Genomic DNA, 71,719 nt, shown 5'->3' on the forward strand with positions numbered 1-71,719 from the left:
TCATATAAGATGCTCTGGAATATCAATTCCTTGTCAGAGAGACAATTAAATACATCTGAGAAATACAGCAGATATACAGTTATGAAACGAAGAACCATACAACAGTAAAATCTATACTACAAAATTAAATACATTCAATATAATCAAAGATATATAGAAAAACAATATTCAAAGATATATGTGGGTTAAATACATGTCCTGAAGGTATACCCAGTACTGCCGTGCTCTGCTATGCGTACTTTTAATTCACGGGTAGTCTTACTTATATACGCTTTGCCACACGGGCATGTCAGTAGATAAATAACTGTCCTATTGTGCAGGTAATAACGCCTCTGATGGGGATATTTTGACCAGAATGAGGATGCTTAAATTTGTGACATTTATGAGTGCTGTTGCATTGGGCGCACAAACCGCATTTAGGAATAGGAGCCAATACACGTTGAGTTAAATCAGACTTGACTAAATGATTTCTGAGATTCTGACCACGAGAGAAAACAATCAGAGGAGGTTTGAAAAAGGTGTTATTTAGTAGTGGATCCGATGGGTACTCCATCCTTCTCCAGCCTTGAAAATATCCACACGCTACAGCGTTGACTGCACTTCACGCCACGCCGTTCACAGGTTTCCCCAAAATAGAGCCATATTCTTGATTTTGTAACAATACTTGAAATGAATCATTCATTGGTTCACAAATGTACACTTTATATTAAGGTCGGCTCTATGATGCATTATAAGCTCATTTATAATGCTCATTATAAATGTTTATAATCATGTATAGAACTTATAACCACATGTATAACATATTATAGGTGCTGGTCATAATGCATTATAGTGTTCAGTGAAACAGCACATTATAACTACCATAACTTAGTCAGTTATAATGGCACATAGATAACTGCTGTTATGTGTCATAACGCATTATAACAAATATGTTTATTAAATGGAATAATGTCTTATAATCATCAATAATATGCTAAAGCACTACTTTGAGACCTTTATGTTGGTATTTCTTAGATCAAAGTTTGACATAGCTAAAATAGCTCATAATTTTAACGACAATCACTTAAATGTCCCTGAAAACACTTTGATTTATGTGCACTGTTTCTGTAAAGAGTATACTGTAGGTCATCATTGAATAATAACTCACCACCTGAAAATTCACATCATCAGCATCGCAGTCTCGGAAGACCATAGCTATCTTGTGCCTGCATGAGAGTTAGGTCGTGACGCAGCTTCTGCTGTGGCTGAGAAGACCAGCAAGTGTGAGACAGGCTCGGCCGCAGATGACACACGTGTGCATGGGCCGGTCCCGAAGTTGTTGATGGTGTGGCGGTGTCCAGTTGTTTTTGCTTTCGCTTTGTTCTCTTTGCTTCATGGTGTTGAGCCATAAAACAATAAATAATCTATGTTGTTCTTTCTTCAACTGCTTGTTAACCTGCATACAGGTGATGCATTTGTCTCTACCACAAGAATATATCATCCCAATAGCATTAGTAACTTAGATATACATTAAAAATTAGTACCTTGAAGACTGTGTTGTGTTACGTACGTTATAGTTTAAGTTTTGGTGCCTGAACATTTCTTTCATTTGTTAGAATTTGTTTTTAGTTTTCTTTAGGTACTTGAACTGCAGGGTTTCACGCTCTGATGTTGTTAATAAGATGTTGTTGTCACTGTCATGTGACTGACAGGCAGGAGGACTGTCACGTATTGAAAACACCTGCTGTTTTGTTGTCTGTTATAGGCTGGTCCCTGCATCTGCTGTAGTGAAGGGTCTGAACACTCTCTCCGCCTGGGTCTTGCTCAACGGACCACTGGCTGGGAAACAGGTGAGACCGGAGCCTATAACATAAGTTAACAAACCATAGTCAATAAACCTGGCTCTTAGGGTATAGCAACAAAAAGGAGTCAACCAGCTGCTATACTGGCTTAAAACTAAATGTGAAGACTATTCAGGGGGTCGACATACTGTATCTGATCTCTTGCAATTGTGCAATTTGGAAATGGCATGGCGCACACACACACACACACACACACACACACACACACACACACTCACACTCACACTCACACTCACACTCACACTCACACTCACACTCACACACACACACACACACACACACACACACACACACACACACACACAGAAATAAGTATTGGCCAAATAAAAAATGTAATCACATTTAAATTATGAAATCATTATAAATGTTAGAGTGTGCAATTTAACAGCAACTGTGAAACATGACATCAGTAACAGTTTGCTACTAGTGAAAAAGTACTAACGACTAAAATTAGACAGACCACTGTAGTTAACCCATCTACAATGAATGAAGAGCTCATAATGTCAGCTCTGGAGATGCACTGGAGAGAGAGAGAGAGAGAGAGAGAGAGAGAGAGAGAGAGAGAGAGAGACTGTAATTCTAATCTCATCAAATCATCTGTTATTTGCAGCACATAATGTAACTGATATTATCACACTGTAAGAGGTTGGGACATTTTAACTGACACTTGGCCCTCATTGAAGTATTGTTTTTAGAGAACCCCTTGAGATGTGCCATCTGCTTCAGATACAGTAGTTAAAATAAATACATTTGAAAATGAGCTGTAAGCAGTGCTGCTGTCGTCTTACTGTGTGGGGGGTGGCACGTTTAGATTTCATACAAGGTGCAGTGATAATTCATCTGGGCCAGTGGTTCTCAACGACCCAAAGTTTGAGAACCACTGATCTGGACAAACGAGAACAAATCTACGTAAGCGGTTATGAATGTGGTTGTATTGAGAGAGAGAAGGTTCCGGAAAGAACACCAGTAGCCTACTGACATTTTTAAGGTTTGATTTACGGTAGATATTTAGATCGAGTCTAGATTTTCCTCACAATGTGGCATTCGAGTGAAAGTTCTGAATCAACCCAAAGCCCAAGGTATGATGATGTGATATCATCTATGCAAGTGTACTGTGTACCATACCATCAAGACAAGTAATGGTAAGACAAGTAATCCTTGTTTTTTGTCCGATGATGCGTTTGAGCCAGTCAGTTGAGTACGAAAAGAGACATAGACAGCAGCATTTTACACGCACAGAACTATAAATCTGGTTGCTGTGCAAATGAGCAGGTGATTATAATTCTATGGGGGCCACCCATTCATTGAGGCAGTGCCGGCCCTTCTGAATGTGTGCCTCTCTCAGAGTTAAATGAACATTGAATTTACAATATAAATTGGGGGTCCCAGAGATAGAAATGCCATTAAATGGGGTAGCCTAATGCATGTCAGAAACTGGGGGTCCTTGAAATTAAACGGGTTGAGAATCACTGCTACAGCCATAGCAATCTTCTCTTATGGGGGTCCCTTGCATATGTTTTCAAATGGGGGTCCACGGGCTAATTGGTGTCAATTTGGGGGTCCTTGACGTGAAAAAGTTTGGGAACCACTGTTAGGGTCTCATCTGGTATTTGGCAAGGGACCGGTGGTTAACCTTTTAAACCCTCTAGACGTAGCAAACTGGACCGCTTTCTTTCTCCATCCTACGCCAAATCTCTTCACCAAAAATAGCCGATTATGTGTGCCTTTGCAACGCATAGTGAGCTTGTAGAGCTTGAGAGTTATTTTTGGCTAATGTTCCACCCAGAATATGGATGCTGGAGTTCAAGTGGTTAAAAACATTTAACTTTAGATCTTAGTGAAATGTAGTGAGCGACTTTTCTGGAGTGACAGCAGTGAAATGCAGACATGTAAAGCTCAACTTGAATTTATGTTTTTTACATTTTTTATTTATTTCAAGTGTGTGGAGAGGCATCCAGCTACTTTAAAACATTGGCATGTACAGTGTATTGTCTATACTGCAGTGGTTCTCAAAAATGTGAAAAATACATTTTTTTCTTTTAATCGTGATACCGATAAGAACCTCGGGAATATTTTATTTCCATTGATCCAAGCCAGAATCCAATCAATTGATTGATATTTCAAATTAACTGATGCTCGTGGCCCACCCATCTGACAGCTGGCTAAGCTAGTAGGTAGGCTAAGTGGATGGTTGGGCTGTGAACGCTTTGAAGATTTTCAAGCGGGCCCAGATCCAGAAAAGCTTGAGGACCACTGGTCTACAACTGGTATACACGTCAGACTTTACATTTCATCCCATTTGGGCAAAAGATATATATGTTCTTAACCTGGAGCCAAGATGATGATAGGGTGTATGCTTCCAAATTCTCCCTTATGCTGAATTACTGATAAGTGTGTCCAAGCCCAACATATCACTATTGGCTGCAGGAAATATACTGGGTAGTGGGTACTATATTTTTCCTTCAACCACCTCACCTAAGCTTGAACTGGCGGGGGTGTTGGGCTGTCCTACTGGTGTCGTGTGTGTGTGGTGCATCATTGTTTTCTGAAACACCGGTCCCATGATCAAACGTGTTAAGTGGGCCATGCCTTGAAGACACGGCCGACACCATGTCTGTTGGTTCCTTTCGCCATTAGAAGTCAAGGTGAGGTGAGCTCCTGTGCAGTAAGATTGATAGGAGGTTACTTAGGTGTACTGTTACAGGTGACTGACTTTACCCAGGTGACTGATTTTGTCCCTAACAATGGCCTGATGAAATGAGGACAGCGTTTGTACGAACAAATACACGCACGCACACACACGTGCACACACACGTGCACACACACACACACACACACACACACACACACACACACACACACACACACACACAGCTTTGTGATGTGAAGATGAGAGGAATGCTTTCATGGCAGTTTCTATTTCACAGAGAGAGATGCACCAACACATAGGAACCTCCAGAGACCAAACCTGAATCTGCCTGAAATCCCCTCTCTCTCTCTCTCTCTCTCTCTCTCTGTAATGTACCTAAACACATAGTTATACACCCGTGCACGCACGCACACACACACACACACACACACACACACACGCACACACGTGTGTGTGTGTGTGTGTGTGTGTGTGTGTGTGTGTGTGTGTGTGTGTGTGTGTGTGCATGCGTGTATATGCATGTGTGCTGCTGTTCCCTGGCTGGCAATTTGATTACCCAGAGAGGTCTGTGGTTGTGTCACATTTACATTCAGATGCAGGTTTATAGTCTGTCGGCCATCCTCCTCTGTCACTGCTGTTGTAATGTATGGAGACATGGCTGGCTGCCCGCTCCACTTATAGACACACCTGGGGGCCAAAAGCACTCATTCCTGCCAACTGTACCATCTGCCTGTCAAACCACTTCTCGCTTCTCTCATTTGTTTCTTTCTCCCTCTCTCGTTCATGGTCTCTCTTGCAACCTCTCTTGTATACTGTATACCACTTCTCTCTTTCTGTCTCTCTCTCTCTCTCTCACACGCACGTACGCACGCACGCAGACTGATTCTTTTTTCTAAACAATTGAAATCTTCTCATCATGGCGGTGGGAGTGGAGTAATATAAGCCCTACGTGCGGCAGTAAGAGACGTGAGAACAGGATTACATGTGGCGTGCACGTGTCTTTAGATAGACAGTACGCCTCCGTGAGTCAAACACCTCAAAAGACCCAAACACAGGACGAGGAAATATTCCAGGCCATTGTCCTGAACATTTCAACCATGATGAAATTCCTGTTAAACTTGCTAGAGATTATAAACAGCTGACAGCTTGTTTGACAGCAACATTCACACCTACTTGCAACAATAGGCCGCTGAATGCATCCATTTATCAGAATGAGTTGCTTGCCGGTGTCATGCTGTGACGCATTGTGAGCCTATCTGCTATTTCTGGTGCTCAACACAATGTACAACAAGGAGTCTCCTGACTCTCCTCGTATCTCAGCTCTTTAAGGAACAGAATTTTTTATTTTCAGGTACAGTAGGTTGCAAATGTTCGGCCAATCAGGAGCGAGTACCCATTTAATTTCTAATGCATTTTATTAGGTTCAAGCCACAGTACATCATCAGAATCAATTCTGGTCAGACATTCTAAACCGCCCAAAAAAAAGAAACAAAAACAAAACCACGTGCATTTTTATAGTGCTCAAGTTCCAATTTTGTGTGCTCTTTGTGTCATCACTTCCAATTTCACTTGTTTAAACTGTATCCTGTCTGAATTCTCTATCCTGATAAAACTGGTATCCCGACATTAAAATGCATCTTATGTTTACTAAAGAGCTGGAGGCAGGGAGACTCCTGATACTGAACAAACACTCTATAGCAATTCGTACTATCAGAACACTTATTTTAACCAATGAAAATCACATACACTATAGGCCTATGTAATAAGATTCTTCTGCATGATCACCACTAACATAATATACAGATTCTATGTGAGACGCCAAGCCAATTCACAAACTAACAAATGACACTGGCTCATTTCATGTGTGGACCCTCAGTGTGTCTAGCACAATACAACACTGGTTCTCTGCCTCTCTCTCACAGCACGTGTACCTATGTGGGGACAGTATAATAGGAGACGTCATGCCGCTGCTCCACGGCAGCATATTCAGTACACAGTCAAATCAGGAGAGTTAAAAACGGGGTCCATTTGTACACTCTCAAGAGTTAAATGAAAACTCTGATTCTCGCTGTGCACTGTATGTTTCTTTTAGATTTCAGAATGACCTGTGTTGCGACCATGGGCAGTAGATACATTCAGTTCGGTATACAGGGTCGCCCAAATCAACCACTATACAGTAACTATATATCGGTCACCACTGTTGTCATAATCCTCTTGAGGTTTAATGACTTTAAAAACAATATCTTTATAGTTATAGTTAATTAGTTATAGTGCTTGTGTGGACTGCCCGCAACTCTCCACATGTCTGTTGTACTGCACGTGCACCTATGTGGGGACACTGTATGTATGGTATGGATGGACAGTAGTGCTTTCACTCTCCACTTGTCTCTTCTGTACTGCAGGTGTACATTTGTGGGGACAGCGCTGAGGCCAAGCAGATGGTAGCAGACCTTTCCACCAGCATGGGTCTCAGCGTCGTAGACAGGGGTTCCCTGTCAGCGTCCAGGGAACTGGAGGATTTCCCCCTGCAGCTTTTCCCCCAGTGGAGACTGCCTCTGTGCCTGGCCACTGGCCTCACCGCCTTCTTCTACTTCTACCTGCTCATCAGAGACGTCATATATGCTGCCGTGGAGTGGAACAAGGACATCTCTTATAGGATCATTGTCGCCCTGGCTAACAAGGTACAGCATCAGAGACAGAGACACACAAACAAACATTGACCCATAGCTCTAAAATGTATTGTGAAACATATCTGAGATTTGGCTAATGGAAATATATATTCAAATTAGACTTGAAAATACATTCCCGCAAGTCCACATTTCCTTCCACACTTTCTACAGATTTACTTAAGCGTGGGCGACTGGGCGTGCTTTGTGTCTAACATTATTGCTGTGGCAGTGGCACTGGGGAAGAGGCTGAGACGCTATACCTCTGCCAGTGTGACATTATTGTCACAGAACCCCAGAAATCCAGGCAGCTCAGTCTTGTGGCTTAAAAGCGTTCCTTCCTTAGCCAGTGGAAAGCCTCTTGCTATCCTGCAGCTCAACTATTGACAAGTGCCTAATGCTTGCGCCTTATACCAAGAGAGAAACATCTGTTCATTGGCTAACTTAGTATCCGATTCTTGATATAGGTAGTAGTGTGCCCTGATGCCCGTTGGGAACAAAGCCCATTAGGAACGCATGCCCCTCTGGTTATGAAGTATACCAGTAGCTACAGTACCTGTTGTATCCGTTGATACGCAAGGCAAGTTTTACTGAGCAGTCGAACAGTTCTCAAGCTATGCTGGGGACACAGGTAGGACAGCAGATACACACACTTGCAGAGATGTCACACATTTATAGATTATAAATAAATAAATGGATGGATTTAGTTCCTGTTATTTTGTCTGCTCATGCTTCAGGTCTTCCCCATTGTGTCTCTGGTCATGTTATCTCTGTGCTACCTGCCTGGAGTCCTGGCCGCCATTCTGCAGCTCTACAGAGGAACCAAATACAGGTCAGGCAGCAACACGCAGGACCAACTTCTGTGTACTTCCATGGTTTCAGACCTTTTCCCCGGCACTTTCCTGTTATTCCATCCTCTATGGTCACAGCTCACAGGAGCATTTTGCGAGCGTTGTGGAACCGGCACCATTTCACAGGAGATGCTTTTTATGTGTGCAAAGTAACGCAAGATTGTCCTCCGAGTTGTCTGGTGACACAAGGTCAGTGTCACGCTATAGTGTCACACTTTTTTTCTTTTTTTTACACCGAACCTTTGATGGAGAAACATGGGCTGGCCTCCATAAAATTAAGGTGTTGTCATATTTCCAGGCGCTTCCCTGATTGGCTGGACCGCTGGATGCTATGCAGGAAGCAGATTGGTCTGATGGCATTGGCCTTTGCCTTCCTGCATGTAATCTACACCTTCGTTATCCCCATCCGCTACGCCGTCAGACACAAGCTCATCTCAACGGTGGTGGACGAGGTGAAGTGGCACAAAACACATTATCCCTTAACCCATTCTGACCTGAGATCAGATTAAAAAAATGTCTTCTACATCCTGACAGTTTTCATTCTGACCTGAGATCAGATTCTAAAAATGTCTTCTATGTCAGTCGCTCTTCGATTTTTCAAAAATAGCAGATCTACAAGCTCATAGCTTGTAGATCTGCTATTTTTCAATAGCTAAAGCACAACGTAATGCTAACAACAAAACGGGTTCCCGCCTAAAATGGGTTAAACACCATTATGGGTAACCGTACTACCTCAGGGCTCAATGCTAGTGTATTTTCGTTTTTCTCTTATAGTGGGGGAAAGCTTCCGCTGAAAATAGCCGATCGTGAATAAGCGCATGGCGTTGTGAGCTTGTCAATCTGCTATTTTCAGCGGAAGCTTTCCTCACAATTCCGATGCTGGGGTTCAAGTGGTTAACACACTGGTTCCCAAACACGGGGGCCGGGACCCATTTGTGGGTCGCGGATACATTTTTATGGGTCCCTTTATTTTTTGGTTTCCTACATTTTGTTTTTAATTCATATTATTAAAAAGATTGAATTAAATAAAAATCCCCCAAAAGCTAAACAAATCATGAATTATTATAAACAAATTCAACGATTTTTTCCAAAGTAATTTCATGAATAAAAAAAAAAGAAATTCGATAAATTAGAAAACTATAGTGAAAATAGCCGATCTGTCTTGAGCTTGTATTTTCACTAGTTTCCATCCCGGGCAAACATCTAATTTCTCTTTTGGGTCACGAGCTAAAACGTTTGGGAACCACTGCATTAAACATTTCACATTTATGTTTCATCCCAAGATTAGCCAACATATATAATTGAAAATGTAGTTCCTGTAAAGAAAGAACAGCCTAAATGCTTGCCTTGGGCCCCCGATGAGGTCAAGCTGGAAAAGATTGTGAATTCTGCCACACACTTTGACAGCTACATTTTTCAAACCTACGTACATTGTGAAATGTGGAACGTTTTTTTTTCATGCATTATGGATGGCGTGTTATGTGTTCCAGATGAAGGAGAACAAGACGACTCCCTTTGACTTTGACAATACGGAGTCGTGGGGGACAGACTCCATGTTTGCTTGTGGGCTTCTGGGCTTCTTCCTGTACGTTCTGCTGGGACTGACCTCCCTGCCGTCGGTGGGAGCCACTCTCAGCTGGAGAGAGTTCAATTTTGTCCAGGTCTGTATGGTTTGTGCGTGCGTGCGTGCGTGCGTGCGTGCGTGCGTGCGTGCGTGCGTGCGTGCGTGCGTGCGTGCGTGCGTGCGTGCGTGCGTGCGTGCGTGCGTGCGTGCTTGCTTGCCTGCCTGCGTGCTTGCCTGCGTGCCTGCGTGTTTGCAATAATTCCCATTTGGAGTTCAGTCATTAAAACATTCTTAGAAGCCAAACGTCACCTGCAATGCTAATCCCAGTCTGGTTAATGAGGTGTCTAACACCAGTGCACAGCATGGACGCACAGATAACTTTAGGCCTGGACTTTAAATGTTAAGTTATTCATTAAATAGAATTATGATACTTGGGCATATAAATCCCCACCGGCCAGATGACTGTTAATACAGGTCGCTAGTCCGTTTGTGTAAAGGTCAGAGAGAGAGAGAGAGAGAGAGTATAGTTGGCAAGTAAGCAGTCAAGGTCAGGCTAATCTTTATAGCTTAATCTTGTGCAGAGGAGTTGTCCAGATATGAAATGAAGTACTAGAGCATTATAATGGTTGAAAGAGTTCATTGTAATAATAACCAGTAAGACACCTAAGGGCGAGAAGCGAACAGCAGACTGCTCGGCCGCTGCATGGCGCTTTGGCATGGGGGTTCAGATTAACATATGGAATGAATTCTGTACTAGTACATGTCTTGAGTGTACAGGGTTTGATGAGGTCAGATCAACATATGGAATGTCAGAACAGGTCAGCTGCATATATGGAGATCTATGGGTGGCAGCGGGGCAGCTAGTGTCTTGAGTGTACAGGGTTTGATGAGGGCCCAGGTAGGGCTGGGCCTTAATTTTCGGGCCTGTTGAGAAGAACTCTAGTATAGTGCTTTATTACACATATTACACTTGGTTGAGGTAACATAGGGCTGAGGGAACTTAGGACCTATTTTGTGATGCAAAATAACTAGCGCAAAATGCACGTCTACCAAGTTGTATCCCTTTAATGCGTAGGCTACTCTTTTCAATGGGAGATGAGTACTAGCCAATAAACTCTCTCTCTCTCTCTCTCTCTCTCTCTCTCTCTCACTCTCTCTCTCTGAGAGAGCGAGGGTGAGACAGAGTGTGTCCAATAACCCGCAGCTTATTGTAGGTTTGTACAGTACTTTGTAGCATGCCACTCTGGGTAAAAAGGTGAAATGAAACTGCATTATCCCAAAACACAGCCTCAAAGGCCACTAGTGGCATGAATCCAATTATACTAGAGAGACAGTGAAATATATTTTATTATCTTTAACCAAGCAGCCCAGCCTACTTATAACAAGCAGGACAATATACTGGAAGGAAAAGTTCATTTTCGTTTCAACAGAGAATTCTTCAAAGAACTTCACATTTTGTTCTACGACATAATTTTCATTATTTTTCTTTAACTCATATTATTTGTGTACAGTATGTGGTTCAAAATGTTTTAATTAATAACATTCTGATCTGTAGTTGTTTAACAAAACATCTCGATAAAGTAAGGCGTTTGTATAGAGGTGTGAAAATGTCTTTGAAGATCTGTCAGGAACTTGTGATGGAGATAACATGTAATACGTCATCACTATTTAGTATTTACTATTTAGTGTCTGAAACATGTCTTAATGTTATTAATTCAGTGATGAATTGACAACTTATAGAGTTTCACAGCTCATATACACAGAGTGGAATTTGTACACTAACAGTATACAGTATACTGACCAAACTAACGAGAAAGACGAGGCTTCCTGTATAAAAGACCCACGGCAGAAAGGAGAGATAATTCAATAATAATGATGATGTTTAATTATTCAGTTGTTTGGTTTACAATCACTTTCTAAGAATAATGTAATAATGTTTTATTCAATTAGCCTTTAATACTAAAATTCAATACATTTTGAATAAATAATTAACAGTTTTAAATAATGAGACAATTTGTGTGTGTGTGTGTGTGTGTGTGTGTGTGTGTGTGTGTGTGTGTGTGTGTGTGTGTGTGTGTGTGTGTGTGTGTGTGTGTGTGTGTGTGTGTGTGTGTGTGTGTGTGTGTGTGTGTGTGTGTGTGTGTGTGTGTGTGTTTGTCTCTCTCTGTCTCTCAGTCCAAGCTGGGACACCTGACGCTGTTTGTGTGCACGGTGCATGGCTACCTGTACGGCTGGAACAAGTTCCTAAAGCTGTCCACCTACAAGTGGTACACTCCTCCAGGCTACATGCTGTGTCTGATCATTCCCTCTGTGGTGTTGTTCTGCAAACTGCTGCTGCTTCTCCCCTGCGTCGACCGCAGCCTCACACGCATACGACAAGGCTGGGAGAGGAGGAGCGACCCGGGAGCTGAGAGAGGAGAGGACAACAAGGCTACGCAACTCTGAAACAGAGCCGGACTATATGCAGGCTGGGCTGTGTGTGCCGCCATGGCTTATTCAAAAGCACAGTTTCTATAGAAACGCTTAAATACAGTATTTAAGCAAAATGCATTTATTGTAGACTAGAGATTATCCAAGATTTGTTTTCTTCCTATAATCAGTACATTAGAGCAAGGAAAACAGAGCAAACAGCCCTCATTGTCACACAATGACTTACCAATATAATTGACTTGCCATGTTGATATAGTCGTATGTGTTAGCCTATTGTTTATAACATTATTTATTATTATTTATTATTTCAGCCTATATATAATACTTAAATTGAGAATGGTGTTGGTTATAGTCTATTATTTGCTATTCAGTATTGTACAGATACAAAAAACAGACAATAGTTCACCTACAAAAGTCTTAGATCTTTTGCAATATATCTCATATTTCTGTCTGAGGAATATGGATGCTGGGGTTCAATGTGGTTCTCTATCGTGTTCGAGACTGGCTCTCCACTACATATTTTCAATATGTACGGGAACTGACCCTACAGGGCAGTGTTCATGGATATCTCTTTAAGACACATCTTCTATGGTGGCACCGCCCAGATGCCAATCAGCGGGCTATTTAAGCCCCATCTGTGCAGTGCCACTTCGATTTTTTGATTTCCACGAGAGCAGACGTTTCGTGTATCTCAGCAGTTTTGACACTATTAAACAACATATATATATATAAATATATATATTTAGAACATGAAGCTGCGTGGCACACAGTCCACTTACCTAGGTAAGAAGAGAGCTGGTCGTCTCGACGACTCCTCTCGGGGCGCCGCGTAGCTCCACAAAAAAACAACAACAGCAACAAGCTGCAGGCCTAATCCGCTAGACAGTGGAGGAAGCCTCAGCTTGTCCGTGCGTCCGTTCCCTGGTGAAACCCGACCACGTTGGGGGAAACCTTGAGACGGCGTTCGGTCCGTGCGTCCGTTCCCTAGTGAAACCCGACCACGTTGGGGGAAACTAGGAGACGGCGTTCGGTGTGGCCAAAGCCAAGTGCGAAGCCGACCACGTTGGCGGAGCCCTGGTTCCCTGGCTGCAGAAGCGGTGAGACCTCCGGGTCTATCATCGCAGCTGTACACCGCGGCGGCGATTGGCGGGGTAGAACCTAGAGGAGCTGACCCAGTCGGCGTACTCTGAGGCCATCTACGTTCGCTGATCGTTGCCGCCGCGGTCCGGGCCAGACCACACGGCAGAGAGTGTAAACAAACAATTCCAGCGTGTTCCAACTTCCTCATTGACAGGTTGACGTGAGCGTCATAGTGTAGGAGGTATGCTCGTCAGGGACGGCTGCCCAGACTGCACTGTGCCTCACGGTTCACAAGAGGGCGGTGTGGCTCAAAGATCAGGAGACAAAAACTCCAGATGACCCACCGTGTTAGGCGCTGCAATTAAATCGCTTACTCTGTCAGAATTGGTTCTGGTTAATATATACTTATATGCTTATATATTATATACCTGTGTGTATCAATACAAGCATACAGGTATGTGTATCACGCAAGCTGATACACTACCAATGTATTGTACAGTCTGTACAATACAGTACAGGCATATATATATGTACCATTGTAAAGCGCTTTGAGCACTTGGAAAAGCGCTATAAAAATGCAATTCATTATTATTGTTATTATTATAAGTATGATAATGGCTACAACAACACACTATGCATGTGGACTTGTAGGCCTACTGGTATGATATACAAAAGTTTGGAAGCCTCCAGTGTGCTTAATGTCAGATTGTTTTGTGCTAGAGCAGAGCGGCCGAGCAGTTTATGTACAACCTCTTCCAGAGGTCCATAACTCTGCTGGTGACACAAAACAAACTGTGGACATTGATTTGGGGACTCTGTCCTAACAAAGAGAGAGCACACTGAGAATCCGCGTCATGGGGATGTCTTAGGGTACCATGTTGCCTTGATTCGTTTATGCAGCATTGTGAGCTGCAAAGGGTAGATTATGACCCCTCACGTTCAAGCAATTACTATGGGCCCACTCCCTGTGGAGCACATTCCGAACAGTTAAAATATGGTGTACAATACAAGATGTATACATATATGTATATATAGGTACACATATAATAAATAATATATAGGTATACATATGAATATATCTATATAGAGACAAGAGCTCACACGCCCACAGAGGATGGCCATGACCAGTGTGTGCCCTGCGGGGGCCCTGGTATGAGGACCTCCTGTATGAATGGTCTCTTCCTTCCAGCTGAAGCTGGAGGGGCCATGCCTTTTGGCAAAAGACCAGTCGTTTCCACTGACAGACCCATAAAAATGTATTTTTTATGTGAACGGGTATATGCTATTTGTATACAGCTGTGACTCTGTCTCCAAGACAATGTTTTCTCAAGAGAGACAAATAAAGACTACCTTGAACCTTGTCCCAGGTTGGCAGAGCTGGGCGAGCTAAGCTCAGGCTATAGCTCCACCTCTTTCCTGCCCTGCCTGGTATGGACAGGTCTGTAAAGAAGGATTTAGTGAAAGTTTTCGGCGAGACTACTTACGAGTGTCAGCAGCCTATTAATGCACTACAGTGTGCAGTTTAGGGAGCGAGCGTTGACTCGCCCTCTCGGGTTAGCTGTTGTCTCGTTTGTAGGTGAGACTAACACAATTCCTTGGGGTCAGACGGCCATTAGAGCACACTGTACAGGGTATGGTTTACTGAATGGATCCCCATTAGCTGATGCCAAAGCGACAGCTAATCTCCCTGGGGTCCATATGAAATAGACATACAAAGAGTACATGAATACATGTATTGTGGGTGTTGCGCCAGCTTACACCCCGGTGATGTAGTTCGGTATTGTGGATCTGGGTTCAGTGACACAAACAGAACGTGCTGGGTCAGTCGAAGGTTTCCCTTTATGTTGGGCAGTCATCATAGCGCACTATACTGTCGTATTTCTGGCGGGGTGTCAGCTCACGCGACAGTGGTGTAGTTCTGTCACAGACAGGACATGCTGTGTCTGTCCGACGTTTGGTAACATAGACATGACATGCTGGGTCTGCCAGGAAGTATGCCTGAATCTCAGCCATTATCACACTATAGGGCGTATTGCTGACGAGGTCAGCTCATGCGTCCGTGGTGTAGTTTCACGGTGGAGCCGGGCTCAGTGACACAGCAGAGCGTGCTGTGGCTGTCGGGCAGAGCACACGATACAGTGTACAGTGTGTCACGGCGAGCCGTTTATGCACCTAGGTGTGACTCTGCGGGGTAGAATCCGGTTACCGGTCTGAAACCACAGAGAAAGCTCTTCTCATCCAGAGAAGTCACGAAGTCATGGCTATCTAGGCGCAGCTAGCCAACAACAACAGCAACAAGACTGAGTGCCGAATCTGCCTCGCGGAGGAAGCCTCAGTCTTGTCCGTGCGTCCGCTCCCTGGTGAAACCTGCTCGTCGGGGGAAACCTTGAGACGGCGTTCGGTCCGTGCGTCCGCTCCCTGGTGAAACCTGCTCGTCGGGGGAAACCTTGAGACGGCGCTCGGTGCGGCCAAAGGGTCCCAAGTGCGAAGCCGACCTCGTTGGTGGAGCCTGGGTTCCCTGGCTGCAGAAGCGCTGTGAGACCCCGAGCGAAACCGACCTCGTCGGTGAACCTCCTGGTTGATCATCGCGGCTGTCAACCGTTGCGGCGGGTAGCGGGGTAGAACCCAGAGGAGCTGACCTAGTCGGCGTACTCTGAGGCCATCTACGGTCGCTGATCGTTGCCGCCGCGGTCCGGCCAGACCACACGGCAGAGAGCGTAAACAAACAATTCCAGGGCCAACCGGCGGGGTATGGCTAGAGGTGCTCAGCACACCGAGCCCACTCCTCAGTCCTGACAGTTCAGGATACCCAGCCCCCACATGCTGTCTCTCGAGACAGTGGCGGTCAATTCAGGTGGACCCCTGAGTAGGTTCCACCATGTCATGGGTTGTAGCTCTCTCGAGGTCGTCCTCAGACGAGCCCTCCATTGTCGTTTCCGGTGATCCTGGATCTCCATCTGGCCAGTTTGTTGGTACTTTGCGCTCCTGCGTCGTTCTTGAGTACATCCACGGATGTTGGCGTGGGACGTCCTCGTGACCGGTGCCCGTTTGTTGGATCCCACAGCACTAGTTTGCTGGCTGGCATCTCTTGGCAGTGAGCCAGCTGGTGCCTCCGCCCCTTAGGGCTGAGGGAGACCACGGTGTACCGGGTGCTCGCACATTAGGTCGGCAGCCCCCCCACGGGAGGTGGTACTGTCTGCCTTGCGGCATGAGCCAATTAAGCGTGGACACTTGGGTGGCTTCTCGCAGGACAGCATTTTTGTTGTTAGCAGTGTCAGCCACAAGAATGTCCCTATCAGTGCATGAAGGAGGCTGCCGCTTCCTACATGGCAATGGTTAGGTGGTGCTGGCACCAATCCCTGCACTCTATACCATACGGCCTGATCAGAGAGTGCTCGGGTAGACCATGGTCGAAGGGTGGACTGTCCCACCGGATCACAGGGGTGATCCAACAGGGACAAGCAGGCAGGAGTGCCAGGGTCGCCTGGAAGGCGGGCACACTCTGCCCATGGGACAACAGCCCCCTGGTTGCTGTAGAATGGTGTATCTCTGACAGAGATCTACACAGCAGTGACATGGGCGACTCCGTCTACATTCACCTTGTCCTACCGATGGAACGTGGTGGCATCCGCTCCCCCTGGGGGAGTCGCTCCTGCGTGCTACTCAGCGGTAGGGTCACCAGCACCTTGACCGGTCAGGTCGGCCGGGCATCTGACGGGCTGGCTTGAGCAGCCCTTCACCCCGGTGGTCACTGGCCTAGCATCATGCTGGGCCAGCTGAGCCTAGGCGGCGTCTTGCGCCTAGGCCACGAGTATTACTTACTTGGTATGAATACTGAAGTTTTGGAGCGTTTTGGCAAGCGCCTGTGACTCATGGCGCTCACCACTTATAGGCTCGGACGGAATTCAGGTTAAACTGCCTCGGGCGGCCGCAGGGGCAGCTGGTCTGCTTATTTCCTCGCGGTGTGTCTTAGAGAGTTCCCGTACATATTGAAAATATGTAGTGGAGAGCCAGTCTCGAACACGATAGAGAACGGAGGGTTACACTCTCTGTAACCCAGGTTCTCTGAGTGGAGAGACTGGCTCTCCACAAAAGAGCCGCTCCGAAATGCGTGTCAATCAAGAATTAATCGAAGTGGCACTGCACAGATGGGGCTTAAATAGCCCGCTGATTGGCATCTGGGCGGTGCCACCATAGAAGATGTGTCTTAAAGAGATATCCATGAACACTGCCCTGTAGGGTCAGTTCCCGTACATATTGAAAATATGTAGTGGAGAGCCAGTCTCTCCACTCAGAGAACCTGGGTTACAGAGAGTGTAACCCTCCGTTATAAAGCAGGAAGCACTATACTTAGTATGTACTCTGTATGTACAGTGTATGTGACACAGCACGTTAGTTATGGGAACAATCTGGTCAGAGATGTGTCTGCATTAGAAATATAGTGTGTAAATGTAACTCCTTGAGATCAAACACAAGATGAAAGGGGAGTTGCATGCAAATGCTTGCAACTCAACTGTGATTTAAACTTGCAAAATACGAGCTTATGTGGGGGAAAATAAGGGCTTGTGGGGGGGGAGGTATAACCTGCGCTATAGAAGCTCAGTCTCTACTCTCCACACCACTGATTCACAACACAACAGCTTGCAATTGCAACCACTAAGATGCAACTTGTTGCGTTGTAAATCAATGGCGTGAGCTTAAGGTTAACCAAAAACACGATGCATAACAAGTTTGTACAATTTCCAAAGTCAGGTGGAATCGCTTTTTGTAGGTTGTCATGCAAAAGTTATGCTTTTTGTACCAACCTGAGTGAAATTACTTTTAAATAATACATTTTAGATCAGACATCAATGTTTATTCTGGGGACACATGCATGTGTACAGTATGCATAATGTGTCAAACTAACTTTTTCGCTACAAGCGAAACCCCATACTTTTTTTTTTCCTAGATGTGTATCTCCATTTTTAATGCACACAGTTGTGTTTATGCTTTGGTAGGAGCAGCTTTTGTTTGATGTCAACACTCCATCTTTTTTCCACTGGATGTGGAGAAAAATAGACAGATATCCCCAGCTGAAATGCATTGTTTTGATAAACATAGACAGCTTGTTTCCTGTTCCTGTCTGCTCTCCCCTCCAGTGCTGGTAGTAGATCCCAGAGGTCGTTCTCTTTTTTCAGAGGCTTATTGATCTTTTTCCTTCTCTAACACAGACACCTCTCGCCCCCAAACTGGCTTTTGTCTTTATTTTTTAGTGTGCACGCACATGTACCACCCACAAGCACACTGCCGACTTGGGAGATTGCTATCTCTGTGTGTGAAGCGTATTGAACATAATGCATGCACGCACAAATGCACACACAACACAAAAGAAAAACAGACGGTATACGGTGAGGGAAAGGTCAGCACTGCTGGTTATAAAATTACACACTTGTGAGTTGTGACCCACAAACGCACCAAACCCTGAGTGGTATGTCTGTGTAATGTACGCAGATCCTTTTTCTCAGCCCTTAGCGTAACATTCCGTCAGACACATCCTATTATCTCACATTTTAACCACATTATCTGCACATGCAATCTACAATCTCATGTACTCTCATGCTGCGCATCATTCTCCCATTACTGAGCGAGTCTTTGTTGATTTTGCTGTAGGGCTCTGATCTACAAGCCAGATTACAGCAAAGCAGTAGCATATAGCTCAGGAGAGAATCAAGATGTATCCAAAGCAAAGAAATCAGCCCACTTGCATTCATCATCAATTCGTCTTGTGTTTAATTTCACACTTGCAGAGGCCCTGTAACCTGATTATTCCGTGTCTGACCGCGATCCATGCGCCCTTCCCCAGGAGCGTATACACAGGGCTGAAACTAGGTAGGTAGCCTACATTTGCCATCAGCATGTGTCTACATAGGCTACGTAGAGAACTGTACACTTTATCTAATGTAGAACAATCGTGCCTGGGATTCACATGTTAAATCATGCATGCACGCCTATGCAAATTTTCCCTTGTGAAACGTACCGTCTGATTAGAATGATGCAAGTTTGATGTAAAAGGTTGCAGGCTAAAATCCTTAATTGGAGCTAAGTCGACGTGTCCAAAGAATGTATTTAGATTTGATTAAGTTAAGTAAAAATGTTTGAAAGAGAAAATAATCAATAAACACTTGATAGTCTAGCTATGCTTGTAAAAATGTTAAAATTACTACATTTATCACACAGTTGACCGTTTCTTCAAGCATCACTGCCTGTGATCTCGAGTATGTTTCCACTTCCAGGTTTCATTGAATACATTCAAACCTTTATTCTCATAAGACACTGAGGTTGCCCTTGTTTGCAATGTCGTCGAGATACATCACAGTACAATTACATATATCAATATCCAATAATGATGAAACAAAACAAAAACATTTCCCTATCGTGTGATACAACACAAGTTTAAAAGCAAGTTTACTCAGCTACCATCTGATATATCTAATACAATAAGCATAGATGCATGATGCAGTTTTTCAGCTGTACAACAATACCTGTCCTAGTACAATGCTTGGGGTTCCATGGATGGATCCAGATGTGAGAAATTTCCTGGAAGTTGGTCTTCCGTCCAACCACACTTGTCCAAGTCCAGTTGTGTTATCCCAGGTGGCACACACGTTGTGCCTGCAGGTGTTAAGTGTGTACTGTTGCCCGTCAAAGTTTACATTGGCGTTAGAAACCTGCAGATCCATCGGATCTTTGACTTGCCGAATGACATGACAAATGCATTACTTGCGGAGGGAAGAGCCATGGAGAACAGTGCATGGTCCCTGGTGAGGTCTGTGACGGCCCCCTGGGCCTTTAGTCTACTATGGGGTTCTCTGTGTGTGTGGCCGTGCAGTGCTGGATTGGAGGGCGGAGCCAGAGATGATTAGTGGAAGAGGAGACACCTGGCCAGTGTCCTCCCCAAACACTATATAAGAGACCTGCTCTCACAGCACTACAGATTGATCTGCTTTTCTCCACAGGCTGCAGGGGCGGCCGCAGGAGAGTTCCTTTGTTCATTTCTTTGTTTTGGTCCTCGGTTTTGGGCAGCATGTTTCCCTGCCAGTATTATTTGGAAACTCTGATTTAACTGTTTAAAGTCTACCTTTTATATAAGTATGAAATACAATACTTATTTTTCGATTGTCCTCCGGTGTGGTTTCCCCTTTTTCGTTATGTCCCCAGAGCCAGCGATAACAGGTCTGTAAAGGACCTGAAGGCAGATGTATTATTATTAAGTTCAGTATAGTGTTCTGCTTAGTCAATTGACCATACAGTATAATCATAATATCAGTCAGCATCTGGATATTGTGTCTTTGAGTGCTGGACCACTCAATTATTATATTTTTTAATTTGTTTCCAAATCAGCCATACTGACCCTATAACAGGCTGCAAATTCCATTCCCTGGATTTCGATGAAATAAATGCAACCAATTTACACCACATTTGAATCACTTGATGGGCCTACAGAATAAAACAATGCGGAGTCAAACTAACCCTGTCCCTAACCCTAACCGCACGCAAAGCCACATAGTCAGAGTGATGGGATGTCGGAGTAATGGGGAGTCCAATTACTGGCACCCATATGAGGTTCCCCAAATTGTAAAACTTACTGTGTGCTATTGCTATATATCATGATCGCAACTTCCAATCATCCCAAATCACTTTCACTTGTTCCAGTCACAGCTCCGAATGTGTCTTGAGTTGTCATTAATTTCACGTGAGCTGTGTTAGTCTGTTGTGGGAAGGTCAACATTTTACCTGTAAGGTCTAAATAGAAAATGACAAATGAAGCATAGAAGAAGAAAAAACAACTAGGCTGCTCTTAAATTATGGAGTCTGTGCTTTTACACTTTTGGCTCAATAGACATGATACAGAATTGTCAAAACGTAAAGATAATATGAAACAAGACTTTTTGAACACTTGGAAGTTGGAATAGACCTTTCTATACAATCTGATTTCAGCTGTTACAATTCCAAACATGCAAGCATGACCCGCTTTTTTATGTCCAATGTGTTTGGATTTAGTTCATAAAGTTAACATAATATAACTAAATTAATTTGAAATGAAATAAAAAGGTTATTTTTCAGGATTCCAATAAAAAAAATGTTTTCATGATTTCAATTCAAATAGAGCAAAAAATAGCTGCTCTACAAGCTCAAAACGTGCCGCACGCACCGCGACGCGTTTTGAGCTTGTAGATCGGCTATTTTTGCTACGACTATGTAGCAATATGCAAGTAATATGCAATGTGGCCCTCTGGAGTGAGTGTGGAAATACAGTGGCCTTCTCCATCGTCAAAGTTGCCCACCCCTGCCTTAGTCCTTGTCTCCCCTCCAGCTCTTAAGTGGACAGGGGGGGAAATCTGGTTGGGAGAAAGAACTCACTCTGAATTTATAAGTGATGAACACAATGAAATGAGAGACCCCATTGGTAGTGATAAATGGGTACTCTCTTCTGTTTGAAATTGGCAACCCGCAACTGACAAATAATGTTCTGTTTATTGGATAGCTGGAGGGATGGAGAGACCCCGGTTACTGAACAAACACTCTATGGCAATGATTACCAATCAGCTTTAACCCTTTATCAAAACCATTTTAGGTTTAACCCAAAAACATCACTTACTGTACCCTACGTTTAAGAAGTCAATAAAACGGAGGGTTACACTCTCTGTAACCCAGGTTCTCTGAGTGGAGAGACTGGCTCTCCACTACATATTTTCAATATGTACGGGAACTGACCCCACAGGGCAGTGTTCATGGATATCTCTTTAAGACACATCTTCTATGGTGGCACCGCCCAGATGCCAATCAGCGGGCTATTTAAGCCCCATCTGTGCAGTGCCACTTCGATTAATTCTTGATTGACACGCATTTCGGAGCGGCTCTTTTGTGGAGAGCCAGTCTCTCCACTCAGAGAACCTGGGTTACAGAGAGTGTAACCCTCCGTTCTCTATCGTGTTCGAGACTGGCTCTCCACTACATATTTTCAATATGTACGGGAACTCTCTAAGACACACCGCGAGGAAATAAGCAGACCAGCTGCCCCTGCGGCAGCCCGAGGCAGTTTAACCTGAATTCCGTCCGAGCCTATAAGTGGTGAGCGCCATGAGTCACAGGCGCTTGCCAAAACGCTCCAAAACTTCAGTATTCATACCAAGTAAGTAATACTCGTGGCCTAGGCGCAAGACGCCGCCTAGGCTCAGCTGGCCCAGCATGATGCTAGGCCAGTGACCACCGGGGTGAAGGGCTGCTCAAGCCAGCCCGTCAGATGCCCGGCCGACCTGACCGGTCAAGGTGCTGGTGACCCTACCGCTGAGTAGCACGCAGGAGCGACTCCCACAGGGGGAGCGGATGCCACCACGTTCCATCGGTAGGACAAGGTGAATGTAGACAGAGTCGCCCATGTCACTGCTGTGTAGATCTCTGTCAGAGATACACCATTCTACAGCAACCAGGGGGCTGTTGTCCCATGGGCAGAGTGTGCCCGCCTTCCAGGCGACCCTGGCACTCCTGCCTGCTTGTCCCTGTTGGATCACCCCTGTGATCCGGTGGGACAGTCCACCCTTCGACCATGGTCTACCCGAGCACTCTCTGATCAGGCCGTATGGTATAGAGTGCAGGGATTGGTGCCAGCACCACCTAACCGTTGCCATGTAGGAAGCGGCAGCCTCCTTCATGCACTGATAGGGACATTCTTGTGGCTGACACTGCTAACAACAAAAATGCTGTCCTGCGAGAAGCCACCCAAGTGTCCATTCTTTCTTCCGCGATGATCAACCAGGAGGTTCACCGACGAGGTCGGTTTCGCTCGGGGTCTCACAGCGCTTCTGCAGCCAGGGAACCAAGGCTCCACCAACGTGGTTGGCTTCATGCTTGGACCCTTTGGCCACATCGAACGCCGACCCAAGGTTTCCCCCAACGAGCAGGTTTCACCAAGGGTTGGACGCACGGACCGAACGCCGCCTCCAAGGTTTCCCCCAACGAGCAGGTTTCACCAAGGAGCGGTCGCACGGACAAACTGAGGCTTCCTCCGCAAGACAGATTCGGCACTCAGCTTGTTCGCTTAATTGGCTCATGCCGCAAGGCAGACAGTACCACCTCCCGTGGGGGGGCTGCCGACCTAATGTGCGAGCACCCGGTACACCGTGGTCTCCCTCAGCCCTAAGGGGCGGAGGCACCAGCTGGCTCACTGCCAAGAGATGCCAGCCAGCAAACTAGTGCTGTGGGATCCAACAAACGGGCACCGGTCACGAGGACGTCCCACGCCAACATCCGTGGATGTACTCAAGAACGACGCAGGAGCGCAAAGTACCAACAAACTGGCCAGATGGAGATCCGGGATCACCGGAAACGACAATGGAGGGCTCGTCTGAGGACGACCTCGAGAGAGCTACAACCCATGACATGGTGGAACCTACTCAGGGGTCCACCTGAATTGACCGCCACTGTCTCGAGAGACAGCATGTGGGGGCTGGGTATCCTGAACTGTCAGGACTGAGGAGTGGGCTCGGTGTGCTGAGCACCTCTAGCCATACCCCGCCGGTTGGCCCTGGAATTGTTTGTTTACGCTCTCTGCCGTGTGGTCTGGCCGGACCGCGGCGGCAACGATCAGCGACCGTAGATGGCCTCAGAGTACGCCGACTAGGTCAGCCCCTCTGGGTTCTACCCCGCTACCCGCCGCAACGGTTTACAGCCGCGATGATCAACCAGGAGGTTCACCGACGAGGTCGGTTTCGCTCGGGGTCTCACAGCGCTTCTGCAGCCAGGGAACCCCGGCTCCACCAACGAGGTCGGCTTCGCACTTGGGACCCTTTGGCCGCACCGAGCGCCGTCTCAAGGTTTCCCCCGACGAGCAGGTTTCACCAGGGAGCGGACGCACGGACCGAACGCCGTCTCAAGGTTTCCCCCGACGAGCAGGTTTCACCAGGGAGCGGACGCACGGACAAGACTGAGGCTTCCTCCGCGAGGCAGATTCGGCACTCAGTCTTGTTGCTGTTGTTGTTGGCTAGCTGCGCCTAGATAGCCATGACTTCGTGACTTCTCTGGATGAGAAGAGCTTTCTCTGTGGTTTCAGACCGGTAACCGGATTCTACCCCGCAGAGTCACACCTAGGTGCATAAACGGCTCGCCGTGACACACTGTACACTGTATCGTGTGCTCTGCCCGACAGCCACAGCACGCTCTGCTGTGTCACTGAGCTCGGCTCCACCGTGAAACTACACCACGGACGCATGAGCTGACCTCGTCAGCAATACGCCCTATAGTGTGATAATGGCTGAGATTCAGGCATACTTCCTGGCAGACCCAGCATGTCATGTCTATGTTACCAAACGTCGGACAGACACAGCATGTCCTGTCTGTGACAGAACTACACCACTGTCGCGTGAGCTGACACCCCGCCCGAATACGACAGTATAGTGCGCTATGATGACTGCCCAACATAAAGGGAAACCTTCGACTGACCCAGCACGTTCTGTTTGTGTCACTGAACCCAGATCCACAATACCGAACTACATCACCGGGGTGTAAGCTGGCGCAACACCCACAATACATGTATTCATGTACTCTTTGTATGTCTATTTCATATGGACCCCAGGGAGATTAGCTGTCGCTTTGGCATCAGCTAATGGGGATCCATTCAGTCAACCATACCCTGTATAGTGTGCTCTAATGGCCGTCTGACCCCAAGGAATTGTGTTAGTCTCACCTACAAACGAGACAACAGCTAACCCGAGAGGGCGAGTCAACGCTCGCTCCCTAAACTGCACACTGTAGTGCATTAATAGGCTGCTGACACTCGTAAGTAGTCTCGCCGAAAACTTTCACTAAATCCTTCTTTACAGACCTGTCCATACCAGGCAGGGCAGGAAAGAGGTGGAGCTATAGCCTGAGCTTAGCTCGCCCAGCTCTGCCAACCTGGGACAAGGTTCAAGGTAGTCTTTGTTTGTCTCCCTTGAGAAATAAATGTCTTGGAGACAGAGTCACAGCTGTATACAAATAGCATCCACGTTCACATAAAAATTACATTTTTATGGGACATTTTAGTCTGTCAGTGGAAACTCTAAAAACAGGCCCCCATGGCCCCTCCAGCTTCAGCTGGAAGGATGAGACCATTCGTACCGGGGGCGGGGTCCTCGTACCAGGGCCCCCGCAGGGCACACACTGGTCATGGCCATCCTCTGTGGGCGTGTGAGCTCCACATGCAGCCTGAGAAACCCCTGCTATTTCCATCTCCTCTTGTCTCTATATAGATATATTCATATGTATACCTATATATTATTTATTATATGTGTACCTATATATACATATATGTATCCATCTTGTATTGTACACCATATTTTAACTGTTCGGAATGTGCTCCACAGGGAGTGGGCCCATAGTAATTGCTTGAACGTGAGGGGTCATAATCTACCCTTTGCAGCTCACAATGCTGCATAAACGAATCAAGGCAACATGGTACCCTAAGACATCCCCATGACGCGGATTCTCAGTGTGCTCTCTCTTTGTTAGGACGGAGTCCCCAAATCAATGTCCACAGTTTGTTTTGTGTCACCAGCAGAGTTATGGACCTCTGGAAGAGGTTGTACATAAACTGCTCGGCCGCTCTAGCACAAAACAATCTGACATTAAGCACACTGGAGGCTTCCAAACTTTTGTATATCATACCAGTAGGCCTACAAGTCCACATGCATAGTGTGTTGTTGTAGCCATTATCATACTTATAATAATAACAATAATAATGAATTGCATTTTTATAGCGCTTTTCCAAGTGCTCAAAGCGCTTTACAATGGTACATATATATATGCCTGTACTGTATTGTACAGACTGTACAATACATTGGTAGTGTATCAGCTTGCGTGATACACATACCTGTATGCTTGTATTGATACACACAGGTATATATATATATAAGCATATAAGTATATATTAACCAGAACCAATTGTGACAGAGTAAGCGATTCAATTGCAGCGCCTAACACGGTGGGTCATCTGGAGTTTTTTTCTCCTGATCTTTGAGCCACACCGCCCTCTTGTGAACCGTGAGGCACAGTGCAGTCTGGGCAGCCGTCCCTGACGAGCATACCTCCTACCCTATGACGCTCACGTCACCTGTCAATGAGGAAGTTGGAACACGCTGGAATTGTTTGTTTACACTCTCTGCCGTGTGGTCTGGCCGGACCGGACCGCGGCGGCAACGATCAGCGAACGTAGATGGCCTCAGTGTACGCCGACTAGGTCAGCTCCTCTGGGTTCTACCCCGCTACCCGCCGCCACGGTGTACAGCCGCGATGATCAACCAGGAGGTTCACCGACGAGGTCGGTTTCGCTCGGGGTCTCACAGCGCTTCTGCAGCCAGGGAACCAAGGCTCCACCAACGTGGTTGGCTTCATGCTTGGACCCTTTGGCCACATCGAACGCCGACCCAAGGTTTCCCCCAACGAGCAGGTTTCACCAAGGGTTGGACGCACGGACCGAACGCCGCCTCCAAGGTTTCCCCCAACGAGCAGGTTTCACCAAGGAGCGGTCGCACGGACAAACTGAGGCTTCCTCCGCAAGACAGATTCGGCACTCAGCTTGTTGCTGTTGTTGTCGTTGTTGTTGTGTAGCTACGCGGCGCCCAGAGAGGAGTCGTCAGGACGACCGGCTCTCTTCTTACCTAGGTAAGTGGACTGTGTGCCACGCAGCTTCATGTTCTAAATATATATATTTATATATATATATGTTGTTTAATAGTGTCAAAACTGCTGAGATACACGAAACGTCTGCTCTCGTGGAAATCAAAAAATCGAAGTGGCACTGCACAGATGGGGCTTAAATAGCCCGCTGATTGGCATCTGGGCGGTGCCACCATAGAAGATGTGTCTTAAAGAGATATCCATGAACACTGCCCTGTGGGGTCAGTTCCCGTACATATTGAAAATATGTAGTGGAGAGCCAGTCTCGAACACGATAGAGAATCTGTTTTGTTCTATACTGTAAATCTATGTGCCTGTCTTCCTCTCTCTTTGTGGCTGAGGGTCTAATGTTACACTGCAACCAAAATATATACAATTAGGCCTGTAAAAACTAAGTCTTTGTTAGAAAGCTGTCAAGACCCCAGGGGTCATGGGACAGTCCTCTTATCTTAAGTAATATAATCTCAAACAGTCAAACTGTAAACCAACAGCTGTGTGTGTGTTAAGGGGGCTTTCTGCTCTGCTCTAGATGAGTCTACAATGTATTTGTTCTTAATCAGTTAAGAATACATTCTACCTTTTTCATTACATGTGTTAAACAATGTTCTGCATACTTCATAATAGTATAGATATTTAATTAGGCCTATTGGTATAGAACGTATAGTTAGTGTGACACATGAGCTACATGCAATGTGTCCCTCCTACTGTCACAGGAACATCCTGTGAAGGCAATATTCTGATTGGCTACCACAAGCGGAGGTAGTCCACGGAGGAGGGACTTTGAAGTTACTATACTGCAATGTTGGGACCACTGAGTTGTGTTCACATGAGATTGGCTTACGATGTGACTCCTGAATCGCACGTCTTCTGCCCGTGCCTGCCTTGTACCGAGTGAATTCTCTGTTCAATAAAACTGATCAGATTCGTAGACTGGAACCTGTTGCCTGCCTCTGATTTCTTCCACTCAACCATCGCCGCTACAAGACACATATGGGTCACTTGGTGCACAAAATATACATCACTGCGGCTGCAGTAATTACTCAGCCCGCAACAGCTCTGCCAAGTGGGCTCAGCCCTATTGGCACAGTAGGTTGGGCGTTGGTCTGGTGTGTGGGAGCCATGGGTTTAATCCCCGCTTCCGCATAATGCTACACATGCACTTCTGGAGTCAATGTACAGATTTTTTGTAATGAATTCTACTGTCCATCCCAACTTTAAGGTGAAACACCACTCTTCACTGATGACAGCCTGGTCAAACTGAAAACTAAACTTATTAAACTTCAATAAAAGCTGATTTTAAGAAATGTGCATTAATTCTTCCCCTTCTTGAGATAAAGATCAATCCGCCTGTACCAAATGAGCACAGGTGGGTATAGGTACAATAGTGTTTAACCTGAGCAACAGGTTTGATACAGCTGTGTTGATGAAGCTCATTACATGCGTGTTTAATACAGCAAGGGACGGCATTATAGGCCTACTGTGTGAACATTACCTCTTTTTCATGAGCTGTAAAAATGTCCATTCCTCCAGCTGTACATGCCAGTATGTATCCGTCTCCATTACTGCCACTGGGTTATTGCATGACACTTTGTTTACAAAAAGGAACAGGTACTTGAGAGTGGTTTGTTTTGTTTCCCAGAGCCGGATGATGTGTTTTCACTTATATCAAACCCAGTGAGTGTACTGTTTCCTTGTATAGGCTACTGTATTATACTGCCATTTATGTCATGCCATATTTCTTGTGTAATTAGCCTACCATAATTTATTAACATGAACATCCACAAACAGATGGGACGTTTAGTTGTTTTAAACAGAGGCACAATCTCGTGAATCCTATTTCATGAAGAATAATATACAGTAGTCTGGTTGTCGTACAGATAACACTTTCTTAATGATTAAAGGGTCAGAAGACTAAAGACAAAAGGGTAAGAATAAATTTGGCTTAAAGCAAACAAAATTTGTAATCATGGGTAATGGGTAATTATCAACTCTATTTGTCACTGGTGTAATTTCTCATATTTGTATGTAATTGTTCTACCTCCTATATGTTTACTTAGGGGTTACGGATGGAAATTAGCTTCTGGCTATAACTCTAAATAAATAAAAAGATTTCTTAATTCAAACTCATTGCGTTTGTTGTCCATAACAATTTATTAGAAGGGAGCACAGTGCCTTGCCTCATATAGGTGAGAAACAGGACCTTCCGTATTTTGTCCAGGAGTGGATCAAACTTCATGTTCACTAACTCGTCCAATTTAGGTGGGAAGATTATTCCTAAATAGTTTATGCCCTTTTTATGCAATTCAAAGGAGCCCGTCCGAAACATTGATTTAGAGTAAGTCAATATGGAGTGAGTGGAAGGGCTTCAGATTTTGACCAATTGATCTTATAGCCTGATATGTCATATGGATGAGAATTTATCAAAGATTGAGTGCAGACATTCAGGTGCCCTACATAACTTGAACAATTAATAACATGAGCCAAGTTGTTAAAGAGTGATGGATGTGCAGTATGCTATAGTGACATACGTGAAATAATGTACATAAATGGCCCTTTTTGTTCCTTGAAGTAAAGACAAGAAAGAGAAAAGTGTTTATAGTTTTTTTTTTAGTTCAAAACAAGTTTGGATATTCTGGTATTGAGAAGATTATATACTTTCCGCTTAAAGGACTACTTTAGTTTTTTTCAACCAAGGTTCATGTTTTATGTTGTTATTAGAGAAAGTAAAAGATGAGTGTTAATTTTCTTTTCTTTTTCGCTAAAACGAAAAAAAATATTACTTTCTCTAATAACAACCTAAAACATGAACATTGGTTGAAGAAAAAACAAAAGTTTTCCTTTAAGATTAAAAGAACATGAGTTGAGTGCTTCTGCTGACCACCACCACGGTTATTGTACTTCGGATATTGTTGCAATTAACCATGACAGACTTTTTGATTCTCTTCCAGCACCACATTTCCTGCAGTCTCAAAGTCCATAGCCCTCCAGTTGAGCACGTTCCCTGGGCTGAAGTTGAGATCGTCGTTGTACCGCTGGATCTCACAGGGCGAGAGGACATAGTTCCACATGTGGACGTCAGTCATCATCCCAACAAAGGACTGAGCAGCATCAAATCCACCACCCGGAGAGTCCTGCTCCTGTAAGCATGGAAGAGAATCAATATTAGAGGGAGCATTATTTGATACCCAAAATAGACACAAACCATACTATACTATTTTTCTGTAATATTTGTTATTGGATATTATATTGTTTTATTTGTAGAGAAGCCCACCTGAAGGCTGAAGGAAAGTAAAACCTATACGCTTAGAATGTAAATTCCTTAGCTACTTGAGCTGCTCTTTGAAAACAAGAACCATGTTCATTATATTTAGAAATGAGCCAATAACTCTACAAACTCTACAAGGCTACAATATTTATGCTCATTCATAACAATAATTGTATAGTATTCTATCAAGTTAGGCTACCTAATATACCTGCTTGTTATAGTATCACATCTACCATCCAATATATCTAATAAAATAATATACAGTACAGTAAAAATGCATGATGCAGTTTTTCAGCTGTACAACATTACCTGTCCTAGTATGATGCTTGGGGTTCCTTGGATGCTTCCAGATCTGACAAATTTCCTGGAAGTGGGTCTTCCGTCCAACCACACTTGTCCCAGTCCAGTTGTGTTATCCCAGGTGGCACACAGGTTGTGCCAGGTGTTAAGTGTGTACTGTTGCCCGTCAAAGTCCACTCTAGTGCTAGAAACGTACAGAGAAATCTGACTCGCCAGACGTTGACGGAAGATGAGGAATGCGTTGTCTGAGGAGGGATGGGCCATGGAGAACAGGGCGTGGTTCCTGGTGAGGTCTGTAAAGGATCTGAAGGCAGATGTATGATAAATAATAATAAGTAATAATAATAATAGTGTTCTGCATGCTTAGTCAGTTGACCTGAGACTAGTATAATCCTAACATTCAGTCAGAATCTTCCACCAGGTGCTCCTGGCATGCGTGCGTGCGTGTGTGCGTGCGTGACCGCTGGACCACTCATTTATTATATATTTTTAATTTGTTTCCAAATCAGCCATACGCTGACGTTATAACAGGCTGCATTTCCATTCTCTGGATTTCAATGAAAAAATGCAACCAATCTACACCAAATTGAAATCACTTGATGGGCCTACAGTATAAAACAATGCAAAGCCACGTAGTCAGAGTGATGGGATGTCGGAGTAATGGGGAGTCCCGGCTTACTGGCACCCATATGAGGTTCCCCAAATTGTAAAACTTACTGTGTGCTATATATCATGATCGCAACTTCCAATCATCCCAAATCACTTTCACTTGTTCCCATGGCATGAACTTACCTCAGGCAAACAGTCACAGCTCCGAATGTGTCTTGAGTTGTCATTAATTTCACGTGAGCTGTGTTAGTCTGCTGTGGGAAGGTCAACATTTTACCTGTAAGGTCTAAACAGAAAATGACAAATGAAGAATCTCAGAAGAAAAAACAACTGGGCTGCTCTTAAATGATGGAGTCTGTGCTTTTACACATTTGGCTCAATAGACATGATACAGAATTGTCAAAACGTAAAGATAATATAACACTTTTTGAACACTTGGAATAGACCTTAGCTTGCTATAGAATCTGGGACTTGCATATATGCATTCAAATTGTAATTATATAATAATAAATTGTAATACAATTGTACAATTGTACAGTATACTGTATGGTTGAGTATATGAAACTATACCATATCGGCAGTGATTTGAGGTTGACTTCTCTCCATTGAGTCTGTCTGTGTTATATGTAACCGTAATGTAACCAATGACAAGCATTACCAAGCGCTTTTGTCTAAATAACCGTTTTGGATATATTAATTGGAATACAGTTATTTCCTTAAAAGTAATGCTTTTGGAAATGCTAGGTTTCCAAACGTAATGTAGGCTTTTGAAATACATTAGATGTTTATTAATTATGGATGGCACAGGAAATGCCTGGCAGGCTGGCACCGAGGATCATTAGAAGAACAAAAAGAAAAGGTATGGGGAAAGTGATATTCATTTGTTAAAATAAGTGATGTTGAATTGCTGTATTCAACACTCGCTGAGTGTTTGTTAAGTAACATGGTCTCCAAATCTTAAGTGGACAGGGAAAAAAATCAGGATGAGAGAAATAACTCACACAGGATACAAGATAAAGGATAAACAGGTGAAATGATAAGCGATGAACACAAATTAATGAGGAACTGGAACTGATAAATGGGTACTCTTTCCTGTTTGAAATTGGCAACCCAACTGAAAAACAATGTTCTGTTTATTGGATTGCTAGAGAGAGATGGAGAGAACCCGGTTACTGAACACTCTATGACAATGATTAGATTACCAATCATTATATATCCTTAACTCTTTATAAAAACCATTTTAGTTTTAACCCAAAAACATCACTTACCCTACCTTCATGAAGTTTTATCTATCCATCTATTTGTTCTACTCTAGGTCTATGTGCTCTCTTTGTGTGGCTGTGTGGGTCTAGAATGTTAACACTGCAACCAAAATCATTTCTTATAATTAAGTGTTGTACCTTGTGGAGCAGCATCACAAATCGCCAACATCACAAACAGCAGGAAGAACGTCATCTGGCATGAAAGAACACAAACAGATACTACTATTATAACAGGATAAAATTAGCTTCTGCCTGCATGCATGCAGGCCTGTATGCATAGCACACACTTCACAGTAGCCTAACAAACTATTCTGCTCATGTCTTGACCTTACCTTGTGCTGATCTGTGTGAGTGTCAGGTTGTTGAGTTGAGTGAGATTGTGGACTCATCGCCTCTACTACTTATTCCATTTGGGTGGAGACTATGTGGATCTGCAGGTTGATTGTTCCTTCTTCCTTGTTCCTTCTTCCTTGTTCATCTGGGTCATTCCAGAGTTGCAGGAAGTCAAAATTTCCTTTTAGATACTTAAGTAGGCGCTATACTAAGTATAGCCTGGTATTACTGTAAAAGTGTTCCTCATACACACTCAGGTGGAGGTGGTGCAATGGTAAAGTCCCTGCCTGCCACCACAGAGGTTGTGGCCGGGTTGGAATCCAGTAGCCTGGCATGGCCGATAATATCACTGAGTCGATATAGTCTAGATGGGGTCTGATGGGTTTACGCGCATATGGTGGATCTTTGTTAATTTGTCCCTGTAGGTTGTTTATGTCAATAGTTATTCTGTTTTCTCTTGTCTCTTCATTTGCATATTTAGGTATATGCTATGTGTAAGAAAGGGTTAAAAATTAATCCCTTGGGACATAATTTTTTCTTGAAAACAGAAAAATCTTAAAATAGACCCTTCAAGGATTCAGAAAAAACAGGTGGTGTTAAAAAGAAATCCATTTATCAACTCGCCGTATGCCAGGACAAAAACAAAAAAAGGAAATGTAATATATGCCTAGCCTGACATGCCATGTGACATGTCAAACCCTATACTGTAGATTTCCATTATTATGTCATCATGCTGTTGCCATGTGTGATGTCATGGAGTTTTCCATGAAATCAGCATCACCTGCACTTATATAATCCGTGCATGGGAAAATGTGTTACAACAAAGAGGCAGCCACAGAATTGAGGGGTGTTATAGCCCCACCTATGTCCAGCTTTGAGGGTTTGACAAACATTGTCTTAACACAAACATTGAATGCCATTGACAATGAATGGCCAGCTTTGAGTGTTTGTGTAAACACAAACATTGTGTGAGGACGCAAATTGTGATTGGCCGGAATGAGATGATGTATGATGATAATCATAGATCATCATACATCATCACATTCCGGCCAATCACTTTTGGCGTCCTCACTTTCTATCATCACTTTTAAAGCTCTCAGCCAATCAAATCATCTCTATGGGACGTACGTACGCACGCACGCACATGACAAGACATTTCTTAGTGTATCTTGTGGGTTTTTTTCCTTCACAGCACGCACTGACCTATGGACACTTTTTTGTTTTGCACTGTTGACTTTTTGTCTTGTTTTTCTTATGATGAGACGTAGTAACTGATCGACTGTATATATACTGTATGTATGTTTTTTGTGTATCCTTGTTTGCCCTGTTTATTGCTTTTATTATTATTGTTTCTTGATGCACCTTGCTTTTTCCTTCTGCCTTGTTTCTTCTGTATACTACAGTACTTTTTTTATCCGTCTTATCCTTACTTGTATGTTGTAACCTTAACTGCTGTGCCGCCTCATGGGCGACTGATTTTCCCCCGTTAGTACGTACGTAGGATAATAAAGGTATCTATCTATCTACACACACACACACACACTCACGCACACGCACGCACTAAGGCTGTCCCCAAACATTCAAGGTTTGAATGTTCGCTCGTTAGGGTTGGCACTCGAATCTTAATTAATGCATTTAAACCATTCGTTTTTTTCCCCCCCTTTTTTATTAACTCGAAAATATATCTCGGCGAGAATGTGATATATGTTAAAAAGTAAGTTTCTCGTGCATTCCTGTCAGAAGTTATGTCTATCTCGTTGTTGTGCTGTCCCAGGTGTCTCTCTCCAAAATCCCCTGTGCACATTAATTTGGTGATGGGCCTGCAGCCAATCAGCAACAAACGCACGCACACGCACACACACACACACACACACACACACACACACACACACACACACACACACACACACACACACACACACACACACACACACACACACACACCAGCATGGCACAATTTGAGAAAAAGGTTAGTTCTCTCTCTCTCTCTCTCTCTCTCTCTCTCTCTCGCTGCGCTGTTGCGTCTGTGTGTGTGTGTGTCTCTGTTTGTTCATTTAATGGGATGTTTGTTGTTCATTTGTTGTATCAGTTTGACTGCTCAATGAACAGTAAAGACATCAGGATTAGGTTAAACCTGGCTGTTAGCCTGGTCCGGAGCAGGCTAAGTCCAAAGCATACGTTTCCATGGTAATTTATGTAGCATCACTTTCATGAAACCGAATCGAACCTCAACATATCCAGGTTAACTGGTTAAGTTAATCTGGCAAGATCAACCAGCTTTCATGAAACCGGTTAAGCACTGATCCAGGATATATTAAGCCAGGATATGTGTTAAAGCCCGGCTTAATCTCTAATCCAAGTTTCGTGAAATAGGCCCCAGGTCAGGTAGGTTATTGTGGACCAACAATGTTCGGAATTCAGTCATTCAGAGGTGAGTGAATGCGTGTTGCCCCTCTCCATTCCTAACAGAGCCACAACTCTTCTGGGCAGTTCCTTCAGGCCATGGGACATATACACAGAAATGCTGTCTTACTGTAAATGCATGCGGTCATATAAGGAAAAGATGCTAAAGATACAGTAAGAGACACCACGCCTCAAGAAAGATTATGCTGACTAGTTAAGTTAAAAACGAGAATTGAACTAGAAAAAGTGCACCTCGGAGCACAAGTCTCCGCTAGGGCAGGTAGAATATTGTGGCCTCCTAAGTGGTCCTATAATAGGACAATGTGAAAAGCGTGGCATTTTGTGTTACGCCTTTCACAGCAATTTGATGATGCATTCATGATTTGAGTTATTTTGTTCCAAAAATGTCTTTTGCAAACATCGACCTGCTGGTGGCGCTATAACAGGCCAATGTGGAAAATGTGGAATTTCTTCCCTGGCCTAGCGGGAATGTGCATGCGAAATGTCTCATATATTGCACGCTGCATTCATGATTTGAAGTATTTTCTTTTGTTACGGACAGATCCTACAAACTTTGAAGTCAATGTTAAATAATTAGGATGGAATATGAAATATCAGACAGATCCGTAATCTCAGTCTGCCTGAAGTTTAATGCCGGCATGTTTCAACTTTAACTGAAGGCTAACATTGTCACGATCAGTGACGTTTTCTGTTGTGCTTTTGTTTTGTAGTATTTCTGGTCCCTTGGTTTCCTCTGTTGCTTTTGTTACCTGTGTTGTCTCACCACCTGTGATTAGTAGTTTTCTCCACCTGTGTCTTGTTTGTCTCTCAGCCAATCCCAGTGTTGATTTGTTAGTTGTTCACCTGTGTCTAGTCAGTCTTTGTCTTTATATATGCCCCAGTGTGTTTTAGTCCTTTGCCATGAGTGTACACAATTACCAAGAGACATTGACTGACTGTCTGAGTCAGGGTGTAGATTTGATATATTAGACCATCAGACTTTCAGGTTTCAGCACAGAGATTCCATAGAATTCCAGCCCTCCTAGAGTTCAAGCTGGAGTATTTTAATTAAATTAACTGAAGGCACATACACAAGATCACTTCAAAATGACCAAGAGGCCATGTGTGAGAGTGTCTGAGTGATGGTGTACACTGTACAGGTCTAATTATCAGAATCTCAACACATGTTCAAATTCCAGACCTCCTACTAGTTTACTGCTGGATTCAACTTTACTAACTGAAGGCTAACATACAAAAGATCACTTTAAATATTACCAAGAGACAGTGGCTCAGAGTGTCTTAGTGATCAGTGGTCTAATGATCAGACTCTCAGTGCAGAGATTCCATGTTAAAGACCCATGCATTGCTCCTGCTTTATTGTCGAAACAAATATTGAGAAACTGTAATTTATGAACAGAAACTAATGGGAGTTTGTAATTCCTAATTCCTAAGATTAATATGCAGTAGTCTGGTGGTGGTCGTACAGATAACACACTAAACACAGTGACATTCGTAAGAACTTGAAACACTTCAAGATCAAGTGCAGACATGCAGGTGTCTTTTACATCGCCTGGACAATTAATAACCTGAGCAAAGTTGTGGAAGAGTGAAGGATGTACAGTGTATACATGTGTGAAAGAGTGTACTGGCCCTTTTTGTTACTTGATATAAAGACAGGACAGAAAAACAGTGTACCGTTTTAATAGTTTAATAATCACATTGGACATTCAAAACAGACAAGTTTGGATATTCTGGTGTGGAAGATTATACACTTAATTATAATAATAAAAGATTATTTGTATATAGCACTTCATGACATGAAATGCAGTTCAAAGTGCTTTACAGAGCAATGGAGAAAAAAATAAGGAAAAGAAAGGCATAAAACAACATTTCAATAATAGCAGTAATGCAATACATACAGTGTAAGTATGTATTCAGTGTAAGTACTTCAACACCAGTGGTGTTGAACATGTGCACCCGCGTCTAATAATTTGTATTCATCTACTTTTGAGATTCATTAGTGACAGCCTTTTTTATTCTCTTCCAGCACCACCGTTCCTATAGTCTTAAACACCATAGCCCTCCAGTTGAGCACGTTCCCTGGGGTGAAGTTGAGATCGTCCATGTACCGCTGGATCTCACAGGGCGAGAGGACATAGTTCCACATGTGGACATCAGACATCATCCCAACAAAGGACTGAGTAGCATCAAAACCACCACCCATTGAGTCCTGGTCCTGTAAGCATGGAAGAAAATCAATATTAGAGGGAGCGCATTAACAATGATGTACCCAGCAATAAAGCAAACCATACTATACTATTTTTCTGTACTATTTCTAATTGGATGTTATATTGTTTAATTTGTAAAGAAGACCACCTGAAGGCTAGTGTTATACTTTAAAATCCATAATTATTGGAGTTGCTCATATAACCATATTAATTTAGAATGGAAATGCCAATAACTCTGAGACAATGTGAATATAATATATGCTCATTCAAAACAATAATGTTATATTTTGTATCAAGTTATATATAATAAACTAATATGTATTTATGTTATTTATTATATATAATAATAAATAAATACATCATAGGTACTTAGCTGTACAACACTACCTGTCCTAGTATGATGCTTGGGGTTCCTTGCATGCCTCCAGATCTGAGTAATTTCCTGGAAGTGGATCTTCCGTCCACCCACACTTGTCCCAGTCCAGTTGTGTTATCCCAGGTGGCACACAGGTGGTGCCAGGTGTTAAGTGTGTACTGTTGCCAGTCAAAATTCACAGCTTGTGCGTTAGAAACGTCCAGCTCAATCCGAGTTGTCTCCTTGAAGATGAGGAATGCGTTGGCATCGGAGGGAAGAGCCATGGAGAACAGGGCGTGGTTCCTGGTGAGGTCTGTAAAGAACCTGAAGGCAGATGTATAATTATTATTTAGTTCAGTGTAGTGTTCTTTACTCAGTTGAACATACAGTCTGTCTCTGTGTGTACGGCTAATCTCCAAAACAATGGACTGATTTGTGTCAAACTTTGCATACAGTAGGCAAAGGAAGACCTCCACTCAATTGCCTCCATTCAATGACCTCCAAGCCAAAAGCCATTTCACTTGCACCATCTGTTGCACCCCCCGCCCCCCTGACATATGTGCTCAGACAGAGGAATGTACTTTTCCAGTTCCAGATCTGTGGTGCATCCACTGTTTCTACAGCATGCTGTGTTTCAGTTTCTTGTAGGTGACATCATTTGTATGATATGATAACTTCACACTTACAGAAATGTTAACTACTACTACTAACTAAAGTTACTCCTAGTCCTAGCTCATCTATGAATTAACTTACCTCAGGCAAACAGTCACAGCTGCGAATGTGTCTTGAGTTGTCCTTAGCCTCACGTGAGCTGTGTCGGTCTGTTGTGGGAAGGTGAACATTTTACCTGTAAGGTCTGTAAGGTCTAAACAGAAAATCACAAATGAAGAAATTATCATAAGGGGGGCACGGTGGAGCAGCGGTAGCACTGTCACCTCATAGCTAGAAGGTCCTGGGTTTGATTCCCGCCAGAGATGCTGTGGGCGCTTGGAACGTGTTCTCTCCTATCTGCATCATATCGGGTTGGTGAAAGGGCCTTTCTGTGTGGAGTTTGCATGTTCTCCCCTTGTCCCCTAGGCCTAGGGTAGGTACCTCACATAAAACATGCAGTAATCCTGGTCTCTAACTCTCTATACTACTTCCGCCTGGTCAGCCAGAAACTCCCCACTGCCGGGTGCACTCCTCATGCATTGAAGGAAGCATGAGCTCTGTTCGGGGCTCTCCCCAGGTTGGCAGAAGGAGAGTAGCACCTAGGGTTACAGTTTAGGCATTGGCACCGGGTGAAAATTTAAATCGTGTGATAAAACTCGTAGAAAATCTTCATTGTCATTGTCAACAAAAAATGCATTTGAGAAACATCCAAACTGCTCTTAAATGATGCACTTTTACACTTTCGGCTCAATAGACATTATGCATAATTGTCAAAATGTAAAAATAATATGAAAAAACTTATAAAGAGACCTTGCTATATAATCTGGCATTTATCTGAATGCTTTCTTTACAATTGTATTCAACCAATCTGTATGGTAGAGTAGTCTTACAATGGTTGTCAATGTCAATATATTTATTTGAGGCAGATGGCACACCAGGTTGGACACTGGAAGTACACCATCGTTATTGTACTTCAGACATCTTTGCAATTATTGGAATTCTGCATCTCAACATGTCACGCTATAGAACCTGCAGAATAAAAATTCAAAACTGAAAAGAATTACCGGAATATATACTGTATAGTAAGTGTCCAAAAATATTTTAGAAAACAATAGTAATGTGGCTACATTACTGTGTATCATATATCACCAAATTCGGTAGCATAGCGGATTGCTATTGACTGACATGCTTTTTTTTTTAACCCTATAGAATACTAAACATAAATAAAAATAATAATAATAAAACAAAAATCATCAAAAGTACAGCAATACATGGCATGGTGTATAGAATTGTTCTCCATCACACTATCACTAAACACTGGCTATACAGGCAGGTGTTCGGGTGAATTTCACACCTGAACACCTGCCTGTAGAAAAAACCAGGGATGTGGGCAGGGAAACAAACCTACCTTCTATGATGTCACTGAGCATCATGAAGGTACTGAAAGGCCCACCCTATTGGCACAGTAGGTTGGGCGTTGGTCTGGTGTGTGGGAGCCATGGGTTTAATCCCCGCTTCCGCATAATGCTACACATGCACTTCTGGAGTCAATGTACAGATTTTTTGTAATGAATTCTACTGTCCATCCCAACTTTAAGGTGAAACACCACTCTTCACTGATGACAGCCTGGTCAAACTGAAAACTAAACTTATTAAACTTCAATAAAAGCTGATTTTAAGAAATGTGCATTAATTCTTCCCCTTCTTGAGATAAAGATCAATCCGCCTGTACCAAATGAGCACAGGTGGGTATAGGTACAATAGTGTTTAACCTGAGCAACAGGTTTGATACAGCTGTGTTGATGAAGCTCATTACATGCGTGTTTAATACAGCAAGGGACGGCATTATAGGCCTACTGTGTGAACATTACCTCTTTTTCATGAGCTGTAAAAATGTCCATTCCTCCAGCTGTACATGCCAGTATGTATCCGTCTCCATTACTGCCACTGGGTTATTGCATGACACTTTGTTTACAAAAAGGAACAGGTACTTGAGAGTGGTTTGTTTTGTTTCCCAGAGCCGGATGATGTGTTTTCACTTATATCAAACCCAGTGAGTGTACTGTTTCCTTGTATAGGCTACTGTATTATACTGCCATTTATGTCATGCCATATTTCTTGTGTAATTAGCCTACCATAATTTATTAACATGAACATCCACAAACAGATGGGACGTTTAGTTGTTTTAAACAGAGGCACAATCTCGTGAATCCTATTTCATGAAGAATAATATACAGTAGTCTGGTTGTCGTACAGATAACACTTTCTTAATGATTAAAGGGTCAGAAGACTAAAGACAAAAGGGTAAGAATAAATTTTGCTTAAAGCAAACAAAATTTGTAATCATGGGTAATGGGTAATTATCAACTCTATTTGTCACTGGTGTAATTTCTCATATTTGTATGTAATTGTTCTACCTCCTATATGTTTACTTAGGGGTTACGGATGGAAATTAGCTTCTGGCTATAACTCTAAATAAATAAAAAGATTTCTTAATTCAAACTCATTGCGTTTGTTGTCCATAACAATTTATTAGAAGGGAGCACAGTGCCTTGCCCCATATAGGTGAGAAACAGGACCTTCCGTATTTTGTCCAGGAGTGGATCAAACTTCATGTTCACTAACTCGTCCAATTTAGGTGGGAAGATTATTCCTAAATAGTTTATGCCCTTTTTATGCAATTCAAAGGAGCCCGTCCGAAACATTGATTTAGAGTAAGTCAATATGGAGTGAGTGGAAGGGCTTCAGATTTTGACCAATTGATCTTATAGCCTGATATGTCATATGGATGAGAATTTATCAAAGATTGAGTGCAGACATTCAGGTGCCCTACATAACTTGAACAATTAATAACATGAGCCAAGTTGTTAAAGAGTGATGGATGTGCAGTATGCTATAGTGACATACGTGAAATAATGTACATAAATGGCCCTTTTTGTTCCTTGAAGTAAAGACAAGAAAGAGAAAAGTGTTTATAGTTTTTTTTTTAGTTCAAAACAAGTTTGGATATTCTGGTATTGAGAAGATTATATACTTTCCGCTTAAAGGACTACTTTAGTTTTTTTCAACCAAGGTTCATGTTTTATGTTGTTATTAGAGAAAGTAAAAGATGAGTGTTCATTTTCTTTTCTTTTTCGCTAAAACGAAAAAAAAATATTACTTTCTCTAATAACAACCTAAAACATGAACATTGGTTGAAGAAAAAACAAAAGTTTTCCTTTAAGATTAAAAGAACATGAGTTGAGTGCTTCTGCTGACCACCACCACGGTTATTGTACTTCGGATATTGTTGCAATTAACCATGACAGACTTTTTGATTCTCTTCCAGCACCACATTTCCTGCAGTCTCAAAGTCCATAGCCCTCCAGTTGAGCACGTTCCCTGGGCTGAAGTTGAGATCGTCGTTGTACCGCTGGATCTCACAGGGCGAGAGGACATAGTTCCACATGTGGACGTCAGTCATCATCCCAACAAAGGACTGAGCAGCATCAAATCCACCACCCGGAGAGTCCTGCTCCTGTAAGCATGGAAGAGAATCAATATTAGAGGGAGCATCATTTGATACCCAAAATAGACACAAACCATACTATACTATTTTTCTGTAATATTTGTTATTGGATGTTATATTGTTTTATTTGTAGAGAAGCCCACCTGAAGGCTGAAGGAAAGTAAAACCTATACGCTTAGAATGTAAATTCCTTAGCTACTTGAGCTGCTCTTTGAAAACAAGAACCATGTTCATTATATTTAGAAATGAGCCAATAACTCTACAAACTCTACAAGGCTACAATATTTATGCTCATTCATAACAATAATTGTATAGTATTCTATCAAGTTAGGCTACCTAATATACCTGCTTGTTATAGTATCACATCTACCATCCAATATATCTAATAAAATAATATACAGTACAGTAAAAATGCATGATGCAGTTTTTCAGCTGTACAACATTACCTGTCCTAGTATGATGCTTGGGGTTCCTTGGATGCTTCCAGATCTGACAAATTTCCTGGAAGTGGGTCTTCCGTCCAACCACACTTGTCCCAGTCCAGTTGTGTTATCCCAGGTGGCACACAGGTTGTGCCAGGTGTTAAGTGTGTACTGTTGCCCGTCAAAGTCCACTCTAGTGCTAGAAACGTACAGAGAAATCTGACTCGCCAGACGTTGACGGAAGATGAGGAATGCGTTGTCTGAGGAGGGATGGGCCATGGAGAACAGGGCGTGGTTCCTGGTGAGGTCTGTAAAGGATCTGAAGGCAGATGTATGATAAATAATAATAAGTAATAATAATAATAGTGTTCTGCATGCTTAGTCAGTTGACCTGAGACTAGTATAATCCTAACATTCAGTCAGAATCTTCCACCAGGTGCTCCTGGCATGCGTGCGTGCGTGTGTGCGTGCGTGACCGCTGGACCACTCATTTATTATATATTTTTAATTTGTTTCCAAATCAGCCATACGCTGACGTTATAACAGGCTGCATTTCCATTCTCTGGATTTCAATGAAAAAATGCAACCAATCTACACCAAATTGAAATCACTTGATGGGCCTACAGTATAAAACAATGCAAAGCCACGTAGTCAGAGTGATGGGATGTCGGAGTAATGGGGAGTCCCGGCTTACTGGCACCCATATGAGGTTCCCCAAATTGTAAAACTTACTGTGTGCTATATATCATGATCGCAACTTCCAATCATCCCAAATCACTTTCACTTGTTCCCATGGCATGAACTTACCTCAGGCAAACAGTCACAGCTCCGAATGTGTCTTGAGTTGTCATTAATTTCACGTGAGCTGTGTTAGTCTGCTGTGGGAAGGTCAACATTTTACCTGTAAGGTCTAAACAGAAAATGACAAATGAAGAATCTCAGAAGAAAAAACAACTGGGCTGCTCTTAAATGATGGAGTCTGTGCTTTTACACATTTGGCTCAATAGACATGATACAGAATTGTCAAAACGTAAAGATAATATAACACTTTTTGAACACTTGGAATAGACCTTAGCTTGCTATAGAATCTGGGACTTGCATATATGCATTCAAATTGTAATTATATAATAATAAATTGTAATACAATTGTACAATTGTACAGTATACTGTATGGTTGAGTATATGAAACTATACCATATCGGCAGTGATTTGAGGTTGACTTCTCTCCATTGAGTCTGTCTGTGTTATATGTAACCGTAATGTAACCAATGACAAGTATTACCAAGCGCTTTTGTCTAAATAACCGTTTTGGATACATTAATTGGAATACAGTTATTTCCTTAAAAGTAATGCTTTTGAAAATGCTAGGTTTCCAAACGTAATGTAGGCTTTTGAAATACATTAGATGTTTATTAATTATGGATGGCACAGGAAATGCCTGGCAGGCTGGCACCGAGGATCATTAGAAGAACAAAAAGAAAAGGTATGGGGAAAGTGATATTCATTTGTTAATTGCTGTATTCAACACTCGCTGAGTGTTTGTTAAGTAACATGGTCTCCAAATCTTAAGTGGACAGGGAAATAAATCAGGATGAGAGAAATAACTCACACAGGATACAAGATAAAGGATAAACAGGTGAAATGATAAGCGATGAACACAAATTAATGAGGAACTGGAACTGATAAATGGGTACTCTTTCCTGTTTGAAATTGGCAACCCAACTGAAAAACAATGTTCTGTTTATTGGATTGCTAGAGAGAGATGGAGAGAACCCGGTTACTGAACACTCTATGACAATGATTAGATTACCAATCATTATATATCCTTAACTCTTTATAAAAAACATTTTTGTTTTAACCCAAAAACATCACTTACCCTACCTTCATGAAGTTTTATCTATCCATCTATTTGTTCTACTCTAGGTCTATGTGCTCTCTTTGTGTGGCTGTGTGGGTCTAGAATGTTAACACTGCAACCAAAATCATTTCTTATAATTAAGTGTTGTACCTTGTGGAGCAGCATCACAAATCGCCAACATCACAAACAGCAGGAAGAACGTCATCTGGCATGAAAGAACACAAACAGATACTACTATTATAACAGGATAAAATTAGCTTCTGCCTGCATGCATGCAGGCCTGTATGCATAGCACACACTTCACAGTAGCCTAACAAACTATTCTGCTCATGTCTTGACCTTACCTTGTGCTGATCTGTGTGAGTGTCAGGTTGTTGAGTTGAGTGAGATTGTGGACTCATCGCCTCTAATACTTATTCCATTTGGGTGGAGACTATGTGGATCTGCAGGTTGATTGTTCCTTCTTCCTTGTTCCTTCTTCCTTGTTCATCTGGGTCATTCCAGAGTTGCAGGAAGTAATTTTCCTTTTAGATACTTAAGTAGGCGCTATACTAAGTATAGCCTGGTATTACTGTAAAAGTGTTCCTCATACACACTCAGGTGGAGGTGGTGCAATGGTAAAGTCCCTGCCTGCCACCACAGAGGTTGTGGCCGGGTTGGAATCCAGTAGCCTGGCATGGCCGATAATATCACTGAGTCGATATAGTCTAGATGGGGTCTGATGGGTTTACGCGCATATGGTGGATCTTTGTTAATTTGTCCCTGTAGGTTGTTTATGTCAATAGTTATTCTGTTTTCTCTTGTCTCTTCATTTGCATATTTAGGTATAGGCTATGTGTAAGAAAGGGTTAAAAATTAATCCCTTGGGACATAATTTTTTCTTGAAAACAGAAAAATCTTAAAATAGACCCTTCAAGGATTCAGAAAAAACAGGTGGTGTTAAAAATAAATCCATTTATCAACTCGCCGTATGCCAGGACAAAAACAAAAAAAGGAAATGTAATATATGCCTAGCCTGACATGCCATGTGACATGTCAAACCCTATACTGTAGATTTCCATTATTATGTCATCATGCTGTTGCCATGTGTGATGTCATGGAGTTTTCCATGACATATGAAATCAGCATCACCTGCACTTATATAATCCGTGCATGGGAAAATGTGTTACAACAAAGAGGCAGCCACAGAATTGAGGGGTGTTATAGCCCCACCTATGTCCAGCTTTGAGGGTTTGACAAACATTGTCTTAACACAAACATTGAATGCCATTGACAATGAATGGCCAGCTTTGAGTGTTTGTGTAAACACAAACATTGTGTGAGGACGCAAATTGTGATTGGCCGGAATGAGATGATGTATGATGATAATCATAGATCATCATACATCATCACATTCCGGCCAATCACTTTTGGCGTCCTCACTTTCTATCATCACTTTTAAAGCTCTCAGCCAATCAAATCATCTCTATGGGACGTACGTACGCACGCACGCACATGACAAGACATTTCTTAGTGTATCTTGTGGGTTTTTTTCCTTCACAGCACGCACTGACCTATGGACACTTTTTTGTTTTGCACTGTTGACTTTTTGTCTTGTTTTTCTTATGATGAGACGTAGTAACTGATCGACTGTATATATACTGTATGTATGTTTTTTGTGTATCCTTGTTTGCCCTGTTTATTGCTTTTATTATTATTGTTTCTTGATGCACCTTGCTTTTTCCTTCTGCCTTGTTTCTTCTGTATACTACAGTACTTTTTTTATCCGTCTTATCCTTACTTGTATGTTGTAACCTTAACTGCTGTGCCGCCTCATGGGCGACTGATTTTCCCCCGTTAGTACGTACGTAGGATAATAAAGGTATCTATCTATCTACACACACACACACTCACGCACACGCACGCACTAAGGCTGTCCCCAAACATTCAAGGTTTGAATGTTCGCTCGTTAGGGTTGGCACTCGAATCTTAATTAATGCATTTGAACCATTCGTTTTTTTTCCCCCCTTTTTTATTAACTCGAAAATATATCGCGGCGAGAATGTGATTTATGTTAAAAAGTAAGTTTCTCGTGCATTCCTGTCAGAAGTTATGTCTATCTCCTTGTTGTGCTGTCCCAGGTGTCTCTCTCCAAAATCCCCTGTGCACATTAATTTGGTGATGGGCCTGCAGCCAATCAGCAACAAACGCACGCACACGCACACACACACACACACACACACACACACACACACACACACACACACACACACACACACACACACACACACACACACACACACACACACACCAGCATGGCACAATTTGAGAAAAAGGTTAGTTCTCTCTCTCTCTCTCTCTCTCTCTCTCTCTCTCTCTCTCTCTCTCTCTCGCTGCGCTGTTGCGTCTGTGTGTGTGTGTGTGTGTGTGTGTGTGTGTGTGTGCACGCGCATGTGCGTGTGTGTGTGTGACACTGATTTATTGAATATTCTGACGTTCAATTCAAATGTACATACATTTTGTTTTGTTTGTATTGTTGCTTTTTGCCTTGGCAATGTAAATGTAACCCAGCCAACATGGCAACCCGCAAATGGCAACCCATGTCAACTGTCAATCAAGGCAGTATAAAGGTGACATCAGTTCCTACACTCCCCACTCCCACTCCCACCTATGCAAGATGGCCGAAATGTTTGACAGCAGCATGTTCCTGTCCACTGTGACAACCTTTGGTTACTCTTCGGTGAGTCATAGGTTTGGTGTCTTAACTTGGATCAACTGGTTAACTGTTTGTTTATTTTGAAAGCATTTGATTTATGATTTATGTTTGAACTTTTGGTTTAATAATTAATATTGATGTATTCTATTATAATATATAATATATATTATAAAATATGGGTTGTGGGGGCTGACAAGGCTATACAGCCACATGTGTTTCTAATGTGATGTAGGCCTACATAACACTAATGACACTTATCTTTTCTCTTCATGTAATTCCAGAATATGAAGAGTCACTGCACCAGTGGTGTAGGAGGCAGCACCAAGCCCTGGACCCTGAGACGAGCCATCTCCGTGGGCCCCACAGCCCCACCAATTTAGGCTTCCGAGGACCCCCACCATACCCTGGAGCCCATGTGAAGTGTCCCAGACCGATGCCCCCCCCTCCCTGCACAAGACATTGAGGTAGGAACTGTACGCTATATCTGCTGCTGGGAAGAGCTGCTTGCTGCACAGTGAGTACAAATCTTGTTTATTGTCCTTTGCTGTCGCTGGTGTGGTTCTGCAGGGTACTGATGGTGTTGTTTGCGTTCCGGCTTCCTGCGGTTGCGTCGTGTCGGGCTGCCTGCTGTTGCACTCGTTTGCGTTGCGTCGACTGCCACAATTTCGGCCGGTTCTGTCATTTCACCTCATTTCATCTAACTTGTGGACACTGCCTGTCACCTGCAGAAGAACGTGATGGTTCACGGTAACTGGGTAAGTATCTGTTTTTGTATTCTTTGCTGCTGGTAGGGTAGGGTAGGGTAGGTCTCCTACAAGGGTAGGTTTTTGCGTTGCGTCGCAAACAAAGCACTTTGGCACAGGCATGGAGCTCCTGGTTTACTGGGATGGGGTTCGATTCCCTGCTGCGCCCTATACTGATTACATTTAATCTGTTAAACAGGCATCCTTTTGCACAATAGAGCGTCGCAGTCCCTCCCCCTTTCAGAACGACGAGTGGCCCAGGAAATTTTTCTCCATTTAATTTTCTCCATAGGCATTTCAAAACTTATTTATTTAAAGACCTTTAAGCGTCGTATACGAAGCCAACTCCTGTCGTGACAAATCATGACAACGCACACAATATTTTGGACCAAATAATTACAAAGAACACAACGTGTTGTAACCTGCCGTTTTATCTACTTTCTAATTATTTGTTTTAACTTTGTTACAGAAATGTGATCCCCCCCAACACAGACTGGAGAGGGAACATTTTTAGTTGGTGCATTATTGTTTTAGTCTGGGAGGCAAAGCAGATTGTATAGGTAGTTTTATTGAGGTATCTAAACGGCACCTAACTCCGTGAAACTATTATGCCTAGGCAGTGGAGCTGCAGCTGCGTGCATGCTCAAGAGAGCATGTATCGTATTTGCATGGTTATTGACATTTTGTACTTTAGTTATAAAGTAAGTAATAAATACTATTCAAAACCTGACAAATTATTGTAGTTATTACTACTATAATTATTATATAAGGATTAGTACATGGTGAGGGATATAGACCCCCAAGGACCGGTATAGGCTACCTCATTGTAAATAGGCTATGGTAGTCCATTCCGAAAACGGCATGAAACAGTACTGGTGGTCGTACAAATAACTCTTAACGTCAGATGTCGAAACACTTCAAGATCGAGTGCATTCAGGTACCTTTTTCATTATTTGAACAATGAATCTGAGCCAAGTTCTTGAAGATTGGTGGATGTACAGTTTTAATAGTTAATAATCCCATTGGACATTCAAAACAGACAACCATGCACAGTTTGGATATTCTTGTGTTGAGAAGATTATATACTTTTACACTTAAGATTCAGAGAACATGAGACCATTTTCCACCCAATGGATCAAACAGTTTTGAGATTCTTTAATGGCAGCCTTTTTGATTCTCTTCCAGCACCACCCTTCCTACAGTCTCAAAGTCCAGAGCCCTCCAGTTGAGCACGTTCCCTGGGCTGAAGTTGAGATCGTCGTTGTACCGCTGGATCTCACAGGGCGAGAGGACATAGTTCCACATGTGGACGTCAGACATCATCCCAACAAAGGACTGAGCAGCATCAAACCCACCCCCCAGAGAGTCCTGCTCCTGTAAGCATGAAAGAGAATCAACATTAGAGGGAGCATGATGTTTCATGTACCCAACATAGTCATTAAAGCAAACCATACTATTTTTCTGTACTATTTTTCATTGGATGTTATATTGTTTTATGTGTAAAGAAGACCACCTGGAGACCGAAGGCATTAAGGTAAAACCTACTGTATGTTATACTGTTTTAGAGGAAACAATAATGGTAAATTCCATAGCTACTTGAGCTGTCCTTTGGAAATAGGAGCCATATGGAAATAACTCCATTGTGAATATACAATATGCTCATTCAAAACAATCATTTGATATTTTTTATCAAGTTATTATTAGTTACTTACCTACTTGTTATTGGATCACAGCTACCATCTGATAAAGTGTATCTAATACAACATTTATAGATGCATGACGTTTTGCAGCTGTACAACATTAGGCCTACCTGTCCTATTATGATGCTTGGGATTCCTTTGATGCCTACAGATGTGAGTAATTTCCTGGAAGTGGGTCTTCCGTCCACCCACACTTGTCCCAGTCCAGTTGTGTTATCCCAGGTGGCACACAATTTGTGCCAGGTGTTGAGTGCGTACTGTTGCCCGTCAAAGTTCACATTTGACGTCTTAAAAACGTCCAGCTCAATCTGAGTCGTCTTCTTAAAGATGAGGAATGCGTTGTCATCGGAGGGAAGAGCCGTGGAGAACAGGACGTGGTTCCTGGTGAGGTCTGTAATGGAACTGAAGGCAGATGTATAATTAATAATATTTTTTTATTAAGTTCAGTATAGTGTTCTGGTTAGTCAGTTGACCATACAGTATAAACATTATATTCATATTCTGAATATCTCCACCAGGTGTCCCTGTGTTTGTATTTGCGTGCGTGCGTGCGAGGAAGGACCTCCATTCAATTATTGTTATTTTTCAGCTACTGTGAGGCCACTTTACATTTTGGCCTATAACTCATGAACATGTAGGCCGTTAAATCAAATACATTCCATGGATTACTTGCATCATGATGCAACATTCAGATTTTCTAAATTCCATTCTGATATTCCATTCCATTCTAGGATTGCCTTCTAAACTTTGCAGGAGGAGCCCATTTAAAAAAAGGGTTGAGAAAAGTCATCAAAACAGCACCAGTTCTACCACCTTGATAGTCCTCAATGCAGAGCCAAAGGCCATTGCACATACACCGATGTACTGTACACCGATGTACTGTACACGTGATGTACTATAGACGTGATGTACTGCATTTATAAATCTATAACTTACTGTAGACACAACGACCAATCACTTTCACTTGTCCCTATAGTGGATATTGTTTACAAGCACAAAAAGTTCCAGCTGCCCCCCCACACACACACACACACACACACACACACACACACACACACACACACACACACACACACACACACACACACACACACACACACAGCACACACTACACGCAACCAGACTGCAAGGAACACACTTTTCTAGTTCCAGAGCTGAACTGACTGTGTAATATAGTAACTTCACACTTACAGTAGGCCTACAGAACTGTGAACTTCTAAGGTTAGGTTACTCAATAGCTCAACTATGAACTTACCTCAGGCAAACAGTCACAGCTTTGAATGTGTCTTGAGTTGTCCTTAGCTTCACGTGAGCTGTGTTGGTCTCTTGTGGGAAGGTGAACATTTTACCTGTAAGGTCTAAACAGAAAATGACGAATGAAGACTAAAATTTGCATCTCAGAAGAAAAACACATTTTGAACACCAATGGGCTTTAATATATATAGGCTTTAATTTCGGATGGCACTGGATGTTACACTGCTACCAACATTATTTCGTATAATTAATTAAGTGTTGTACCTTGTGGATCAGCATCACAAACCGCCAGCATCACAAACAGCAGTAAGAACGTCATCTGGCATGAAAGAACACAAAGCGATATACCATTAATATTCTGTCACATGCTGTGACTGCAGTGTAAAACGTGTATTCATTAGAACTCGTGAAATCACAGTAGCCTAACAAACTATTCTGCTCGTGTCATGTGACCTTACCTTGTAGTGTCAGGTTGTTGAGGTGAGTGAGATTGTGGACTAATTTAGCCTCTACTTATATCCATCTGGGTGGAGACTGTACGACGTAGCCTACAGTCTCCACCCAGATTTTCATGTCAAGTCATAGATGTAATACAGTTCAGGGTGAAATTCATTTTTGTGCATATAGTTCCCAGGGAACAAGGGGGGTGGGGGGGGGTAAGGAGATCAAGGCTGGAAAGAAGAACGTTTGAGCACATTTACCACAAAAAGTACAAGTAAAGGGTCTCAGATAATTTAGAAGCTTGTTTCACAAACGCCACAGCCGTTGGGGATATGTATATATATAGTTTGTGACTTGGGTGGTGCTTCTCCTTGATGATACGATGGGCTTTGGCTAGGAGTTGCTTGTTGGACAAGCACTCTTTGATTTAGAGTTGCGTGAAGCCTTCCTTTATCCTCTCCATTGGATATTAGTAGCCTGGGAGGCATACCATTTTCGGATTATTATTTAATATCGTCTCCGGAGGACAAATTTGTCTTGGACACAAAGACATACATAAATACAATACATTACAACGTACATCATGGAACAACCAAACCTCACTCAAGCTACTTATTTCCTCTGGGTGGAGACTGACGGATCTGCAGGTTCCTTTTTCCTTGTTCGTCATGGGTCCTTCCATTAGAGTTGAGTGAAGACTTATCCTTTCCATTGGAAATGTGTTACTCATTGTGTAATAGGATTCACGTTGAACTTAAAACAATGCCCTGCACACTAACATGTGGCATTTAGAAGTGACTCATGACATGAATTTCCTTTAGACACTTTACGATGAGCATTACAGAAGTAGCCTGGTATACTAGAAGTCTTATTCATGGAAAAATGACGCTGTCAAATCTCATACCAAACAAGAAAATCTCCCTCTCCCTCTCTCTCTCTCTCTCTCTCTCTCGCTCTCTCTCTCTCAATTTCAATTTCAAAATGCTTTATTGGCATGATAAAATCTGTTCTACATTGCCAAAGCACACATATAACAAAACAAATCGCAGCATTGCGCACAGAGATACAACAAACATCCCATTAAATGAACAAACAGAGACAATGACAAGTTAATTGATAACAGCAACTTAGTGACCCTGTTCAGCCAGATATACCACTGGCTGACCCTCGGTTGATGACAACTCCACACCTCTCTCTCTCTCTCTGTGTGTGTGTGTGTGTGTGTGTGTGTGTGTGTGTGTGTGTGTGTGTGTGTGTGTGTGTGTGCTCGTGGGTGCGTGCGTCTTTACTTTGAGAGCTAAACTTAATCTCTTCATCTGCTTTCCATTCTATAGGCAAGCATTCTACTGTGAAGCCAAACATGTTTCACTTTCTGGCCTTGACAGCCGATATCCAAACAGACAAATAATTAGAAAGAAGAAAAAGACGGCAGGTTACAACACTTTTTTTGTTGTTTTTCTTCTTTGTAATTATTTGTTTGGTCCAAAATATTGTGTTTGTTGTCATGAGTTGTCACGACTCGAGTTGGATTTGTCCGCAGCGTAACCGTCTTTAAATAAATACCTTTTGAAATGTCTATGGGAAAAATGCATTGGGAATCATTTCCTGGGCCTGGCGTCGTCATGAAAGGGGGTGGGACTGCGACGCTCTACCCTCTATAACATACCCTCTATGAAGATTTCAACATACCCTATAACATACCCTCTATGAAAACATTACAGCCCCCTTCTGTATATCTCATTATCTTTACTAATCTATTCAAGACTTACTGATACAAGGACTTACGCTTCTAAAATAAATACTGCTGCTGTAATTAAAGAGAGAACATACTCTCAATAGTGGATAGACTGAATGATTAACTACCCCAAAAATATAGTTTACATTTTACCACTACTATTAACTTAAAACAGAATTCTTAATATTGTAAGCATAATGATATTGTCGCATTGTGATATTTGGCCATAACTCCCTCCTCTGAGGGAGCTACCTTTGGGGAAGGGGGTTGTTGTCCAGACAGGGGCCAGACTGGTGAGGGTCATGGGTTCATGTAGCATGCCAAAATGTGTGCTATTGCCATTGAGAATACATTGGGCGTTTAAGTTAAATAACTCAGAAACTTCAAAACATTTCAAAGAAAAAAGTTCCAGCATGTGTCTCCACAGTAAGCTGAATTTTACAAAGTGTGAATGGAGTTTCTAGGTGAAAGTGATTTTTTGAAGTGCCACTATCTGCCTATAAATGTCTCAAATTTGAAAGCACTATATTTCCAAAACTATGAAACATTTCAAAGATTCCTTTTCAGGCACACATGTCCACCGTAGGATGAACCTAAATAGGTTTGAATGGGGTTTCTAGGTGTAAGTATGTAGGACTATGGGTGAAACGTTATAATGGTAATATGTTGTAAAACAATGAGTAATGGTAATATTTAGTGGTTTTCACTTTTACAAAAAAATAATAATAATATAATATAATAATTCTTCTTAACTGTGCACTTGCACGACAGCAAACCTATTCATGGGGAACATTCACCAAAAGCAGCTGATCTACAAGCTCACAAGCTGTCATGATGTTGTGCAGCCTATATATTTTGGTTATTTGATTTTATATAGCGCTTAAATTAGTCCTTTAATGCAGACCGATACAAATAAGGCAACATAAACCCATAATAATTGAATAAATCTGGAAAACATCATTGGTTTGTGATCAGTTTGACTGCTCAATGAACAGTAAAGACATCAGGATTAGGTTAAACCTGGCTGTTAGCCTGGTCCGGAGCAGGCTAAATCCAAAGCATAAGTTTCCATGGTAACTTATGTAGCATCACTTTCATGAAACCGAATCGAACCTCAACATATCCAGGTTAACTGGTTAAGTTAATCTGGCAAGATCAACCAGCTTTCATGAAACCGGTTAAGCACTGATCCAGGATATATTAAGCCAGGATATGTGTTAAAGCCCGGCTTAATCTCTAATCCAAGTTTCGTGAAATAGGCCCCAGGTCAGGTAGGTTATTGTGGACCAACAATGTTCGGAATTCAGTCATTCAGAGGTGAGTGAATGCGTGTTGCCCCTCTCCATTCCTAACAGAGCCACAACTCTTCTGGGCAGTTCCTTCAGGCCATGGGACATATACACAGAAATGCTGTCTTACTGTAAATGCATGCGGTCATATAAGGAAAAGATGCTAAAGATACAGTAAGAGACACCACGCCTCAAGAAAGATTATGCTGACTAGTTAAAAACGAGAATTGAACTAGAAAAAGTGCACCTCGGAGCACAAGTCTCCGCTAGGGCAGGTAGAATATTGTGGCCTCCTAAGTGGTCCTATAATAGGACAATGTGAAAAGCGTGGCATTTTGTGTTACGCCTTTCACAGCAATTTGATGATGCATTCATGATTTGAGTTATTTTGTTCCAAAAATGTCTTTTGCAAACATCGACCTGCTGGTGGCGCTATAACAGGCCAATGTGGAAAATGTGGAATTTCTTCCCTGGCCTAGCGGGAATGTGCATGCGAAATGTCTCATATATTGCACGCTGCATTCATGATTTGAAGTATTTTCTTTTGTTACGGACAGATCCTACAAACTTTGAAGTCAATGTTAAATAATTAGGATGGAATATGAAATATCAGACAGATCCGTAATCTCAGTCTGCCTGAAGTTTAATGCCGGCATGTTTCAACTTTATTAACTGAAGGCTAACATTGTCACGATCAGTGACGTTTTCTGTTGTGCTTTTGTTTTGTAGTATTTCTGGTCCCTTGGTTTCCTCTGTTGCTTTTGTTACCTGTGTTGTCTCACCACCTGTGATTATTAGTTTTCTCCACCTGTGTCTTGTTTGTCTCTCAGCCAATCCCAGTGTTGATTTGTTAGTTGTTCACCTGTGTCTAGTCAGTCTTTGTCTTTATATATGCCCCAGTGTGTTTCAGTCCTTTGCCATGAGTGTACACAATTACCAAGAGACATTGACTGACTGTCTGAGTCAGGGTGTAGATTTGATATATTAGACCATCAGACTTTCAGGTTTCAGCACAGAGATTCCATAGAATTCCAGCCCTCCTAGAGTTCAAGCTGGAGTATTTTAATTAAATTAACTGAAGGCACATACACAAGATCACTTCAAAATGACCAAGAGGCCATGTGTGAGAGTGTCTGAGTGATGGTGTACACTGTACAGGTCTAATTATCAGAATCTCAACACATGTTCAAATCCCAGACCTCCTACTAGTTTACTGCTGGATTCAACTTTACTAACTGAAGGCTAACATACAAAAGATCACTTTAAATATTACCAAGAGACAGTGGCTCAGAGTGTCTTAGTGATCAGTGGTCTAATGATCAGACTCTCAGTGCAGAGATTCCATGTTAAAGACCCATGCATTGCTCCTGCTTTATTGTCGAAACAAATATTGAGAAACTGTAATTTATGAACAGAAACTAATGGGAGTTTGTAATTCCTAATTCCTAAGATTAATATGCAGTAGTCTGGTGGTGGTCGTACAGATAACACACTAAACACAGTGACATTCGTAAGAACTTGAAACACTTCAAGATCAAGTGCAGACATGCAGGTGTCTTTTACATCGCCTGGACAATTAATAACCTGAGCAAAGTTGTGGAAGAGTGAAGGATGTACAGTGTATACATGTGTGAAAGAGTGTACTGGCCCTTTTTGTTACTTGATATAAAGACAGGACAGAAAAACAGTGTACCGTTTTAATAGTTTAATAATCACATTGGACATTCAAAACAGACAAGTTTGGATATTCTGGTGTGGAAGATTATACACTTAATTATAATAATAAAATATTATTTGTATATAGCACTTCATGACATGAAATGCAGTTCAAAGTGCTTTACAGAGCAATGGAGAAAAAAATAAGGAAAAGAAAGGCATAAAACAACATTTCAATAATAGCAGTAATGCAATACATACAGTGTAAGTACTTCAGTGTAAGTACTTCAACACCAGTGGTGTTGAACATGTGCACCCGCGTCTAATAATTTGTATTCATCTACTTTTGAGATTCATTAGTGACAGCCTTTTTTATTCTCTTCCAGCACCACCGTTCCTATAGTCTTAAACACCATAGCCCTCCAGTTGAGCACGTTCCCTGGGGTGAAGTTGAGATCGTCCATGTACCGCTGGATCTCACAGGGCGAGAGGACATAGTTCCACATGTGGACATCAGACATCATCCCAACAAAGGACTGAGTAGCATCAAAACCACCACCCATTGAGTCCTGGTCCTGTAAGCATGGAAGAAAATCAATATTAGAGGGAGCGCATTAACAATGATGTACCCAGCAATAAAGCAAACCATACTATACTATTTTTCTGTACTATTTCTCATTGGATGTTATATTGTTTAATTTGTAAAGAAGACCACCTGAAGGCTAGTGTTATACTTTAAAATCCATAATTATTGGAGTTGCTCATATAACCATATTAATTTAGAATGGAAATGCCAATAACTCTGAGACATTGTGAATATAAAATATGCTCATTCAAAACAATAATGTTATATTTTGTATCAAGTTATATATAATAAACTAATATGTATTTATGTTATTTATTATATATAATAATAAATAAATACATCATAGGTACTTAGCTGTACAACACTACCTGTCCTAGTATGATGCTTGGGGTTCCTTGCATGCCTCCAGATCTGAGTAATTTCCTGGAAGTGGATCTTCCGTCCACCCACACTTGTCCCAGTCCAGTTGTGTTATCCCAGGTGGCACACAGGTGGTGCCAGGTGTTAAGTGTGTACTGTTGCCAGTCAAAATTCACAGCTTGTGCGTTAGAAACGTCCAGCTCAATCCTAGTTGTCTCCTTGAAGATGAGGAATGCGTTGGCATCGGAGGGAAGAGCCATGGAGAACAGGGCGTGGTTCCTGGTGAGGTCTGTAAAGAACCTGAAGGCAGATGTATAATTATTATTTAGTTCAGTGTAGTGTTCTTTACTCAGTTGAACATACAGTCTGTCTCTGTGTGTACAGCTAATCTCCAAAACAATGGACTGATTTGTGTCAAACTTTGCATACTTTGCAGTAGGCAAAGGAAGACCTCCACTCAATTACCTCCATTCAATGACCTCCAAGCCAAAAGCCATTTCACTTGCACCCATATTGAGGTGCCCCAAATTGTCAACTCATATGTCATGAATTTAATATCCAATCATCCCAAATCACAATCACTTGTTCATATAGGGGTCACCACAAGCACGGAAAATTGCACCATCTGTTGCACCCCCCGCCCCCCTGACATATGTGCTCAGACAGAGGAATGTACTTTTCCAGTTCCAGATCTGTGGTGCATCCACTGTTTCTACAGCATGCTGTGTTTCAGTTTCTTGTAGGTGACATCATTTGTATGATATGATAACTTCACACTTACAGAAATGTTAACTACTATACTACTAACTAAAGTTACTCCTAGTCCTAGCTCATCTATGAATTAACTTACCTCAGGCAAACAGTCACAGCTGCGAATGTGTCTTGAGTTGTCCTTAGCCTCACGTGAGCTGTGTCGGTCTGTTGTGGGAAGGTGAACATTTTACCTGTAAGGTCTGTAAGGTCTAAACAGAAAATCACAAATGAAGAAATTATCATAAGGGGGGCACGGTGGAGCAGCGGTAGCACTGTCACCTCATAGCTAGAAGGTCCTGGGTTTGATTCCCGCCAGAGATGCTGTGGGCGCTTGGAACGTGTTCTCTCCTATCTGCATCATATCGGGTTGGTGAAAGGGCCTTTCTGTGTGGAGTTTGCATGTTCTCCCCTTGTCCCCTAGGTCTAGGGTAGGTACCTCACATAAAACATGCAGTAATCCTGGTCTCTAACTCTCTATACTACTTCCGCCTGGTCAGCCAGAAACTCCCCACTGCCGGGTGCACTCCTCATGCATTGAAGGAAGCATGAGCTCTGTTCGGGGCTCTCCCCAGGTTGGCAGAAGGAGAGTAGCACCTAGGATTACAGTTTAGGCATTGGCACCGGGTGAAAAATTAAATCGTGTGATAAAACTCGTAGAAAATCTTCATTGTCATTGTCAACAAAAAATGCATTTGAGAAACATCCAAACTGCTCTTAAATGATGCGCTTTTACACTTTTGGCTCAATAGACATTATGCATAATTGTCAAAATGTAAAAAATAATATGAAACAACTTATAAAGAGACCTTGCTATATAATCTGGCATTTATCTGAATGCTTTCTTTACAATTGTATTCAACCAATCTGTATGGTAGAGTAGTCTTACAATGGTTGTCAATGTCAATATATTTATTTGAGGCAGATGGCACACCAGGTTGGACACTGGAAGTACACCATCGTTATTGTACTTCAGACATCTTTGCAATTATTGGAATTCTGCATCTCAACATGTCACGCTATAGAACCTGCAGAATAAAAATTCAAAACTGAAAAGAATTACCGGAATATATACTGTATAGTAAGTGTCCAAAAATATTTTAGAAAACAATAGTAATGTGGCTACATTACTGTGTATCATATATCACCAAATTCGGTAGCATAGCGGATTGCTATTGACTGACATGCTTTTTTTTTTTAACCCTATAGAATACTAAACATAAATAAAAATAATAATAATAAAACAAAAATCATCAAAAGTACAGCAATACATGGCATGGTGTATAGAATTGTTCTCCATCACACTATCACTAAACACTGGCTATACAGGCAGGTGTTCGGGTGAATTTCACACCTGAACACCTGCCTGTAGAAAAAACCAGGGATGTGGGCAGGGAAACAAACCTACCTTCTATGATGTCACTGAGCATCATGAAGGTACTGAAAGGCCCACCCACCTCAGGCATCAGCAACATTATGAAAATTACAGAAATATAATCGTCCGAGTGAAAATCACTCGTGTTTAGTGTTCTAGGGTTAAATAATAATACAAAATAATAATTAGCTGATGAATGGCTGAGATTGACAATTAATCCACCAGGACATATATATTCTGTTATTTGATGAGAGATGGGTGTTACTGAACAAACTGTATAGCAAAGATTACCAATCACAATAGAGCTTGAACCTTTTAACAAAAACATCACTTACGCTACCTTTAAGAATTAACTCAAATCTATCCATCTATTTGTCCTACTGTAGGTCTAGGTGCCTGCATGTCTTCCTCTCTATGTGGCTGTGAGTCTGACTAGAATGTTACACTGCAACCAAAATCATGTCTTATAATTAAGTGTTACATACCTTGTGGAGTCACATCACAAACCGCCAACATCACAAACAGCATGCAGAACTTCATCTGGCATTAAACAACACAAACAGATACGGTACGGTACTATTACTGGTACACATGTATTAAATGAACTACTGCTAGTTGTGGACATTTGCAGACCACAAATTACTTTGTTGTGTCTAATGTGTAGTGTATTAATTAGTAATAATTACCACTCATAAAATCACACTATTTTGCTCATGCTTTGCTTACCTTGTTGTGCTGATCTGTGTGAGTGTCAGGTTGAGATCGTGGACTCATTTATGGGAGCATTTTAACCTCTACTTCTTGCCTCTGGGTGGAGACTGTGGCTCTTGTTCTTTGTTCCTCTGACCTTTAGAGTTGCATGAATGACTTATACTTTCCATTGCATATTAGTTATTCTTTGTGAAATAGGATTCATGTCAAACTTTTAAATACGTATTATGTAGCAATTCCCCGTACAGCAGGCATTTAGAAGTGACTCATGACATTAATTTCCTTTATTACTTGTTGGGGGTGGTTAAATTCAGAGCAGTGACTTGCTCAATCCCTACAGACTGCAGGCTCCATTGATATTTTTCAGACAAGCCAGGCTGAGTATTTCAGAAGGCCTGAATGATGAAGCATTTAACATAGCTACGTATCACTAAGGGATCCGCAAGCATTAGTCCGACATGCGGGAACCACTGGAACATGCGCTGCTCCCGTGCTTGCGATAATAGTTAGGTTAGGGTTTGAGGTAGGTTGTCGTCTGTCGGACCGTGAAAGTATACAGATAGAAAATTAAGTATGCCTGGTTTGCCTGGTAGGTGGTGATGGGTCATGGGTGGTGATCCACCTGATCTGAAGCTGTTGCTTGATAAAGGGGGAGGGGTTAGACGAGGGGATGGTATTGTGATCACTATAACACTGTCATTTTTCGATTGGGCCTTTTGACCTGGGCCTCGATTGGGCCTTTTGACCTGGGCCTCGATTGGGCCTTTTGACCTGGGCCTCGATTGGGCCTTTTGAGAGAACAAAAATCACACCTGTGTGAAGTGAGGGGTGCTCATCTTACAACCTTAATTACAACATAATTTTGTTTGTTTAAGCAACGGGTGCTAATGTTTGTTTTAGTCCTCAAAACAAACATTACATTTCTCTTTATTGTCTATGGCGTTTTCTTAAAAACATGATCATCAGGTATATTATTATAATATAAGGAGGAATAACTTTTTCCAAAAAGTGTACAGTATTTGTTAAAATGTTGTTTTTATGTGGGCATGCCCACCAGTTCATTAAGTATACCGGTAATGTCATATTGTGTACATGGATGATCGTATAGGCCTATAACATATAACAACACAACGCAACACAAAGTAGCGTAAATACATGTAGTGCCTCACTTGTCACAAGAGTTATGAATGTACATCATCATGTTAAATCACCCTTTTTGTTACTTGATGTAAAGACAGGGAAGGGGGAATCGTTACATTTTTAATAGTCATTAATCGCATTGGACATTCAAAACAGACATCCACAGTTTTGATTTTGAGATGATTATACACTTATATTGCATTTGAGATTCAGAGAATATGAGACCTGCTGTGTCTAATAGTTTGGATTCATCTAGTTTTGAGATAATTAAACACAGCCTTTTTGATTCTCTTCCAGAACCACCGTTCCTACAGTCTCAAAGTCCAGAGCCCTCCAGTTGAGCACGTTCCCTGGGCTGAAGTTGAGATCGTTGTTGTACCGCTGGATCTCACAGGACGAGAGGACATAGTTCCACATGTGGACGTCAGTCATCATCCCAACAAAGGACTGATCAGAATCAAACCCACCACCATGAGAGTCTTGCTCCTGTAAGCATGGAAGAGAATCAATTAGCTGGAGCAGTAACAATGAGGTTTCATGTGCCCAACATTAACATAGACATTGAAACAAACCATAGATATCATACGTGGAAGACCACCTGAAGGCTGAAGAAGGAAGGTCATATCTTTTGAAATGGGGTCTGCGGCATTTTAGTAACAATGTGGGGGTCCTTGACATGAAAAAGTTTGGGAACCACTGCCATAGGGAACCACTGCTGGTCATCAAATGATTGACATAGGAATGCAACAAAAACAAAAATATAGGTGCAAGCAGCGATAAGATGGGGCCAAATAAGAAACAGAGCGGTGCTCAACAACACATCTACCATACTGTACAGTCTCATGCATGTGACTCTGCATTTATGTATTAGGGGCAGAAGAAGGATTTTCATAAAACTGCAATTTGCATTGGCTCATAAAACCTTATTTTTAAGTTCACGTATCGAAATCTTCGTGCATTTTGATCAAAGACACAGTACATAAATTTGAACCGTTTTGCATATCATTCAAAATGGTGGATGATCTAAAGGTCAGAGGTCAAAAGTCAGAACACAAAAGTTGTTTGGCAGGAGGACACAAACAGTTCATGAGGTACGTATGCCTGTTCAAAGTTTGTATTTTCAACCGAGTGCTATAGCACCACTCTTTGGCCAATTGTTGTGTGCTTCGCATCTTCACCACTTGGCATAGCCCTCTCCAATATTGCCAACAGCAGCGTATTTGAGGGTCCGCAAGCGACGCAGTGCGGGGGGGGGGGCCCAAGAACGGTAAGCTAATATGAAGGCAGAGCGAAGCGACGGGTGCCTGAGAGTCTCAGTCAAAAAAATTTAAAAGGGAAAAATTCAGAATATTCCCCCCTCGCCTGATATCATTGAGGACGTGCTAGGACGCGTAAACATGTCCTTTGTACGCGTCTATTGGGTTTCCTAGGACGTGTGGAGACGTCCTACGGACGGAAACGGTTAACAAAGTGATGCTTGAGAAAGGCTACAAGTAGGCTACAATAATGCAGCAGCACCAACAACAAACAAAAATATACAAATATGTGCATATTACTGGCCAATCTGGACTGTAGGGGCACAACATCCAATGCCCCCCTGTAGAGACGGCACGCGTGCGTGCGTGCATACACACACACACACAGGCGCACATGCAGTACAAATAATGGTGATACCGCACTCTTTATAATGTATGATGCTCTATATTGGCCACCTCAATTAGAATTAGAATACACAGCCTCTCTTTATTTTCCTTTTCTGTCACTGCAGAACTTCCTTTCCTTTCGTTGTCTATATGGTGCTGAAGTTTCATGGGACATTCAACGTCCTACCTGGACTGTGTTATATTGGTTGCAGGCTGCAACCGTTTCTGACCAAGGCTAAGTCATTGATTTTTTATTTATTTTTATTCTATTCATGTCATAATTATGAAAGCAGGGAATCATATAGCTTCAAATTGACATATTGGTTGTTCAGTTTGACCCACCAGTTTTGGAGTGTTTGGCTTATAGAGTAATGTCTTGCAGCAGCTAGTTGAGAAAACAGGCTTGAAAGGTTCACTTCTGTGGACTCATTACACCTAGCTACATGTTTAAGTATTTATTTCATATTTATGTCGATTTCAGCTCTGACATTTTTTTCAGACATGCTCTAGTCTGTCTGTGCTATTACCTTATTATTATTACCTAACCGTTTTTCTCCTCTCCTGAACAGTTGATTGTATCCGCCATGTGTACGCGTTTGTGCGTCTTACTGGTGTTATAGGCTACACTGTGGTGAAAGGGCCCCCACCCAATCCTTGCAGGGGGGCCCCAGGATTTTCAAAACGCCACTGATTGCCAAGTGTTGTGAAAACTGCTATTTTGGGAAGAAGAAGAAGAAGACAAATACAATAAGGGACCTGCATAGGCCCTTCATGGGCTTTCCCCTTTAAAAATATCCATGAATTCAAGCCTCCATGGGGTGAGTAATCTATAGAAGAAAAGTAATTTTGCACTATCCCTTTGACTTATCACAGCTACCTATATCTTATTTAACTAATAAACTATCCATAGATTCATGCTGTAGATGCATGCATGATGCACTTTTCCAGCTGTAAAACACTACCTGTCCTATCACGATCATTGGAGTTCCTTTGATGCTTCCAGACTTGAGTAATTTCCTGGTAGTGGGTCTTCCATCCAACCACAGCTGCCCCACTCCAGTCTTGGAATCCCAGGTGGCACACACGTCCTGCCAGGTGTCAAGCTTGTACTGTCGCCAATCAAAGTTCACGTTTGTCGTGCTCATAACGTCCAGCTCAATCTGAGTCTGCTTCTTAAAGATGAGGAATGCATTAGCATTGGAGGGAGTGGCCATGGAGAACAGGACGTTGCTCCTGGTGAGGTCTGTAAAGGACCTGATGGCAGATGTACAACAACCAAAGAATGTCATGGGTTCTCTGGTTCGTTAGTTGACCATACAGTATAATCATCATATTCATATATTCATAATCATAATTTGACGGGTTCGAAGTAATTATCAGTAAAAGCCAAATGAAGGTTTAACCCATTTAGACCTGAGGACACTTCTACAAAAGCCTTCTAAATCCTGACAGTTTTCTGAAAAACCTATGTCGTTCTCAAACATTTTCATGTCAAGGACCCGCAAAAATATATGTAATTGGCCGCCGACCCCCATCTTAAAATATGTTGTTCCAGGGACTCCCCCAGAAACAAAGATTTGAGTTAAAAACGCTCACTCTGAAAGAATATATATTCAACAATTTGTGCCACATTTTCGCGATCTTTCAAAAATAGCAGACCTACAAGCTCGTAGCACGGCACTCAGTGCCACGCTATGATCTTGCAGATCTGCTATTTTTCAATAGCTAAAGTATAACTTTGTGAGAGAAATGAGAAATATATTTTTAGTGAATTGTAAAGTTTTTCAGAAAACTGTCAGGATGTATAAGGCGTTTTTAGCATCGCCTCACTTCTACCCTGTACCTCAGGCAAACAGTCACAGCTTCGAATGTGTCTTGAGTTGTCCTTAGCTTCACACGAGCTGTGTTGGTCTTCTGTGGGAAGGTGAACATTTTACCTGTAAGGTCTAAACAGAAAATGACAGATGAAGAAATGTGATGTCATTGTCTACTAAACTTTTCATCTGAGAAGAAAAACAACTGGACTGCTCTTAAAGGATATAATCTGTGTCGTTACACTTTTGTCTCAACATACATGATACATGATTGTCAAAATGTAAAAATAATATTAAGCCACACTTTTGAATAGACCTAGAGTAGACCTTGCTATACAATCTGTGAATCTGGAACTGGTTTCAACACATACAATTTAATTGAACCAATCTATTATGGTAATATAATACTGACACATCTGCAGTGATTAGAGGTAGCTTACTTCGTATACACTTCCATTGAGAAATATAAACCCTGTTATTTGTAAAACAGATGGGTTGTCAATGTCAATAATTTGAGGCAGATTGGACACTGGGTGCACCATTGTTACTGTTATTTTAGAAAACAATATTATGTCATTCTTTATTATATGAGACCATAAGCCTGATGACAGGCTTATGGTCGTTAGGCTGGCCTATTCATAGTTGAGTTTTCGGTGAAGAGGTGAACCGACCTGTGGATTATACCAGGGAGAAGATGACTTCCTTGAACCTACCCGTGGTCTACACTAGAGGCAAGGTACCCACTACTCATGAATTTTCTTCTTTTTGCTCTACATGATACAACACTTACAGATTACACCAGTGTCACAGTCTCGCAGATTGTACCAGTGTCAGTATTCTATGTGAATTATGCGGCTGAAACGCACTGACTATTTAATCCATGTCCTAACACCTTGACCTTGACATCCTTAAGTATATATAATGCACAGTACACATCGGCTGCTATGCTCATGCTCATTTCCTTGACATTGCTATCTTGCCCACACAGGTTTAGGACAGCGGAAAGTGCCTCTTCAAACAACCTTGCGAATTCCGTTTGATAGAAGAAGGCGCTCCTTAGTTGGAGCTGCCTTTCCGCTTAATGTTGCAGAACATTCTAAGGCTGTCCCCAAACATTCAAGGTTTGAATGTTCGCTCGTTAGGGTTGGCACTCAAATCTTAATTAATGCATTTGAACCATTCGGTTTTTTTTCCCCCTTTTTTATTAACTCGAAAATATATCTCGGCGAGAATGTGATATATGTTAAAAAGTAAGTTTCTCGTGCATTCCTGTCAGAAGTTATGTCTATCTCCTTGTTGTGCTGTCCCAGGTGTCTCTCTCCAAAATCCCCTGTGCACATTAATTTGGTGATGGGCCTGCAGCCAATCAGCCAATCAGCAACAAACACACACACACACACACACACACACACACACACACACACACACACACACACACACACACACACACACACACGTGTGTGTGTGTGTGCACGCGCATGTGCGTGTGTGTGTGTGTGACACTGATTTATTGAATATTCTGACTTTCAATTCAAATGTACATACATTTAGTTTTGATTGTATTGTTGCTTTTTGCCTTGGCCATGTAAATGTAACCCAGCCAACATGGCAACCCGCAAATGGCAACCCATGTCAACTGTCAATCAAGGCAGTATAAAGGTGACATCAGTTCCTACACTCCCCACTCCCACCTATGCAAGATGGCCGAAATGTTTGACAGCAGCATGTTCACTGTGACAACCTTTGGTTACTCTTCGGTGAGTCATATAGGCTTGGTGTCTTAACTTGGATCAACTGGTTAACTGTTTGTTTATTTTGAAAGCATTTGATTTATGATTTATGTTTGAACTTTTGGTTTAATAATTAATATTGATGTATTCTGTATTCCGGCTTCCTGCGGTTGCGTCGTGTCGGGCTGCCTGCTGTTGCACTCGTTTGCGTTGCGTCTTTTGCGTCGACTGCCACAATTTCGGCCGGTTCTGTCATTTCACCTCATTTCACCTAACTTGTGGACACTGCCTGTCATCTGCAGAAGAACGTGATGGTTCACGGTAACTGGGTAAGTATCTGTTTTTGTATTCTTTGCTGCTGTTAGGGTAGGGCTGGTAGGGTAGGGTAGGGTAGGGCTCCTACTCCTAATTCTTTGTTTGGCCCGAAATTGTGTTCGTCATGATTGGTCCGAATGTTCACTCGAAAATTCCTGCCCAAGTTCGAGTCCTAAAATAAGGGCTAGGGTACAGCCTTAGAACATTCACAGCTCAGAGGTCTCGTCTTAATTCTCCACAAATCTCTGTGATTGTAATTTGTGTTGTGTCCATTGTGTTCATACAGTATAATTGTCTATTCAAATTTGATTTGTTAAGTTATTTGATTTGTGCCGTTCACTACGGATTTAGTGCCTCTGACGCATGAAGATAGGGCCCCTGATGTGAAGCATGAAAATAGGGCCCCTGATGTGAGAAAGCACATGAGGCCATAGGGAAACCCTTTACTTCTATCGTTTTTTCTGTCTGTCTGTTACATTGCAATGAAAGTACTGAAATGTCTTATAAGTACACCAAACCAAACTTGCTTAAGTTTTTAAGTAAACAAGCATTTTACTGTACCTTGTGGAGTCGCATTACAAAAAGCCAACATCCCAAGCAGCAGGAAGAACGTCATCTGGCATGAAAGAACACAAACCAATAACATCTTTATTATTGTAGTTTGAACATTATTGTTGCAATTTATATTATTCCAACTAATCGCTATTGTTTTTATATATACTTTATTGAGAATTATTCAGGGTTTTACAATGTATGCATATATTACATAAGTTACATGGTTCTCAATACAAAAAATATCAAGGCATTTCAATACAAAAGGTTTTTTTTTTGTGCCAGTTAATTCTTTCTTTTCAGTTCAGTTTGTATTTGTTTAAATACCACCTCCTGAGATGGCCTCCTCTCGCTATTGTTGCCATTCCCAGACATTTCTTGGTTTTTAGATATCAAAGATTTTTACTTTAGGCTACTTGAATCACGAGCCATGACATACTATTAAATAGGATTAAATGACACCTATAATTGTGGGACTGTATGAATAGCAGACCTCACATTACTTTGCTTTGTCCTTCACCTGATGTGACTGCATGCAGATAGTTAACCAAAACAACTCTACACTAATTATAATAATCCTGTAACATAAAGTACTCTGCTCGTTGACCTTACCTCGTGCTGATCTGTGTGAGTGTCAGATTGTTGCGTGAGAATGTGGATGGTTGTTAAGATTCTTACTTCTTCTTTCCTCTGGGTGGAGACCTGGGTCCTTGTTCCTCTGCACACTAGAGTTTTGGGAAGACTTCCTTCCTCAACTGAGCTTTCTCAGCAACTTGGTGTTTCATCACGTGTGTGTGTGTGTGTGTGTGTGTGTGTGTGTGTGTGTGTGTGTGTGTGTGTGTGTGTGTGTGTGTGTGTGTGTGTGTGTGTGTGTGTTGCTTGCCTATGCGCATCAGTGGGGGGATGATCATGTGATCATTATTCAGACAGTGAAATTACTGCAGATTCCACAAAAACAACAAACAATCCACCTAAAATACCTGTTCCATTTCTTCTGTTTAATTTGATTAATTAACTGTATTAATTCAAAACCAATATATATCAAAGCCTATTTGAACTTGTATGGAACTACAGTAAAGTATTTTTGCCAGGTGAAACCTGGGCTAATGATCGCTCATTTTCTGAGAGAGAGCGACTGCATTTTCCGGCAGCTGCATCTGCCACGGAACACCTGCGGCAGTAGGTAGTGTTTCTCAGCGGCGCACTGCCATTGAAGCGAGCGGCAGTTGAGTGTCCCCCAGTTTCCACCGGCTGTTACCGGTAGGGGCAGTTGCTGCGTGAAGCAGTTGCCACGAGATGGAGCGGCAGTGGAGTGACATAATCCCCCGGCACATGCCGCCCCTCCCCCCGGCAGTGCCGCGGCTGTTACCGGCAATTTAGCAGCAGTTGCGGCAGCTGGAGCACGGCTGCCAAACGGACCGACAGAGCAACGGAATGGAGCTGTCATAATCCTCCAGCAGCTGCCGGTCCTACCCTCGGCACTGCTGCGTCTCATGCTGTAAGTGCCAGATGATGCACTCGCTGCTTCTGGGTTTTCTTTTAGCGACCTAGTCATGATTGGCTGCCTCCTAAGCCCTGAAACGCCACCGGAAGTCTGAACCCATACTACAATGCGGGGCGAGTGACAACAACTAATGTTATGAGCTAACTGGAGCTACAGCAAAGTGATTGAACCAACAACATAATGTTGGAAATGAACATGAGAGGTTATTGTGACAGATAAACATACACATTCTTTTTAAAGCACAATGGAGACAGCGCTTGTTATTTTATTTTAGATTTTTACTGGTCATCTACCGGTAGGTACTTTGTTTTAAGAAAATAAGTTAATTTCTGCAGTCAATGTAATCAGTTTGTTAGGAATGAATTCTAATGACTTCAGACTATCTTAAATCGCTCTGCTAAAATTGTAAATTGTAGGTAGGCCTGTGCCCTGTGTTTTGTTTAACCTGAGCAATAGGTAGGATTCAGTTGGCCAGTTGGGTTGCTGAAGCTCTTCTTGACCAAAATAATGTTTCTTTATTAAAGCATGGGGCAGCTCTACATCTGTCTCCATACTGACACAGGGTAAGTCATTGACACATTGCTTACAAAAGGAACAGGCATACAGGCACCTAGAATATCATGTAAGAAGAAAATAGAACATATATTTTTCATCTGCCATTTTGAGTGAATGAACCGATAATAAATATGCATTTCTATTTAAAGGGGAATACCACTCATTTTCAACATTGAGCTCTCATTAATATACCTTAGATTTGTTGTGTGGAAATAATATAAAAATAAATAGACCTACAGTTCTAGGCTAAACAGAACAGACCTGTTCTGCTAGAATGCATGCAATATGTCATGTAATGTATTTCCTGTGTAATTAATTAGCCTACTTTAATTAATGTCCATCCATAAATCAGATCGGATGTTGTTTTGTAATGACAATGACAATGTAATGATAATTTTTCCTAAGAAAATTATAGTCTGGTGGTTATAACAACACCACAAAGAACACTTCCTTAATGATTACTCTGTCAAATGTTCAGAAACGCTTCAAGATTTATAGACACCCACAGGTGCCTTTTACAACGTGGCTTTTATCACAGTCAAGTTTTTGAAGAGTGATGGAAATACAGTATAGAGGCATATAATGTGAAAGAATTGAATGACCCTTTTTGTTACTTGATGTAAAGAAAGAACAAATAGAGCAAACGGTGTTTGCAGTGCCAGTTTTAATAGTACATTAATTAATCACATTGGACATTTAAAACATACACCTGCCAGCAATTCTGGTTTTGAGAAGATTATACACTCATAGTTGAGATTCAGAGAACATGAGGCCTTCTTTCACCTGCTGTGTGTGACAGTTTGGATTCCATCAATTTTGAGATTAATTAAGCACAGCCTTTTTGATTGTCTTCCAGCACCACCTTTCCCACCGTCTCAAAGTCCAGAGCCCTCCAGTTGAGCACGTTCCCTGGGCTGAAGTTGAGATCGTTCATGTACCGCTGGATCTCACAGGACGAGAGGACATAGTTCCACATGTGGACGTCAGTCATCATCCCAACAAAGGACTGAGAAACATCAAACCCACCACCATGAGAGTCCTGCTCCTGTAAGCATGGAAGAGAATCAACATAGACTTTAAAACAAACCATATGTATAGACCTCATAAGTGACTCGCTGTACTATTTTCCTTTGGAAGTTATGTTGTTTTATTTGTAAAGAAGACCACCTGAAGGCTGAAGGAAGGTCAAACTTTGTGTTATACTGTATATTGTATAAGAGTAAACCGGAATTTGTTAACTTCCATACAGTAGGAATTGTATATTAATTTAGAATGAAAACATTGTAAAAACAATAATTTCCTAATGTTTTAACCCATTTAGGCCTGAGGCCGATTCTAAAAACTCCTCTATATCCTGACCTAAGTTTTCTGAAAAACTTCAAATATTTATATAGCAGCATACATTTTTTATTTTTTTTAAATATATTTCTTATCCCACGATTTTGTAACCCATTTTTCACCCCTGTGTCAATCATCTAATGGGGCTCTACACACCCTCCACCAACCTAGTCCCCCATATATGGGGGACAAGGGGAGAGCAACGGACTTGAACTCATGCTTCCTTCATGCCTGAGTGTCCAAGTTGCTCCTTTACACCTGACAGGGGAGTGTTTCCCTGGTTGGACGTAGCGCGTGGAAGGAACACATTATTCCAACCAGCATATTTTTTTTTACATTTTTTAATACTGTACATACTGTACACTGCAAGTGTACAGAACCTCAAAATGGGTTCCCGGCCTGAGGGGGTAAAACACCAAAAGGGGTTCCCGTCCAGAAGTTATTATTAATTTCCAACCTACAGTATGTGTTGTATAACAGCTATACCGTCTATTTTGGTCACACTATCCATAGATTAATACAGTGGTTCCCAAAGTGGGGTCCGGGGACCCCCAGGGGTACCTGAGGGAGTTCCAGGGGGGACCCATCTATTTTGTTCATGTTCATAAAGTGCTAAAGTGTTTAAAGCAGTGGTTCCCAAACTTTTTCATGTCAAGGACCCCCAAATTGACACTACTTAGCCTGTGGACCCCCATTTGAAAAGATATGCCAGGGATCCCCATAAGAGAAGACGTACACATTTAGACGTCTACATTTAGACGTCTACATTTAGACGTCTGTATACATTTAGACGTCTACATTTAGACGTATACATTTAGACGTCTACATTTAGACGTCTACATTTAAACGTATACATTTAGACGTATACAATTAGACGTATACATTTAGACAGTGTCCCCCCGAGTGCCTCCCCAGTGTCCCCCCGAGTGCCTCCCCAATGCCTCCCCAGTGTGCCCCCCGAGTGCCTTCCCAGTGCCTCCCCAGTGTGCCCCTGAGTGCCTCCCCAGTGTCTCCCCAGTGCCTCCTCAGTGCCTGCCCAGTGTCCCCAAGTGTCCCCCCAGTGTCTCCAATAGCAATACAAGAGCAATAATACAAATTAATCTTAATGTATTAATCTTATTAATTAATGAATCAAATTAATTAATTAATCAAGATTGCGGCCTGTGCCCAGCACCATGCCAAAGCTTTTTCCTGCAGGAAACACTGCTTGTGGTTGTAAATATATTGTTATCCGTGTTGCGAGGATGAGGGGGTACCTGGAAAAATATCTACCCCAAAAGGGGTACCTGGTCCAAAAAAGTTTGGGAACACCTGGATTAATAGATGCATGATAGATGTTTGCGGCTGTAGCCTACGGTCTATACCTGTCCTATCAAGATCATTGGAGTTCCTTTGATAATTTCAGATTTAAGAAATTTCCTAGAAGTAGGTCTTCCATCCAACCACAGCTGTCCCAGTCCAGTCTTGGAATCCCAGGTGGAACACATGTCGTGCCAGGTGTTAAGCTTGTACTCTTGCCCATCAAAGTTCACACTTGAGTCCCTGAACAGCTGAATTTGGCGGGCGGCCTCCGGCTTAAAGATGAGGAATGCGTTAGCATAGGAGGGAGTGGCCATGGAGAACAGGACATGGGTCCTGGGGAGGTCTGTAAAGGACCTGAAGGCAGATGTACAACAACCAAAGAATGTCATGGGTTCTCTGGTTAGTCAGTTTTATAATACAGTATAATCATAATATTCTGAGTTTGAATCTTGATATCTCCGACAGCTCGAAGTAATTACTTTATCAGTAAAAGCCAAGGTTTAAGCTTGCTGCTACAGAGGTTTTATTTTGTGTGAACGTTGACTTATTCTGAAAAGTTTTTC

At 42.3% G+C, this 71,719-nt stretch overlaps 7 protein-coding genes across 7 annotated transcripts in view; 1 reads left to right on the forward strand and 6 right to left on the reverse strand.

Annotated features, from left to right (window-relative positions):
• Positions 1-12,017, forward strand: part of LOC308318601 (metalloreductase STEAP4-like) — a gene marked incomplete at both ends in the record, with an annotated part of 76,288 nt that extends 64,271 nt beyond the window's left edge. The window contains 6 exons of the mRNA XM_080768217.1: positions 1,745-1,829; positions 6,894-7,172; positions 7,895-7,989; positions 8,307-8,460; positions 9,499-9,669; positions 11,748-12,017. Of these exons, the coding sequence (XP_080624343.1) occupies positions 1,745-1,829; positions 6,894-7,172; positions 7,895-7,989; positions 8,307-8,460; positions 9,499-9,669; positions 11,748-12,017 (1,054 nt within the window). The remainder of the gene's footprint in view (positions 1-1,744; positions 1,830-6,893; positions 7,173-7,894; positions 7,990-8,306; positions 8,461-9,498; positions 9,670-11,747) is intronic.
• A 17,539-nt stretch (positions 12,018-29,556) lies between these two features.
• Positions 29,557-32,607, reverse strand: LOC308318034 (serum amyloid P-component-like). Its single transcript, XM_080767402.1, has 5 exons — positions 32,543-32,607; positions 32,349-32,403; positions 31,132-31,234; positions 30,349-30,643; positions 29,557-29,911 (listed from the first exon to the last, which is right to left on the reverse strand). Exons 1-5 carry the CDS (start codon positions 32,597-32,599, stop codon positions 29,690-29,692), a joined length of 732 nt encoding a protein of 243 aa, XP_080623528.1. The 5' UTR covers positions 32,600-32,607; the 3' UTR covers positions 29,557-29,689.
• Positions 32,608-36,963: 4,356 nt separating this feature from the next.
• LOC308318602 (jeltraxin-like) lies at positions 36,964-38,371 on the reverse strand (the record flags this gene model as incomplete). The annotated part of the gene is made up of 3 exons (XM_080768218.1): positions 36,964-37,182; positions 37,646-37,853; positions 38,283-38,371. 3 exons carry the CDS (start codon positions 38,369-38,371, stop codon positions 36,964-36,966), a joined length of 516 nt encoding a protein of 171 aa, XP_080624344.1.
• A 2,971-nt stretch (positions 38,372-41,342) lies between these two features.
• On the reverse strand, positions 41,343-44,369 carry LOC308318033 (serum amyloid P-component-like; the record flags this gene model as incomplete). The annotated part of the gene is made up of 5 exons (XM_080767401.1): positions 41,343-41,697; positions 42,135-42,429; positions 42,918-43,020; positions 44,119-44,173; positions 44,313-44,369. The coding sequence occupies 5 exons, from the start codon at positions 44,367-44,369 to the stop codon at positions 41,476-41,478; spliced, it is 732 nt and encodes a 243-aa protein (XP_080623527.1). The 3' UTR covers positions 41,343-41,475.
• A 4,136-nt stretch (positions 44,370-48,505) lies between these two features.
• Positions 48,506-50,826, reverse strand: LOC308318113 (serum amyloid P-component-like). The gene is made up of 5 exons (XM_080767512.1): positions 50,819-50,826; positions 50,625-50,679; positions 50,362-50,464; positions 49,217-49,508; positions 48,506-48,780 (listed from the first exon to the last, which is right to left on the reverse strand). Exons 2-5 carry the CDS (start codon positions 50,677-50,679, stop codon positions 48,562-48,564), a joined length of 669 nt encoding a protein of 222 aa, XP_080623638.1. The 5' UTR covers positions 50,819-50,826; the 3' UTR covers positions 48,506-48,561.
• A 4,908-nt stretch (positions 50,827-55,734) lies between these two features.
• On the reverse strand, positions 55,735-67,006 carry LOC308318603 (uncharacterized protein). The gene is made up of 9 exons (XM_080768219.1): positions 66,978-67,006; positions 66,467-66,521; positions 63,890-63,992; positions 63,009-63,300; positions 60,677-60,889; positions 59,038-59,092; positions 57,278-57,389; positions 56,436-56,727; positions 55,735-56,056 (listed from the first exon to the last, which is right to left on the reverse strand). Exons 1-9 carry the CDS (start codon positions 66,990-66,992, stop codon positions 55,838-55,840), a joined length of 1,356 nt encoding a protein of 451 aa, XP_080624345.1. The 5' UTR covers positions 66,993-67,006; the 3' UTR covers positions 55,735-55,837.
• Positions 67,007-69,237: 2,231 nt separating this feature from the next.
• LOC308318112 (serum amyloid P-component-like) overlaps positions 69,238-71,719 on the reverse strand; it is a 4,394-nt gene continuing 1,912 nt past the window's right edge. Inside the window, exons 4-5 of the mRNA XM_080767511.1 lie at positions 71,219-71,510; positions 69,238-69,561 (exon numbers count right to left, since the gene is read on the reverse strand). Of these exons, the coding sequence (XP_080623637.1) occupies positions 69,343-69,561; positions 71,219-71,510 (511 nt within the window). The 3' untranslated portion in view covers positions 69,238-69,342. The remainder of the gene's footprint in view (positions 69,562-71,218; positions 71,511-71,719) is intronic.

This window comes from Protomyctophum bolini (assembly GCF_963924005.1).
Source record: "Protomyctophum bolini genome assembly, chromosome: 7".
Lineage (NCBI taxonomy): Eukaryota > Metazoa > Chordata > Actinopteri > Myctophiformes > Myctophidae > Protomyctophum > Protomyctophum bolini.

Excerpts from the sequence above, each read along its gene's own strand:
- LOC308318034 (XM_080767402.1), bottom strand. The coding sequence starts at position 32,599 with ATGAGTCCACAATCTCACTCAACTCAACAACCTGACACTCACACAGAT. Across the intron at positions 30,644-31,131 it reads GCTGTGACTGTTTGCCTGAG|ATCCTTTACAGACCTCACCA; the intron begins GTAAGTTCATGC and ends ATCTGCCTTCAG. Across the intron at positions 29,912-30,348 it reads CAAGCATCATACTAGGACAG|GAGCAGGACTCTCCGGGTGG; the intron begins GTAATGTTGTAC and ends CCATGCTTACAG.
- LOC308318113 (XM_080767512.1), bottom strand. The coding sequence starts at position 50,679 with ATGACGTTCTTACTGCTGTTTGTGATGCTGGCGGTTTGTGATGCTGAT. Across the intron at positions 50,465-50,624 it reads TTGTGATGCTGATCCACAAG|ACCTTACAGGTAAAATGTTC; the intron begins GTACAACACTTA and ends TTTTCTGTTTAG. Across the intron at positions 48,781-49,216 it reads CAAGCATCATAATAGGACAG|GAGCAGGACTCTCTGGGGGG; the intron begins GTAGGCCTAATG and ends TCATGCTTACAG.
- LOC308318603 (XM_080768219.1), bottom strand. Across the intron at positions 60,890-63,008 it reads CAATGATCGTGATAGGACAG|GAGCAAGACTCTCATGGTGG; the intron begins GTAGTGTTTTAC and ends CCATGCTTACAG. Across the intron at positions 57,390-59,037 it reads TTGTGATGTGACTCCACAAG|ACCTTACAGACCTTACAGGT; the intron begins GTATGTAACACT and ends TTTTCTGTTTAG.